Source organism: Protopterus annectens, chromosome 9.part0, assembly GCF_019279795.1.
Source record: "Protopterus annectens isolate FY-2018-M chromosome 9.part0, PAN1.0, whole genome shotgun sequence".
Lineage (NCBI taxonomy): Eukaryota > Metazoa > Chordata > Ceratodontiformes > Protopteridae > Protopterus > Protopterus annectens.
Window position 1 is genome coordinate 1,206,525,522 of NC_056743.1, and position 61,370 is coordinate 1,206,586,891.

General features: G+C 41.5%; 3 non-coding genes across 3 annotated transcripts; all 3 read right to left on the reverse strand.

Annotated features, from left to right (window-relative positions):
* Positions 1-40,234: 40,234 nt before the first annotated feature.
* TRNAA-AGC lies at positions 40,235-40,307 on the reverse strand. The gene has a single exon. It is a non-coding gene; the product is annotated as a tRNA-Ala (tRNA).
* A 12,604-nt stretch (positions 40,308-52,911) lies between these two features.
* Positions 52,912-52,984, reverse strand: TRNAK-CUU. The gene has a single exon. It is a non-coding gene; the product is annotated as a tRNA-Lys (tRNA).
* A 2,431-nt stretch (positions 52,985-55,415) lies between these two features.
* TRNAA-AGC lies at positions 55,416-55,488 on the reverse strand. Its single transcript has one exon. It is a non-coding gene; the product is annotated as a tRNA-Ala (tRNA).
* Between the last annotated feature and the right edge of the window lie 5,882 nt (positions 55,489-61,370).

Below are 61,370 nucleotides of genomic sequence, written 5' to 3' on the forward strand. Positions count from 1 at the left end.
GCATGATCCATGCATTCTTGTAGGTGACCATAGAATGCATTAGTAAAGGATTTTGCAGCTTGGACAGCATTATCCTTTAGCATGGGGGCTTTGAAACCTTCCACCTCGGTCTTAAGTACCGTGAAGTTTGCTTTTGAAAAGTTTTTCACGGTGGTTTCCTTGTCTGGGAGTGGGGGCGGAATGTGGATATCCAAAGTGATTTGTTTATGGTCAGCTCTAACCAGCGAGGGGCTGACCTCCAGTGTGGAACACTGGTCGCCCATGTTGGTGATGACCAGATCCAATATGTCACCGCTGGTGGGAGTGTTGACCAGTTGATCCAGGGCGTTCGAGTTTATAAATTCTAGGAAATGTTGGGCAAGGAAGTTAGTACTTGAGTAGTTCTCCCATTTAATGTTTGGGTAGTTGAAATCACCCAATATTAAGGTGTTTGGTAGGACCTTTATGTTTCCCAGTGTTTCCAGAAATGAGGAATGGGGGTCCTGGGACATGGGTGATCTGTAGCAAGCTACAATTTGAATTGCAGGTTTGCTTGTTAGTTGCACGTGGATGATCTCTGAAGCATCATGCTGTGCCACTAACCTGGAGGTGTAGGTATCCTTGATGAATATGGATACTCCCCCACCTTTTGTATTTCGGTCTGGGTTCTGTGGCTGAAATGTATGGTATGAGCTGTAGCCTGGTAGTGCTGGGGTGCTCTCTGGAGCCTTAAACCAGGTTTCTGTTACTGCACATATATCGCTTTTCTCCATACTGAGGAGTGCTTCAAGTGCGTGCATTTTGAGGTTTAGACATCTGGCATTGAGTAGCATTACCCTCAGATTTTTGTTACTTGTGCTATTTACGGCGGTGGGTTTGTCTTTTGAACCTTGCCTAAAAAAGGCACTATGGGGGTGGCAGGGCCCTTGGCCAGTATTCGAAAGCCTAAAGGTGACAGGTGCAAGCCATCTCTAGTGAAGCAGCGTGACCTGTTGAACATGTCATCCCAGGCGGACAGACACTGGATCCCCTTTGAATGACACCAAAAACTTAGACAATTGTTGAAATTGATAATTTTTGCTTTATACCATTGTGTCATTCTTAACGAGGGCAGGATGCTACTCAGGGTCAGGGTCATAACGGCCTGGGCTATGTATGTCTCTTTTCATGTAGTCCAGGGAGGTATGGCTCAGGTCATTCACACCAACATGGACAATGACAGAGTCATATTTGTACTTGTTCTGGAGTGACCTGAGTGCTTGTGTTATGTGGCAGATCCTGGCACCAGACAGGCAGCTAACAGTAACCTTCTCCTTATTCAGCCTAGTGAGTGGGACATCAGTGGGCCTGACTATAGAGTCACCTATTACTAGTATTTTGGGTATATTATTTTGCCTTAAGGGCTGTGATTGTGTGGCACGTTGGTTTTGTGAAGTATGTATTTCATGGTTTGTGTTGGGGGGTGGATGTTGCTTGGATGTCTGCTTTGGAGGTCTCTGTTGCTTTTGCAGATTTTTATTTAGAGCCTCCGAGTATATTTTTGTGTATTTATGTGTGGTTTTGCCGGTGCTGGTTTAATGGGTCTCTGTGAGACTGGTGGTGTGATGCCAGTATTTCCCTTCTCCTCTCGACTGTCTGATCCAGTCTTGTGTTGAGAGAGCTTAGCCTCCAGTTTGGCTGTATAATTGCATCTCTCGCATGTATTAGTGTTTGGTGGTAGGTGGAGAGGATTGTCTGTGTACATGAGGCTGTTGTAACATTGCCTCAAAATGCCCAGATTCACCAGTTGGGCTGGAGAGTACATCTGAAACTGCCCTTTGGACATGCCTGGATAGGTACAGTGAACTGTTTTACTGAGTAGCTGGCAAGGTCGAATAGAGCGCCTTGTCCTTCTGTACAGTATGGGGGGGGTTCTAGTGCTAGGTTTATAAGTGCTTGCTATGAGTTTTGAGCAAGTGCCAGGCTGAGAAATGAATGGCTTGAGTGCTTAAGTTGAAAGTTTGTCTAGTTCCAAGGGAAAAATTGAAGAAGACACTTTGTGGACCTGGGAATAGTTATACCCTAGCTAACCGGCGCTGCCTGGTGAGCAAAACCGGGCAAATGCGTTTTTTATAGCAAGGAAATGAAAGAGAGAGAAATTAGCCCAAAATGGCCAATAAACTGCTAATTTCTGGGCTGAAACCACTCCTCCAAGGACAGATAGGTTGCTCAAAGCTCCCCTCTCTCACAGGTGAACAGGGAAACTTCCTTCTATCCAAATAAGGTATGGGCAAACACAGAGATTTATAACACAGCCCTGAATTCAGCACTAACCTGAAAACTGGACTATACTAGCTTAGAAATGTGGGAAACAAGTATTTTTTTTTTCAGAAAATAAAGCAGATACAATAAAAAAACACTTTAAATGCACAGAAAGGATGCTTATGGTTATATATCTCAGTTCAGAGTTGTAGTCAATGCCCCTAGTAATAAAGTAGGAAGAAACACAAATACAGTAAAAGCAGATTAATAAAGTGCAATTTTATTTATATATATATATATATATATATATATATATATATATATATATATATATATATATATATATGTGTGTGTGTGTATGTATATATATATATATATATATATATATATATATATATATATATATATATGTGTGTGTATATATATATATATATATATATAAAACAAACAAACTGATTTAAACAAGTTACACAATTAACTAGAAAAAAGCTCAAAACTGAGCCCTGTTCCAGCAGTCTTCAGTCAGACAAGTTCTAACTACACACTCCCGCTACTAGGGTGCAGGGGTACTGTCTCCAAAAAAAGATGGCCTAGATCAGTGCACAAGTTATACAAACAAAGCTAGATTCAGCAGGCCTAAATCTGGTTCTATGCTACAGCAACAAGGCGCACCAATTTCAGAAAGAAATGGTTCAAATAAGCAGACACAATAAGCCTGTGACCAGAAATTCCCAGCTCAGAAAGGCAGAATCCAGCCTCTCCTCCCACAAGAGTGCAGACCACAAAGCTTCTTAATGTAGAATACCTGGCCTGAAGCCCAAGTGCTTAAACCAGAACTAATACACTTTTGGAATAGCAAACACTGAGCCTTCAATAAGCAGTTCTCAGCTTAGAAGGATGTAAGCTACCTGTCCTGCCACAACAGTGTAGACCACAAACCTTCTTAATGTAAAACAACCGCTGTGAAGCCCAAGTGCTTAAACCAAAAGATTTAGAATAACAGTTGCAATTTAATCAGCCTACTACCAAGCAGTAATAAATGCAGCAGAATAAATAAAATTGAGTACTTTTAAGAAGAGGCAAAAGCAAAATAAAGTAGGAGGAAACGCACATACAGTAAAAGCAGATGAATAAAGTGCTTTTTTTTTTTTTTTAGTAGAGTGCAAGGAGAGAGGAAGGAAGAACCTAAGTTGGTTGGCCTTCGCAAATCTTCTCTCTGTATTAAGTAGAGTGAACACTAGACTCAGAATATGATCTCACTGTATTCAGTTAAGTAAGCAAATGAGATGGACTCAGGAGGAGTGGTCAAATACAGACTTCCAAGATGGGCGGGCAATTCCAGAGCCACTAACACCAAAACAAGAACAGGGAGGGTGGGTGGAAACAAACTGCAGAGAGAGACACAGCACACAAACTTTCCAGTGAAACACACAATTAGGTAGAGAAAAAATGAAAAACAGTACTTTTAAAACTGCAAGTTTGTTCTTAACTTCAGCGTCTAATGCAGGTGATTATAGCCAAGCAAGTCTCTCAGAAGTTGAGCATAAAATGATTTCTCAAACTTTGTGGCTAGCACTTAAAGTACAGAGGAATCCCTGTAGGCTAACAGTTAAATATCAGATAACAAGAAGTGAGAAGACCACCACCCCCTCTTATAGCAGAGAGAGACACAGCGCACACACTATTCAGTAAAACACACAATTAGGTTCAGAAAAAATGAAAAATGGTATACACCTCTCCAGTATTTTGGACAGAGATGAGATAGGCCGATAGCTGGTAAACGCTTTTGAGTTGTCCCCTTTGTGGAGTGGAATAATACGAGAACTTTTGCAAATCTCACAGAGTAGATTTTTGGATATCGAACGGTTAATAAGAATTGATATAGGGTATGCAATGGCATCAGCAGCTATTTTCAAAAATTCAGCTGGCAATTTATCTGTGGCTAAGATGGTAGGTTGTAGTTTCTTAAGAAGTTTTTTTAATTGTATCAGCAGAGCCAGGGTGGAAGGTAAAGCCATTGTTTTTAATATGGTAATTGAGTGGTTGGTTGGAGGATGGGCTTTGAGAGTTGGCTAGGGCTAGAATGGATTCAGTGAAGAATTTGTTGAAACAGGTGGCAATATTGAGTGAGGTATCAATTATGGTTGGAGGGGGAGTACCTGATTTTCCAGGAAGGAGAATGTTAATGGCTATCCAGAATTTTTGGGGGGTTATTTTGATATTTAGTTTGTATGTAGTGGTAGTAGATGATTTTGTTTGTTTGGCACATTTCTTTGACTTATTACAAAGTTCAAGATACACCTGTTTGTTTGTATTGGGTTGAGTTTTATGCCATTGGGCCCAGCCTTTTTCTAGATCTGGTTTCTTGGCTCATCCAGGGCGCATAGTTAGATTTGACCCTGATAGTTCTAGGAGGGGCCTGTGAGTTTAAGACATCCAAGATGGTAGAGCTGAAATACCGAACAGCTTTGTCAAGATTGAGATACTTGAGAGGAGTCCAGTTACATCCTTTTAGGCATTAATAAAGGTAGATGAATTGAAGTTTTTCTTGTTTCTTATTATCTGATAATTGGTGGGCTTTTCATGATAGGTGCAGTGTCTTATTACAAATGTAGGTAAGTGGTCACTCAGGCTGTCAGGCATCATGATTGACAGATAAAAGTTGGTCTGTTTGTCAGAATCCATTCAGGTATTGACGGTCTCTTGGTGGATTTATCAGTAATAGTGGGAGACTGGATGAGCTGAGAAAATCCATGGAGGTTGATGAAGTTGATGAGAGAACTGGAGTTAAAAGTTAGCCATTCATTGTTGAAGTCTCCCAAGATGATGGTTTCATGTTGTAGGAACCAAGGCCCAGTCAAATAGGGTCTCCAGTATGGGTATGTTGCCTGGTGGTATGTAGCAACCAATTATACTGACACTTTTTCTGGGGTTAATTTTTAGTTTTGCAAGTATAATTTCTGCATTGCCTGAGGTAGGTGGGTATACGTCTAAGGTTTCTACATTTAGTTGATTTTTAAATAGTAAAGCTACACCAACTCCATTTTTAAATGTATCATCATTATGTAGGCTGTTATAGCGTGGTGCTAGAATTTCATTTTGGAAATGTCAGGTTTAAGATAAGTTTCAGTTAATACTATTAATTCTGGAGAATATAGGGAAAGATTAGCTTGAAGGTCGTGGACTTTTTTTTCTAAGGTTTCTGACATTAATATTTAGTATGAGCAGGTCATTAGCTTTTCCAGGAAGCTGGAATGTGTTATGAGTTGGTTTACGGTTAGTTAAGTGGATATTGCTATCACATGGACTGGGATTAGGATGTATGTCCCCCTGAGGGATTGTCTAGCTGCAATGTCTATTTTGGTTCTTATGAGGTAAGTAATGTACTTGTTTTCTGGATAATTTATTGGTATGGTGGGAGGGTAGTTTTAGGATATGAGAATAGATGTTTTTGTGTAGAATAGTTGGGGTGATGGAGGGGGGGAAGGTGTTGATATTGTGGTATAAGTGGTAGAGGTGGCATGATGGGGTAGTGTGTCGGGTGGATAGTTATGAAGTAATATGTGCAAGTAGTATGAGGATTATCAGTAGTATTGATTGTATATAAATATTTAGGTGGAGCATGTTAAGTAATGAAGTAGATATAGTTGTTTTTTGAGCTATTTGTGATCTTATTTGGGCTTTGGTATGGGTGTTCTGTTAGCTAACAGTGATTGTAATGGAAGAAGTTGATAGTGTGGCTACTGGTTTTGTTTGTTGTTTAACTTTTGAAGGAGGAAGAGTTGGAGTGAAAGCAGGAAGGACTAGTATGGAAGTGATGCAGTGAAGAGGTGATACTGTTGTCTGGTTGGATGAAGGGTTAGTGTGCGGGTGGTGTAGTGAATGGCAGTGACAGTGGTGTGATGTGTTTGGTTGAAGTGATGTTAGGGGAGTGGCTTATAGAGAATAAATGTGAGGAAAGAAGGGGTGAGTGTAATGTGGGCAGGGTAGGTGAGCCCGAACATAGCGAGGGCGAACGGAGTGGGATGAGCCAGACACGGATGTTGAACAAAAGTACAGAAAAAAACAGTCAGTATGTACAGTGCTAGTGTGTAGGAGAGTCTGGAGAAGAAAAGGTAACAAATATCAAATTTGTTGTGTAGAAGAGAGACTTAGGAGCATGGAATGTTGTATTTAAATATAGGAAGGTGAAGAATCACAGATAATACAAATTATGAAATAAAGATGCGAGAAAAAGCCAAGATTTGGAGTGCAGCTTATAATGCTGTGGATTTCAAGTGGAAAGAGAGAGAGAGCTGTAAGGGTATAACAGATTGTATGAGGTTAAAGAGAGGCAGCAAGATCTGATTAAAGCTCGAGAAAAAGGGGGTTTTGAGGAGGATGAGTGGGGGGTGATGTGCGAACTGCTAACAGGAGGTATTAAACCTAAACCACTACTGATTCATAAACAATTGTACCATACTCTAGTGGTCCAAGAGCGGTAATAACTTGCTAGAGTCTGCAAACATTGTTGGCATCTTTTGCTTGTAGTGGAATAAGTCTGTAGGTGCCTGGAGATCTGCGAGAGTCTTTAGCCTAGGAAAGGAAAGAACATAACAGAAGGTTAGGATTTATGTAGAAAAATTTAAGAAGGGTTAGAGTATAGCCAGGAGAAGATGATGAGGATAGGGAGGTATGGTACAGCAACTAGTAACCGATAGTAAAACACTTTACAATGTGCATCAGTAATTGGATTTAACTGACAGTTTTCAGTAATAATAAACAGAAGATGGCTTATTTCATCATTATCTTATGGAGATTTCAATCATATTAATACAGTTGCAATTATAAGCTCTTAATACTGTGTGAAACCAGCAGCACACAACACACACGTTATCCGTAAGAATTCCGTTACAGTGAGAGTATCACCTCAAAGTTATGTGATATCAGCAGCGCACCACTAGGAATCCCTTGAAACTGTTTGAAACCAGCAGCAAATGACTGAGTAGTGCACAAAAAACGTAAGGAATAGCACAAGGAAGTACTCATCTGTGTAGGCCTGCAATACAGGCCAGTACATTGAACTTACATAAGATAAGCATGGATAGTAGAGCCTTAAGTTGTGAAGACCCTAGGAGGAACAGTCCTTAATGTATTGGGTATTGCATGCAGGAGAAAAGAGAAGATAAAATAAAATACTGTGCTTGTGTTAGAATACAATGCCCACACATTCATAAAGGGAAAAACTTCTTTTAAATAAAGCTGTATGCATTTACTTAGATTTGGATGCTGGATGAAAAGATTAGCGTTTGCTTAGTACTAGTGTGAAGTGATTGTCGCAATTGCTACTGTTGAAGTAATGCTGGGATTACTGTGTAAAAGGTACGTTATTCGTATTTCAGAGAGTCATGCATGTATTATATTCTCAAGTACAGTGACCATTGCAGGCTCTACATTCCTAAGTAACAACAAAAGCAACTTTGTCACATGTAACTTTAAATTGTGTACATTTAGGTTGCTACAACTACAATAGCAGGCAAATCGGCCTGCACACAGACTGATACGTTTGCTATCAGATAGGGCAAAACACCTCCATCTACATTTGGAAACCCTCTGTTACAGTAGTAGGAAGATACAGTTATGACTACCGAGTTCTGATTACAATAACTTCGAAAGACTAAGCAAGTCCAACAAAAAATACAAATAAAGTGCAGTGGTTTACCTCTGAGAGCTAGCAGCACATCACCTAAGGGTCAGAGATGTGGAGTGATGCAAGCTGTAGGGGACAGAGTGAGCAAGGGGATAGAAACTTGTTTTCAAATTTCGTAATGCATGATGGGAGTTAATGGGACTAGTACATCATGTAGTTGCACTCTAGGCTGAAAATAACATAAAGAAAAAAAATGCGGGAATGAGCAGTAGGAAGACTAGCCAGACACGGATGTTGAAAGAAAGTACAGAAAAAAGCAGTCAGTACATGCAGCTCTATTGCGTAGGAGAGTCGAGAGAATGAAAAGGTAACAAATATCATATTTGTTGTCTAGACGGGAAATTTATGAGTATGGAATGTTATATTTAAATATAGGAAGGTGAAGAATTACAGATAATACAAATTATGAATATATAGAGGTGAGAAAAAGCCAAGGTTTGGAGAGCAGCTTATAATGGTGTGGATTATAAATGGAAAGAGAGGTAGCTGTAAGGGTATAGCAGATTGCATGAGGTTAAAAAGAGTCAGCAAGGTCCGATTAAATAGAGCTCGCGAGAAGGAGGTTTTGAGAAGGATGTGTGGCAGGGGTGGTAATGTGCAAATTGCTAACGAGGCATTAAACCCAAACCACTACTGATGCAGAAACAGTTGTTAACATACTCTAGTGGCCCAAGAGTGGCAATAACTTGCTGAGCTCTGCAAACGTTGTTGGTATGTTTTGCTTGGACAGTAGAATAAGGCTGTTGGTGCCTGGAATCTGAGAGAGTCTTTAGCTAATGTTGCGACTTAGTAGTACACCATAGGGTTGGTTTGGTAATACTGACCTATTATTTATCTGGTGGTTTCTTCATCTGTGGTGGGTTGAAATAGCTTAACCATATTTAGCTCTAGTATTCATTCTGGAATTTTGCGTAAATATTTTGCATATAAGTTAGTAGTTAGAACAAAGATTACATCAGTTATGTTTGACAGCTATTTTATATTATTTGCAGATTGTGTCCTTGCTGCAGTGTGCAGTATCATTTAAAAATATATGAGTAATGAGGGATATAACTAAAAATTACACAGATGTGCAATACTTGGCTGTTGTACAGGGGAAGGACATAATGCTGCAAAGTAGCAGTTGTTCAGTAATCATCTTGTCCAGGCAGAATTGTTACAAAGTAGCAATAGCCTTTGAACATTGCAAGTGACACCTTAAATACAGTGGTTCTTGTTTTATTCCTTCTTTTAGTACTAACATTAATAATTTGTCATTCTTAATGAAGCAAAACTAAAAAGGAAGCAGTTAACCAAGTGAACATTTCTTTGTTTTGAGGTTAGCACACCAATTGTAAATAAAAGGAGTACAACACAGTTTTGTTTGACACATGCATTTAAGTAGTAGATGACACAGTGCGGTAGGTGCATAGCACTGATAATCTGTAGTGCGTGGAGCACACTGATTACTTCTTATATTTGGGAGAAAAAAAAAGACAGTTAAGAGCCAGAATGGTGCAGGACCCAACGTTAACATTTGTTAAGCACCCACTGCAAAAGTTTAGGTCGATTCCCACACTGGGCAGTAAAATCTGCCTGTACTGACTAGCAAAAGCAGCCGTAGAACAAAATATTAGTTTCTGCCTGCTGTCTGTTCCCTTAACATGTCCCTAACTTCGTGTAAAAAAAAAAAAAAAAAAAAAAAAACATTGAGAGAGTTTCTAGAATAACAGGATATGTTTTCACCTGCATAGTCGAAGAATGCAAACACTAAAATTGAAATTTATGACTATTTAGTGACTTGTGTGAAAGCCACACATTTTTGAGGAAAAGACCAAACATCTGAAGCAATAATCTAGATATCCTGTGAAAATCTACACATTTAAGAGGTAATGGAGGCAAGAGTTAATGTAACAGACTATATTGCACTACCTCTGACAGCACTCACTAAGTGTTTTATGGCTTTCAAAGCCTGCAAAACATTTAGCAATTTTTTTTCCTGACTGCAGTTCCGCTGTGGAGACCCATAACTGGGAAAAGCCGAAAGACATTAGTTTTTTTAGTAGTACACAGAGCAGATAAAGCACCAACCATGCACTGCAAATTGTTATGATAATCTCACTAATCATAACCCCTTATTGTATGTTCTTGACATGGATGCCAAGGTAAGTTCTCGAGGTGCATTTCTTGACATCCATGTCTCGAATACTTAATAAATGGGTTATGATTGGTAAACTGGTAATAATCCTCTGTCTAGGTCATGGAAGAGCTGTGATTACTATCCAGAATTAGAAAAAAAGGTAAACCTTTTACATGTTAGTGTAGCGCGAGAACTGACCATAATAACACTTTCAAAGGTGAGCAACAAGTGTTACACCCCCCTAAATTATTTTCTAGTTGGGTGTAAGGGAAGGGATGTTTAATGTTTTTGGTCCCTGAGTATCTTTCCTCCTTTGTCCAATCAAGTTTACAAATATTATTCTGTAAGTAACTTATTTAAATTGGAGAAATACTTGAAAAACTGTCCCAGACTTTTCCTTACTTGCTGTTATGTGACAGCATTCGCTAGGTGGTTTAATGGCTTTTAAAGCCATGAAAATGTATTTTTTTCCCTTCTGTAACTGATTGTGCAAGAAGTAGATAAGGCTTCATGCGCAACAAAGAGTTATGATCGGGTCTCACTGATCAGAACCTGTTGTGAAGTATTTTGCACATGGATGCCAAAATGTACCTCTTGAACTTCACTCTGAAGGTGAATTTCTTAGCATCCATATCTTGAGCACATAAAAACATGGTTACAGTCATAACTCTCTGTGAATAGTATGGTCCTTTCATGCAGTTGCCTTCTGATCCCAAGTTCCTGCTGCTGTCATTCATAACAAGGTGCCAGGATATGCATGGTACATATTACATGTCAATATGCCACTACATGTACATTAGTAAAGACTTCCAGGCCCTTACAGCTAGTATGATGAGAATGGGCTGCCTTCTGCTTAGAAGGCACTTTAAGAAGTTTATAGATTGCATCAATTTTAAAGATGATATGTAAGTAAAATCTAGAATAGTATGTTGAAACTGTGTATTGGTGCTTATGTGGCAAAGCATAGTTTTTTTGGCAGAATGTTTTTCTCGAATAATATGAAATATGAATATTGAGTTCAGAGCACAGATGATTTGATAAAACACTGACTGATTAATTTTTTAAATGTAATTGAGGCAGTTTTGTGCTTTCTTTATTCATAGTTTTAAACTTACTGTTTGATGTGTTATATTATTTCAGAATATGAGTGTGAATAAACATGCATGCTAAACTGAAGATAACTAACTTCACTGTACCCTTTACAGCAGACTATGAGTTAGGGTATGTGTTTGTATGTGTATATCTGTCTTATTTTGTTTTTAGTCTTAAAGTTAATGTTTTTTTTTTGGCATAGTACACAGCAAACACTTGATCAGGAATCATTAGCACATAGCCTTGTAGCAATTCATAGTCCCAGGTTACACTGTACTCCTTTAAGCACAAAGAGACTTCCCATACTCTGGAACAAGCTACTCCTCTATGTCAAGCAAAGTTCCTCATTAGCACTCTTCAAGAAAAATCTTGATGAGTGGATGGGAAATAGGAAATACACCCAGGGGATCACTTCTCTGGCTCTGCTCGACAGGGGCACAGGAAATTAACTTTCCTGGGTGGCATAAGCCAGGGAACCTTGTTGGCTAGGCTTACTTAGGCCCTTGGGCCGATAGCCTAGTACCTACCAATGAACCTATGTGCCGCATATCATATATGTACATGACAGCATAGTGATATGCAGATGAAACTTGCTAGGGAAATAAGGTCTTAATGATATGCAAATGTCTGTGAGGTGAATCTGTTCATAATTCATGGTCATATGTACAGAAAATTAAGCACCAGCGTCCACCTGCACTCCCGAAGTATTGGCATTAAGAATAGCAGGTTTGATTGTGCAGCGGCAGCATAGTTTAGCAGTTAGCACCTCCACATTCCACTTTCTATGTATGAGGTAGCACTCAGTGCCAAAGGAAGTGTTACCATAAATGGCTGACATAACTATAACTTCACCAATCAGACGATTGCTTTACAATAGATAGAACAATGTGTGAGGGCCTTGGTTAACATATGTTGTCCACAGAGACACACACACACAATCTTTTGGAATGCACTATCTTCTCATATCTTTGAAGACCAAGTTATGTATAAGCTTTTGTGTAACTTTTCTTATGTTTGCCACAGCGACCTTTCAGAGACCAGTGGAGGTCATGGGTGTTTCATCTGCAGTGTACTGCCTAAGTTCCCTAACATGATGCTTCTGCATGTAGATGCAGTATCCTAGCACACCACAGGAGTGATCTGACATCATGTGTTCCTTCTACTATGTTGTCCACCTCCTCTTGGGTGCTGGGTTGTGTATATTACTTATAAGAATTAAAGCCCTACCTGGCTGCCTCAAAGTCGCATATGTTTGTGAACAGGCACTGACCTCTTTCTGTCAACTTCCAGACAGTGTATAATGAGAGTGGGATAGTAACCAGTGTGTCCATGCAACCCCTTGGCAATTCCTATGATAAATGTGTAGCGCACACCACTTGGCAATATCACTGCTTCCTTCATAGTAATATGTGACATTCCACTAGGTGGTTTAGTTGATAATTGCAGGCATTGTAGCTAATGTTGATGTATGTAGTTACATGTATAATATGTCCAAATGTTATAACTCCCAGTGTTATAAGGCTATGCTAGTCAATGCTTGGGCGAACCAGATTTTGCATCAGACATTCCCATGTACACCAAAGATGATATGCACCACACAAAAGGGAGGGTGGAGTAAGTTACATTTGTTGTCATGTGCACAGTTGGTTAGGGGCACAATGGCACATGGCTTTATACACATGCACTGAATAAAGGGTGCAAGTAACAGAAGGTGGTGATGTGCGTCTCATGATGAAGGGTACTTTGTGTCAAGGGTAGGTTTCTTCTGTGCTTGGATAGGATTACCACTTTCTAAATGTGATCCATGAACAGTTTGCTGACTTGTTCTACTTTGACTTTGGGAGTCCCTGCCTAGGAGGAGTGATGTACGACTCCTGGGCTGTATAACCTAGACGGCGTCCTCTGGTGAGGTGTTCAGTCAGTGGGGACTCTGTCTTTGCCTTCCATGATGGGGGTTGGCAGAGCATCATATATTTCTAGACACAGTTGAGGACTGTAAACCTTGTAGTTGCCCCCTTCCTTAACCATTCCTGGTATGTACCCAACCCTAACTTTGCGTAGTACTGACAGTGTGGGCAGTGATAGTAGCACTAGCAATCTTCTGCATGGATATTCAGATGAAAACAGTGTGTGCAGTCATTGATCCCTCCCTGGAATCTCATGGCCTAGCTGAATAATGAGCTTTATGATGGACTGTTACAGCACACTACTTTATACTCTAAAATCATTCATTCCGTTTCCTACCAAATTCTCATGCAGAATAGTTCTATCCACCTTTCCTCAGACCTCCTGTGCCTCAGAAGTATTTCACTTTCTGCCATACTGTACCTCGTCTCTCCTTACATCCATCAGAAAGAATTTCTGGCTACCCCTACTACCACAAAACTACTAACCATAGATGTTATGTTGTCCATCTCGCCTTCCTTCTTTCTGGTTGGGTTCAGAGCCGATCTCGGATCCGACTCGGCCACTTCTAAAGCTCGAAGAGTCCTTACTGGCTCGAGGCTAACCCCTTATCCCAGCATGCATAGCCGTAGCTAGCCAGCTCTCATTTCCACTTGCAGCGTTGAGATTGTTTTCTGCTGGCTTAGGCTAGGTAGTTAATTTTTTCTGTAAAAATTGTTATTTGTTTAGGCTAATTTTCATTACTAGTTAGAGTTTACTTGACTTATCATCCCTTATCCTCGGTACAGTTGCTGTTTGCTGTTGATAGGCCGTCGTTTCCTCTAGGGCCTTTTTCTGTGTGTTGTCGCACTTTTTCTTTAGGGTTGTTGTCTTGTCCCTTTTTTCCCCTCCTTGCTACTTAGGGAGAAGCCGTTTTAGTTAGAGGCTTTCTCCCTTTGGGAGCAGTAGCTGTTTAACTTAGAGGCTACCCCCCTTCTCTTTTTTTACCTCCTCCTTGCTTTAAAAAAAAAAATAAAAAATCTGTACTCTTTGTTGTGCTTCACTCTTTGTGTTTATGATGTTTAAAGAACCTACAAAGCAGTCAGGTTTTAAGAAATGCAACTTCGTGTTGCCAAAAAATGTCCCTTATGAACGGGCACGAGTTGTGTTTATTGTTTAGTTGCAGTCCATCTGCAGGACTCGTGCGCTTTTTGCCATGACTCCAGTGTGTGGTTTTGCAGGAGAGGCGCAACAAACTGATTTTGAGAGGATTGTTAAAACCTCAGGTTGAGGTTGCATCGGATATTCAGCCTTCCACAACATCTGATGATAAACAGGCATCTTTGTCGGCTCCACCTTTGGTGCTGACAAAGTCTAAATCTTCGGATCCTTCGGAGCGGATTGTTGGCTCCGAGGACTCCTTTTCTCCGGTGGCTCCATCTGTGGCTTCGGAGCCGTCTCGGACTCAAAAAAGATCGAAATCTCATTCTTTGGACCCCGTGAGATCTGTGCCTCTGTCTCCACTTCTACAGTCAGCAGGTAGTAACCGGTCCTCGGCCCACTCCTCTGGATCATCCAGGAGTTTATCAGATGATGGTGAAGAGGCTGCTCAAGACAGGAATTTGCTCAATTGTTGTCGGGGCCAGCCCAGAAGGAAATGGTGCCGTTGTCCAATCCAGCCCCTGTCTCGCTTCCTCCTTTGACTGTGTCCAGTTCGGAGCCGGAGTGCATGGTAATAGTAGTGGTGGAACCGTCTGTTCCAACAACCCTTGCTTTGTCGGTTCCGACATTCGCTCTGACCTCCTCGACAGTCTGCCTTGTCGAGGGCTCTGGGTGCCGAGATTACTCGTCGGCTCTGAGGGTGGAAGTGGCATCAGACCCTTGTCGGACCCCGCTGTCCCTCTCAGAGCTACGGCACAGGTGAGGTCAGCTTCTACGTCTGCATCAGAGCCGTCACCTTCAGTGCAGAGGAGGTCTCCAGGCTCACCGGACCCTCCCTCCTTTCCAGATTGCGGTGCATTCGAGGTGATGAGGAGTGTGCTGTTGACTGAGACGGCCCCACCCTTGGCTCCATCCCCATCGATACCAGTGCCTGTCTTGGATCCTCCTGTCTGTCCCAAGCGTAGGGAACCGATGCCTCAGGTCACCCCTCAGGGTGACACCTCTTCTTCCAAGACCTCTCCTGAGCATGCCTCAGAGGAGGTTCTCAGGAAGAAAAAGTGTAAGAGGAAACATGTGGATTCCCCTGAGTCCGTCACCTCTGACACGGACTTGGATGACTCGGAAGGGTCCCCATGGTCCCCCTCTGAAGATGTCTCATTCTCAGACATTCTGGAGATCCTTAGGCAGAGGAGAAACTGGAAGTCCCTTGCCTCGTCTGAGGACAAGTCCGTGTACCTGAACGCATTTGGTTCCCGACCTTCCACCTCCTGGGTGTCTCCACCTTTCGACCCACTTTTGTCTGTAGTGAGTCAAAAGGAGTGGAGTGCTCCAGAGACCATGGAGCCCATTCCGAGAAGGCCAAACAAATTCATGACTGCACCAGATGACAAGAGCTTTCTCTCCAGAGGTGTGCCAGTTGATGCTATGGTGGTGGCAGTAGCCACCAAGAAGGAACTTGTGGAGCCTTCCTCTTCTATCCATCTGCAAAACAAGGAGTCTGGAGCCATGGATAAATATAGGAAGCGTGTTTTCTCTTCAGCGGTCTTTACTCTTCGGTCGCTGAACTATCTGATGCATTTCACAAGGCTTCAGTGGGATCTCCTTAAAGAGCTGGGAGATACCCTCCAGGATCCTTCAGCTGAGGGCGCGGCTTCCAAGTCAGCTAACCAGCTAGCGACCCTAACCTCCATTGTCAACTCCTCCATACGCTTGATTTCTTACGCAGCAGATGGAGCGAGTAGGGCTGCAGGCACAGGAGTGGCTCTTTGCAGACATACCTGGATGCACCTTTGTCAATTTGTGGAGCCCTTCATGTCCTCCTTTTCGAATGCCCCCTTTGATGGCTCGGCCTTGTTCGGGCTGCAATTTCGAGAGACTTTTTATAGGAGTGAACGAGATGGCAAAACTCACTCTGTCGTAGGAGTTCATTTTTCCACTCCATCCCGGCTTTATCCCAAAGGCCAAAAGAGTGGCAAAATTTGGTTCTGTAAATCCCAGGGAGCTTCGCCAGACATTCGTGGAGATAATTTCCCTTGAGGCAGAGGGGGAAATAATGGTAGACGCCGACCTCATGGTGGGGGGGGGTCCACAACAGGGCGACAGGGGTATGTTCTCTACCATACCCTTTCAGAATCCCTGAAGGATTGCCCGGCTGCTCACCTCTGGAGGCAGTCGGGGGCAGAATTTCACTGTACCCAAGAGCCTAGCAAGATATAACAGAAGGCGAATTGGTACGGTGCATAATATCCAGGGGTTACAAAATTCCCTTCTCTCAAGCACCCCTAAGAAATCAAAAATCATCAGTCCCAGATGTTACACCCAATCTTCGGGATCAAGCAGCCATAGAAGTAAAAATGTTGCTGCAAAAAACAGCCATTCAGGAAGTCCCCGCAGACCAGATAGAATCCAGAACTTACTCAAGGTTCTTTTTAATTCCAAAGAAGACAGAAGACTGGAAACCTATCTTGGATCTCAGCAAGTTAAACAGGTCAGTAAAGAAGGCCAAGTTCCGGATGGTGACGCTGCAGTCAATTCTACCCTCTTTGGGACAGGTCGATTGGATGTGCTCTGTCGATCTCCAGGATGCGTACTACCATATAAAAATGGACAGGTGGTCCAGGAGACTTTTACACTTCCAGCTGGGGACAGTCTTCATCAGTTCAGAGCTCTTCCCTTGGGTCTCACCACAGCCCCAGTGTGTTCACCAAATGCATGCCAATAGTGAAGGCTCACCTAAGATGCTTGGGATTCCAGGTGTTTCCTTATCTAGACGACTGGCTCCTCACTGCCACCACCGAGCATCATCTCCTAAGGGCCAGGAACCACACAATTCACACTCATGCACGCCTAGGAATCACACTGAATTACAAAAAATCTGCCTTGTTACCCTCTCAGTGTATTACTTTCATATGCACTCAGCTAAATACAGGAGACATGATAGCCAAGCTCCCACAAGAAAGGGTGCTTGCCATTCGAGGTCAGGTTTCTCTCCTGTTGTCAAAATCAAAGGTTCAGTGTCAATGTGTCCTGAAGGTATTTGGTTTAATTGTGGCTGCCATTACTCTAGTTCCTTTAGCCCGTCATCACATGAGGATTCTGCAGTGGCTCCTCTTCACTCTGTGGTCATATCAGGACTTACCAATGTCACACATGATCTTAATCACAGTTGCTTGCAAGAAAGATCTACAGTGGTGGCTCCACTCTCCCCTAGTCACTATAGGCAGACCATTTGTAGCCCCTCATCCAGTAGCCACAGTGACCATGGACGCTTCCTAGATAGGGTGGTGGGGCATTATCTGGGACAGACAGTCCAAGGAACTTGGCAACCTCACGAGTACCATTTGCACATCTTGACTCTCTCCCTTTGGCCTATATAGCAATTCATTTGGACAACATGTCAGTAGTGTGGTACATCATCAAACAGGGCGGAACCAAATCTTACCGCTTATGTCAGGAGGCCCTTCAAGTATGGCAATGGGCGACCTCCTCTCAGCGTTTTCTGGTTGCAATGCACATTCCGGGGAAGTCCAACATGATAGCGGACAAGCTCAGCAAGGCAATTCTCATGTCCCATGAGTGGTCTCTGAAACAAGACTTGGCGGATATGATCTTCTGCAGATGGGCCCAGCCATGCTGCGATCTTTTTGCCTCTCACCTAAACAACAAATGCAGCAGCTACTTTGCCCTAGTTCCCCCTCCGGGGTAGTCACCCAGAGATGCACTGGTCCATGATTGGCCCCCGGGATTCTTTATGCTCCCCCCTTTCCTTTAATTCCAAAAGTTCTTCAGAAAGCAAAGTTGCTGAGTTGCAAGCTGATCCTCATTGCTCCGTACTGGCCTCGTCCAATATGGTTCCCATACTTTTGGCATTACCTGAGAGAGGAGCCTTGGATTCTGGACTCAGTTCCGGACCTCCTGACACATCAGTCGGGTGCTCTTCATCCTTCTATTCAAACACTCAAGCTGACAGCTTGGTTTCTCCACTTCCAATCCTAGCCAGGCTCCCTGATATCTCACCTATGTTTCAACATATTTTAGTCTCTTCCCTTAAACCAACTACTAGGAAACTTTACGCTAGTAAATGGAAGAGGTTCTCCTCCTGTGCCGAGCAAAATTACATTGATCCCTTTACAGCTCCAACTGCAAAAATTTTGGACTTCCTGGCAGAAACCTTTGAAAAAGGAGTAACAGCTGCTACGATTTGTGTTCAACTGGCTGCTATTTCTAATTTTCATGTGGGCCTTCTAGATTCTAATGTTATGTCCATAAGTTATGCAAGGCCTTTTGAAAGGTGCTGCACTATTAAGGCCTTTTATCCGAGAACCTCTCCATCCTTGGGATTTAAATTTAGTACTAGCTGCTCTGATCCTTCCTCTCTTTGAACCAGCCGCGTCTTGTCCTTTGAAGTTCTTATCATAGAAGACCCTCTTCCTGATTGCTGTTACATCAGCTAGGCGGGTTTCCGAGTTAAAGGCACTTTCCATCCGCCCGCCTTGTATGATCTTTCACAAGGATAGAGTATCTCTTAGAACTAATCCTTCCTTTTTACCAAAAGTCTGCTCAGACTATAATTTGAATCAATCAATTGAACTTCCTGTTTTCTTTCCAAATTATGGCTACAAGGCAGAGTACAAATTACATCAATTGGATGTCCACAGGCAGTTACGATTTTATCTTCAAAGGACCAAAGACATCAGAAAATCAGATCAGCTGTTTGTATCCTTCTTTCAGAGCAAGCAAGGCTCACCAGTTTCCAAAGTGACTCTTTCAAAATGGCTGTCCAATACTATTACTTATGTTTATGAGTCTCGGAATGTGTCAGTCCCAGGAAAAATGAGGGAACATTCCACTAGGTCCTTGGCTACCTCCATAACCTTTCAAGCTAAGCTTCCTTTAGATACTATTTGTGCGGCAGCAACATGGGCTACTCCCCATACCTTCATTACTCATTACAAAGTGGACCTGGCCTCCCGGAACAGGGCATCCTTTGGTTCCACAGTTCTGAAGTCTCTTTTCCAGTGAGCCACCCAGGATTTAGGTACTAGGGACGCTGTCCCAACCAGAAAGAAGGAAAACAAGATGGGCAACATAACATAAAGAAGTTATGTTCTTACCATAACGTTCCATGTTTGTTGTCCTTTATCTCGCCTTCCTTCTTGCGTCCCTCCCTCCTCTCTCCATTCTGGATGATTGAGAGGAATTTCCTTTTTTGGGTGATCTGGCTGAGTTTTCTTTACTTTTCAGCCTTTGATATTCTCCTTGTCACCGTGGTTGTCCTGTTGTTGTCTGTACAAGGAGCCTTTATTGTTTAGTTACCTCTTTTATTGGGTAATTCATAATTTTCCTATCTAGTGGTTAGTTCTCACAAACGAGATCTGGATGCCTACTGCTATGCATGATGGGACAAAGGGTTAGCCTCGAGCCAGTAAGGACTCTTAGAGCTTTAGAAGTGGCCAAGTCGGCTCCGAACCCAACCAGAAAGAAGGAAGGTGAGATAAAGGACAACAAACATGGAATGTTATGGTAAGAACATAACTTCTTTTTTGCCTCCTTCCTTTCCTTATTTATTTCTCATTCTAATATTTTACTCTTTTCTGTCTTAATCATCTAAGCTACATGCTATGTCATACCATTACATTATTGTAAGTGTAACTATTGCAACCTTACTATATTTTATTGTATGTGCAGCCATTATTTATTGGAATGACTTTTGGCGAATGTTGTCAAAGTTGTTTGTATTTAATACTGCTGTTTAATTTAATTTTAAGTTGTTGTCATTTTATTGCCAACTGACCTAGGTCGTAACTGAAATGGGCCCTTTGGACCGGTATACTTACCTGGTTTGCAAATGTATGAATACATTATCTGCATAACCACTAAACATATTTTCCATCGTAACTATTTCTGCTTCCAGTTTTCACTTGATCTTTCTCCCACACCCCCTTTCTTTCAGATGTCTTAATTTTTGTCATGTTTTCTGTGCAGATACAAATGTCTGTTTTCATTGCTTATTTTGTTCTGTGACTCTCACTCTTTCATGTAATGAAATTATTACACAGCCACTATTCTTTAAATGCTTTTGTCAAATTCATAGTAAGCAAAACTATGTTAATTAATGTTTGTTAAACTGTTGAAGCTTTTCTCCCTGGGCCTGCATTGAAAAAGGGTCATTGCTGGCCTTGTCAAACTTTCCTGGAAAACAAATGGAAAGAAATAAAGTAGTGTACCTGGATGATAGTACATCTGCTGATTAATCCTAAATGCTGCCACTTGTCTGGAGCCAGCTGTGACACGTTCAGTGTCAGGCATCCCAAATGAGGGGCAGTGCATTGTGGATTTTTACATTTAAAATAGGTAGGGGGCTATGCCCCCACACCCCCCTGCCTGACAGAGTAGCAGCCTTGGGTTTCCATCAGATGGGGGTACAGATTGTTTCAGAGAATTGCATCGATGGAGGAGAATTTTTATTTCCATTGTGTATTTGATAAGAAGGATTTCAGGTGGCATGTTCATGGCACTTGTTATGACAGAAGACTGGGATATAGAGCCATGATTTTTAGTCAGCACCTTAGGCCTTTATTTGGCAGGTGGTGAGCCCATTATGTATAACAGTGAGCAGTGAGATGTATGTCTTTGGTCGAGTGGTATAAAATATGCAGTTGTGTTTTGCAGAACCTGCTGACTGTACCATTTTCCTTTGAGGCTTGTGAAACTAGGAGTAGGCTATAATCCATTTCGATCATAAGGATTCCCTTATCCGTGAACCTTTGTGCTGCTTCAAAGGAGAATGATCAGCATGTAGCACTCATTTATTGTAGAAGCTTGCCATCCAGTTGCTGTTTAAATCTGAGAAGTCCAGCCAGATACTTAGGTATTTCAAAGCACTAACCCGTTTATGGGGGAGCCAGTCTGAGTACTTAATTTCTAGTTACACATGATGATTTGGAGCCTTTTGTAAGAAGCATATAGCAAACTCTTGCTATCCTTAACAGGGCCTGTCAGCTTTAGCACAAAGAACGCACTCTAAACCCTAGTAATGTCAAACTGCAGTAAGTTTATCAAGGCTGCTGCCTGGTCAAGTGTCCTTTGCAGGACAAGGTGATATCTGCATAGTCAGGCTAAGTTCCAAAGAGCTGTGGAAGTGTGAACTTCAGGTCTAATCACGTGCTTCTTCCTAGCAAGTAAAGTGTGTTTGTTTAATTTGAGCTTTTTTTTTTGTTGCTATCCTGCATTTATTTGGCCAATATTTTCAGCAGGGATGCAGAATTTCCATTTCTCAGTTGGTCAAGGTCTTCACATTTTGGCAGCAGAACAGTGGCCATTTTCTGGATTGCAGAGATTATACCATTTGTGTGTTGTAGATCAAAAATGTACAAGAAGGGATAAAAAAGCATCTTTCCAAACCTTAGGAATGTGGTATGAAGGACACCTGCTTTCAGACAGTCCAGTAAGACTCAAGTTTTAATTTGCATTAGATGCAACCATGTCCCTGTGATATAAATGTGTAATCACCAGTAACAGCTTATGCTAGGGCAGAAACTGGACTGATCTTTTCTTTGAGGTGGATTCTTGTAACAGTGCTCATAGCAAGTAGACTTCTGCTTAGTGTTAGTTCTGATCACACAAAACTTCCTAGCATTTGAACACTGCTTCTGCAAGTTCCAGTGCCGATCATGTACGGTTACTCTACCACCCACCTTCAAGGTATACCTTACATAAGAACAACACTGCCAATCAGAACTGTAGCATGACATTCTGGCACCCAGTGCAGTTACCCTTCCTGGCAGCCTCCTCAAAAAGTTACACTACTTACAAACGAGTGGTAGACCACTTACTACAAATATTCTAAAAGTGTATTAGTTCTCCTTTAAGCACTTGGGCTTCAGGACAGTTATTTTACATTAGGAAGGTTTGTGGTCTGCACTCTTGTGGGACGAGAGGTTAAATTCTGCCCTTCTGAGCTGGGAATTTCTGGTTTAAGGATTATTGTGCCTGCTTATTTGAACTGTTTCTTTCTGAAATTGGTGCGCCTTGTTTGCTGTAACATAGGCTAGATTCAGGCATGCTGAATCTAGCTTTGTTTGTGTAACTTGAGCACTAAGCCAGGCTATCTTTTTTTGGAGAAGGTTCCCCTGCACCCTAGTGGCAGGAGTGTGCAGTTAGAACTTGTCTGATTGAAGACTGCTGGAACAGGGCTTAGTTTTGAGCTTCTTTCATACTGGTTAATTGGGTAATTTGTCAGTTTGCTCGTTTTCTATTGTTATATAAAAGAATTGCCGTTATTCATCTGCTTTTACTGTATTTGTGTTTCTTCCTACTTTATTGCATTTATTCTGCTGCATTTATTACTCTTGTTAGTCTGATTAAATTGTAACGGTTATTCTAAGACTTTGGTTGAAGCACTTGGGCTTCAGACCAGTTGTTTTACATTAAGAAGGTTTGTGGTCTGCACTGTTGTGACGGGTCAGGTAGCTTGCATCCTTCTAAGTTGGGGGTTGCTGATTGAAGGCTTAGCGTCTGTTATTCTAAGAGTGTATTAGTTCTGGTTTAAGCACTTGGGCTTTGGGCCAGTTATTTTACATTAAGAAGGTGTGGTCTGCACTCTTGTGGGAGGAGAGAATAGATTATGCCCTTCTGAGCTGGGTGTTTCTGGTTAAAGGCTTGTTGTGCCTGCTTATTTGAACTGTTTCTTTCTGAAATTGGTACGCCTTGTTTGCTGTAGCATAGACTATATTCAGACCTGCTGAAATCTAGCTTTGTTTGTATAACTTGAGCACTAATCCAAACCATCTTTTTTGGAGAAGGTTCCCCTGCACCCTAGTGGCAGGAGTGTGCAGTTAGAACTTGTCTGATCCGAAGACTGCTGTAACAGGCTCAGTTTTTAGCTTTTTATTGGTTCATTTGTTTAAATCAGTTTGCTCATTTGCTACTGTTATATAAAAATAGATACACTTTATGCATCACCGCTTAGCTAGTGTTAAACTATTCTTGGTGCCATAAAGTCTACTCTTCAAACTGTCCCTTACAACAAGCCAGTTTTTTTTAGTTTTAGCACTCAAATCTGTTTCTTTGAGCTCAGCACTTGTTAGCACTAAATAAGTAACAAATTACTGCACCACTCAACTTTCCTCACTTGTCTAGAGGAAAACAGCTTTTAGTACTTAATAAATAAGCACCTATCAAGGTATGTCTAAGGGTCAGCTCCCGGTGTTTTCTCCTGGCTACCTGATGAATCTGGGCATCTTGGGGCAATGCAGCAATTGCCTCATGTACACAGACAACCCTCTCCTCCTACCACCCAACACTACAACCTGTGAGAGATGCACTTATATAGCCAAACTGGAAGCAAAGCTCTCTTCACCCAAGACTGGACTAGACTAGACAGTCAAGAGGAGAAGATAAACACTTGCAACACACCACACTCATCACATAGTCCCTCAAAACCTACACCACCAAAACACACACATAGCAACACAAAACACACACCTACATTCAAGGAGGCTCTCAATAAAAGTTTGCTCAAGCAACAGAGACCTCCAAAGCAGAAACGCATGCAACCTCCACCCCCCCAACACAACCCAAATGACACACAGCCCACAAACTCAGTGTGCCACTCAATCACAGCCCATAAGGCATAACAACGTACCCAACACTCTAGTCATAGGTGACTCTATAGTCAGGCACACTGATGGTTCCACTCACCAGGATAAGCAAGGAGAAGGTTACTGCCAGCTGCCTGTCGGGTACCAGAAACCACCACATAACGCACGCACTCAGGTCACTCCACAACAAGTACAAATATGACTCTGTCGTTGTCCCTGTTGGTGTGAATGACCTGAGACATACCTCCCTGGACTACATGAAAAGAGTCATGGAGGAGCTCTCCGATCTTGTAGCCCAGGCAGGTATGACCCTAGCCCTGAGTAGCATCCTGCCATCACCCAGAATGATACCACAGTACAAGGACAAAATGATTGACTTCAGCAATTGGCTAAGCTTCTGGATTCATTCTAAGGGGATCCAGTATTTGTCTGCCTGGGGTGACATGATGCTTTGCTAGAGATGGCCTGCACCTGTCCCCCTTGGGATTCCAGATACTGGCTAAGGCTCTTGCCACTCCTATAGTGCCTTTTTTAGGCAAGGTTCAAATGACAAATTCACCACTGTAACAGGTACAAGTAAGCAAAATCTGAGGGTAATGCTACTCAATGCTAGAAGTCTAAACCTTGAAATGTATTCACTTGAGGCACTCCTTAAAGTGAAGAACATCGAAATCTGTGCAGTGACAGAGACCTGGTTCAAGGCCCCGGAGAGCACCCCTGCATTACCAGGCTGTAATTCATACCACACCATTCAGCCACCTAACCTGGACCGAAACACTAAAGGTGGAGGCGTGTCCATATTCATTAAGAATATCCACACCTCCAGGCTAGTTGCTTGGCATAATGCATCCGAGATTATCCAAGTGCAACTAACTTTGGACAAGACCACAGTCCAAATTGTAACTTCCTGCAGATCTCCCACCATGCCCCAGGATTCCCACTCCTCATTTCTTGATACACTGGAAAATATTAGGGTACTACCTAACACCCTAATAATGGGCGATTTCAACTACCCCACCATTAACTGGGAAAACTACTCATGTACCAACTCTTTTGCTTAACGTTTTCTGGAATTCAGAAATTCCAAAGCCTTGGGTCAAGTTATCCACACCCGCACCAGGGGCAACAATATCCTAGACCTCTTTAACTTGGCTAGATTGTGTTAATAGTCTGCTGAGTGGGGGCTGGTTCTTTTGTGTTCTTGTAAAAAAAAAAAAAGTTGTTGTTCTGGTATTTAAACCCTAACTTTGATAGGGTTTCTGTCTATACACACTGAGCAGAGTGGATAAGAGTTGTTGACCACAGCTGTTAGCTGAGATATATAAGTATCCTGTTTTTTTTCGATTATTTATACAGATTATTGTTTTTAACAATTAATATATAGCACTTTTATTGTCTGCTTTTTAGTCTTCGAGTGTATTTTATTGCTATTAACTAATCTGCACAAGTAACTGATTTGTCTGCAGTTAAAAGCATTCTGTATCTTTACAAATCTTTATCTGTTTGTGGCTTTCTCTAGTGCTACTGGCTGTAGGCTATTGTCCTCACCCTCCCGCCCATTTGGTGTCTTGCTCTTATACTTGGTGGCTTTGCAGTTGCCCGTCCCTACTGTAAATCTGATCTGTGACAAGCCTCCCAGTCTAGTGTCATTAGCTCATTCTACCTAGTACAGAGAGAACATTTGATAAGGCCTTCTGTTTCTCCTTTTTCCCTTTCAAACTGTGCTTCTCAAACATTTTGGAAATATAGAGTATATTTCAGAGTATTTATTATAACTGTAATTGCCTTAATATTGCTACAACTCAAGTGCTCTAGGTTGCACTGCAGCTGAAGTGTTTGTGTGTTTTAGCTGCTTTTCTGTATATATAGACTTCTCTGTTTCTTTAACTAAATAAGCTCTGCAAAGTTGTTTTATTGCATTCCTGCCTGTATTTCTGAGTTTTTTTGCACTTTTAAAGTTTGTTTTTGCTTAGTTTAACTAGTAGGCTACACACTCAAGTGCGCTAGCCGAATTAAAGCATTTACTGTGTTTCTGTACCTAATTTCTGCTACTTTGTAAAAAAAATAAAATACTTGTTTCCCGCCTTTACTGAACTAGAATAGTCTTCAGGTATTGCTGATCTCTGGACTGTGTCATAGTTCCTGTGTTGCCCATATCCTTATTTGGATAGGAGGAAGCTTCTTTGTTCACCAGTGAGAGTGGGGAGCTCTGAGCAGCCTATCTGTCCCTTGAGGAGTGGTTCCAGCCCAGTGACCTGTAGCTTATTGGCCGTTTTGGGCCATTTCCTATCTCTTTCTAACCCCCTGCTTTAAAACCAGCTTTAGCGCACTTTTGCGCTTGTAATTTAAAGTTTGTCCTGTTTGTTGCATTTACCTGTTGAGGCTACACACTCAAGTGCGCTAGCCTGTGTTACATATTTATTGCATTTTTCTGCTGTTTGTTGCAAAAAAGAAAAAAATATATCCTTTTCCCACCTTTCCTGACCTAGAGTAGTCCAAATACAGGTTTTGCTGTATTATGGATTTTTGGAAAGTTCCTGTGTTGCCCATTTCCTTTCTTGGATAAAGGGAGGCTTCTTTGTTCACCAGTGGCAGTGGGGAGCTTGGAGCAGCCTATCTATCCTTGGAGGAGTGTTCCCAGCACAAGAATCTGGTAGTCTGTTGGCCATTTTGGGCCAATTTCTAGCTCTTTCAAGTCCCCCTGTATAAAATCCACCTTGGCACGGTTTTTGCATGTGTTACTACTCAGCCAAGCTCCTTGTGGTCCTGCAGAGTGCTGCTAGCAGCATAGAGGCTAAAAGAGTGACTGCTAACCTGATAAAAGTGTTTATTTTCCTGCTATTACCTGGGTGACTGTCCAATCTAGCTAAACTGCAAGTATTTCTGCTTCTTGAACTGTTTTAAACTGTTTAAAGTTGTTTTTGCACCTGCACTTTTAAAGTTTGTCATGTTTGTTGCATTTACCTGGTGAGGCTACACACTCAAGTGCGCTAGCCTGTGTTACATATTTATTGCATTTTCCTGCTGTTTGTTGCAAAAAAGAAAAAAAAATTCCTTGTTTCCCATCTTTCCTGACCTAGGGTAGTCCAAATACAGGCTTTGCTGTATTCTGGACTTTTGGAAAGTTCCTGTGTTGCCCATTTCCTTTCTTGGATAAAGGGAGGCTTCTTTGTTCACCAGTGGCAGTGGGGAACTTGGAGCAGCCTATCTATCCCTGGAGGAGTGTTCCCAGCACAAGAATCTGGTAGTCTATTGGCCATTTTGGGCCAATTTCTAGCTCTTTCAAGTCCCCCTGTATAAAACCCGCTTTAGCGTGGCTTTGCGCGATTTTGCGCATAGCGCAGCATCGGGCAGCGTCTCTTAATTGGGTTTAAACCATTCTCGGCGTCACAAAGTCTGCTCTTCACTTTTTCCCTTAGAACTGATCTAGTTCTCATAATAAAAACCCTATTCCCACTCTAAAGACTGGCACTTGCTCACTAAAGCAATTATATAAGTCAGCACTAAAAAATTAAAAGCACTACACCCTCACAAACTCCCCTTGAGTATTTTGTTCCCCACTGGCCCTTTTTTTCAATTATAAAGGAATTCCCAATACTATTCTAGCATGTCCAAAGGTCAGTTTTCAATCTCCTCTCCGGTTCAGCTGGTGAATCTGGGAATCTTGAGGCAATGTTACAACTGCCTCATGTACACAGACAACCCTCTCCTCCTCCCAACAAATTCCAACACATGTGAGAGATGCAACCATATAGCCAAACTGGAGGCTAAGCTCTCTCAACACAGTACTGGCGTAACCAGTCAGGAGGAGAAGGAAACCACACTCACTACAATTCCAGTCTCACATACACCTACCACGACAGCAAACCAAACACATAAACACACAAAAACATACTCTGATAAAAATCTGCTTAAGCAGCAGAGACCTCCAAAGCAGACACCCAAGCAACCACTACCGCAAAACAAAACACGTGCAACACATAGCTCACAAAGCCAGTGTGCTGAACAGTCATAGCCCTTAAGGCTAAATAACACACCTGATACACTTGTAATAGGTGACTCTATCATCAGGCACACTGACGTCCCGCTCACAAGGCTGAACAAGGAGAAGGTCACGGTGAGCTGCCTGTCGGGCGCTATGATCCGCCACATAACACAAGCACTCAGGTCACTCCAAGGCAAGTACAAATATGACTCAGTCATTGTCCATGCTGGTGTGAATGACCTGAGACGTACCTCCCTGGACTACATGAAAAGAGACATAGAGGAGCTGTCTGAGCATGTAGCCCAGTCCGGTATGACCCTGACCTTGAGTAGCATCTTACCCTCACCAAGAATGATGCCACAATATGAAGACAAGATGATCAATTTCAGCAATTGGCTTGTATTGGTGTCATTCAAAGGGGATCCAATGCCTGTCTGCCTGGGATGACATGCTCGACAAGACACGATGCTTCGCTAGGGACGGCTTGCACCTGTCACCCCTGGGCTTTCGGATATTGGCAAAGGCTCTTGCCACCCCCATAGTGCCTTTTTTAGGAAAGGCTCAAAAGACAAACCCACCTCCATAGGTATCACAAGGGATAAGAAACTAAGAGTAATGCTATTCAACGCCACAAGTCTAAACCTCAAGATGCACGCACTCGAAACTCTCCTTAGCATGGAGAACATTGATATCTGTGCAGTAACAGAAACCTGGTTCAAGGCTCCCGAGAGCACCTCAGCACTACCAGGTTATACCTCATACCATGTTTTTCGGCCCCAAAACTTGGACCGAACCACAAAAGGAGGGGGAGTATCAATATTCGTTAAAGATACCCACACCTCCAGGTTGGTGGCACAGCACAAAGCATCAGAGACTGTCCATGTGCAACTAACAGTAGGTAAAACTGCCTTCCAGTTTATAGCCTGCTACAGACCACCCTTCCAAACCCAGGAACCCCACTCGGCCTTCCTGAGAACATTGGAAAATATGAAGGTCTCTCCAAACACCATTATATTGGGCGACTTCAACTACCCTAACATAGACTGGGGGCATTACTCTAGCTCCAGCACCCTAGCCCGAAGGTTCCTAGAATTTATAAACTCAAATGCTATGGAACAACTTGTTGCCACTCCCACAAGAGGGGAAAACATTCTGGACCTGATCATCACCAACATGGGGACTCTATGCTCCAGACCAGAAGTGTATCCCTCACTGGTAAGATCAGACCATAAACTAATCTCACTAGATATTTACATCCCGACCCCAGCCCCTGCCCAGAAAACCACAGTGAAAAACTTCTCTAAAGCAAATTTCGCACTCCTCAAAACCGAGGTGGAATCCTTCAAAGCCCCCGGGCCTGTGGAACATACGGCCCACACCACAGAATCCTTTATAAACGCATTCTATGAACACCTTTCAGGAATGCATGGATCATGCAATCCCAAATAAAACCAAGACCCAATCCTCCAAAGTTAGGCGTCCTCTCTGGTGGACCCCAGCCATAAACAAACTATACAATAGAAGGAGGAAGCTACTAAATGATAGAGCAAAATCCCAAAAAGGGAAGGCATCTCTGATCAGTATTAGCAAAAATCTACGGGCACTCATAAAATCGTCTAAGGCCAGCTTCGAGAGAAAAATTGCACAGGACACTAAGGATAATCACAAGGCTTTCTTTAGTTATGTTAGGAACCTGGGTGGGAATTCCCAGATATGCTCAGAATTAGTCCAAAATGACAAAAAATACACCGAACCCACAGACATTGCCAACATCCTAACTGACAGGTTCAGCGCAAACTTCTCCCCTCCTTCCCCACCAAAAGGGCAAATATCTATCCCAGCAGAGTGCTGCCCCCCTGACATCTCAGATGCTCAGGTAAGAGACGCCCTCTCCAAAGCAAAAAACACAGCATCAATGGGACCAGACGGTGTCCCAGGCTGCTTCCTACATGAACTCCAAGAAGAACTAAACCCAAACATAAAACTAGTGTTCAATCTCAGCCTTACTACAGGATATGTACCCAAAGAGTGGCGTACAGCAACAGTGGTCCCTCTCCACAAAGGTGGTGCCTCAACGGATCCTGGAAACTATCGTCCCATAAGCCTGACTAGCTTGGTCTGCAAAGCTATGGAAAGGATCATCATGGACCTCATAAATAAAGATATTGGGGACCTACAGACACTGGATCCTACCCAGTTTGGCTTTGTTAAGGGCAGATCCTGCCTCTTAAACCTGGTTGATTTCTTTGCAACAGTCACCAAGGCCATTGATGAGGGGAAGGTGGTCCACACAGCCTACCTGGACCTTGCAAAAGTCTTCGATACAATACCCCACTCAGGCATTATAGATAAGCTCACCAGCTTAAATATAAACTCCTATGTCACTAGATGGGTTGCAAACTGGCTCAAGGACAGAACCCACATGGTTAGAATTGCTGGAGCCATGTCAGACTCCAAACCAGTTACAAGTGGTGTCCCACAAGGCTCAGTCCTAGGACCTCTCTTGTTCGCTATATATTTCTCGGCGGTACAGGCTAACATGGAAGGACTGTGGCTGACCAAGTTCGAAGATGACTGCAAACTGGGCGCCTTAATCGACTCTCCAACCGACACAAGCATCCTACAAAAGGGCCTCATAGAAACAGACAACTGGTGCCAGAGACATGGCCTCAAGCTAAACGCCAAAAAGTGTATAGTCATCCCCTTTGGCAAAAACAAAGTGCCCACAAATTACCACATAGGTGGTAATCCATTAAGTACGGAAGAAGTAATTAGGGACCTGGGGACCCAAGTTGATGGCAATCTCTCATTTGACAACCACATGGCCAAAGTGGTTAGAAAAACATTTTATATAGCCCACCTAATCATGAAGGGATTCCCATCTAGATCAGGGGAGGTCATCGTGCCTCTTTACTCATCCCTCATCAGGCCCATAATTGAGTACAATGTCCCTTTTGGGATGTACCTTACCAGACACCTGCAGCAACTGGAAAGACCCCAAAAGTACCTCACCAAGAGGATCAAAGGGCTCAAACAGATGCCATATACTGCCTGGTTAAAGAAACTCTAGCTCTATTCAGTGGCATACTGCCTGCTCATAGGCGATCTGTGCCTGACGTATAAAGCCATGTCCAACCCGGAATTAATGGACATGCTGCACCTCAGAAAATCCAAATCCCATCTAACTACGTGCTCAAGAGAGTTTGAACCTCAGCACTGAAATAAATAGGACATGCTGGAGGGACAGATTCATAACCCAGAGGCTCCCTTCACTCTGGAATAAAATCCCAGTCCAGGTTAGGCAGAGTCCCTCATTGACTCTCTTCAAGAGGAATCTTGATGAGTGGATGGGAGATAGGTTTACCATGGGTATCACTTCTGTGTCACTATTAGACAGAGGCACAGTATACTAACCTCGAAAAAGGGCATAGCAAAATTCATTTAAAATGGGTGGCGAAAGCCAAACACACTCTGGCTAGGCTTATAAATGCCCTAGGGCAGATAGCCTAGTATGAACTTATGAACCTGGTCACTACCAACATGGGCGACCGGTGTTCCACATCAAAGGTTAATTCTTCATCGGTCAGATCCGACCACAAGCTAATCAGCCTAGACATCCACATCCCACCCCACCCCCTATTAGGGAAACCATCCTAAAAAATTTTTCCAAAGCCAACTTCACGCTTCTTAAGACAGAAGTGGCAAACGTCACGACACCCATGGAGACGGACAATAGAGCTACGACTGCTGAATCCTACACAAATGCACTTTATAAGCACTTACACGAGTTAATGGATCGTGCTATCCCTAACAGAACCAAGATGCTAACCTCCAAAAAAGGAAGCCAATCTGGTGGTCCCCTTCCATAAACAAACTCTGCAACAAAAGAAAGAAACTGTTGCAAAAAAAAAGAGTAAAATCCCATGACTGGAAGTACTCCCTGGTCAGCCTCAGTAAGAAGCTGAGATCCTTCATAAAGTCCTCCAAAGCTAGTTATGAAAACAAAATCGCCACTGATTCTAAAGACAACCACAAAGCATTCTATAGCTATGTCAAGAATCTCACTGGCAACACTCAGATCTTCTCTGAGTTACAGCACATTGGCACTGAATATACAGAACCAACTGATATTGCCAACATCCTGGCAGATAGGTTCAGTGCTAATCTTAACCCCCCGCCCCCTAAAAGGCTCATCTCTATACCAGAAAATTCAAAGTTCCTGTAAACCACAATCTCCAAAGCCAAGAACACAGCATCCATGGGACCTGACATACCAGGCTGTTCTACATGAACTACAGAATGAACTGGCACCCCACCTAAGCACCATGTTCAATCATAGCCTCACCTCAGGCTTTGTGCCCACTGAATAGTGCGCAGCGACGGTTATCCCACTACACAAAGGGGGAGCCACCACGGACCCTGGGAACTACCACCCCTTTAGCCTAATGAGCCTGGTCTGCAAGGTCATGGAGTGTATCATCATGGAACTTATAAACAAAGATACTGGTAATCTCCAAACTCTGGACCCCACCCAGTTTGGGTTTGTAAAAGGCAGATCATGTCTCCTAAACCTAACTGACTTCTTTGAAGCAGTCACCAAAGTCGTAGATGAGGGTAAGGTTGTTCACATAGCCTATCTAGATCTCGCCAAGGCTTTTGACACCATCCCCCACTCTAGAATTATAGATAAACTTACTAAACTAGGTATAAATCCCTATGTCACAAGATGAGTTGCCAACTGGCTCACTGACAGAACCCACACTGTGAAAGTAGCAGACTCCAAATCCGACTTCAGACCAGTGACAAGTGGAGTACCACAGGGTTCAGTCCTGGGTCCTCTCCTGTTTGGTATCTACTTTTCTGAAGTATAGGTGAACACAGACTGTCTTTGGTTAACGAAGTTTGCAGATAACTGCAAACTAGGAGCCATAATTGAAACTCCTAACAATGTGGACATCCTACAAAAGGGCCTCAGACAGATGCCTGGTGTCAAAGCCATGGCCTCAAGCTCAGTGCCAAAAAGTTCATTGTCATCCTCTTTGGTAAAAACTCTGTACCCATGAGCTACCACATAGGTGGTAGTCTACTTAACACTGAAAGTGTGATAAGAGACCTTGAGACACAGGTGGACAGTAGTCTCTTCTTTGATAATCACATCACCACAGTAGTCAGGAAATCCTGCTGCGTGACACACCTCATCACAAAAGGTTTCTCATCCAGGAAAAAAGAGGTCATTGTTCCCCTCTACTCGTCACTCATTAGACCTATTATAGAGTACAACGCCCCATTTGGTATGTACCTCACAAGACATCTACAACAACTGCAAAGGCCGCAGAAATACTGCACAAAGAGGATTATCGGTCTCAAACAAAAACTCCAGCTTTACTCCATCGCATATCACCTACTCAGAGGCGATCTCTGCCTAACATACAAAGCTATGTCAAACCCAGAGCTGTTGGACATGCCCCACTTAAAGAAATCCCACTCCCTCCGAGCTGCACACTCTAGGGACCTAAACCTTGTCACCACAATAAACAGAACATGCTGGAGGGATAGATTCCTGTCCCAGAGACTTCCCATACTTTGGAACTAACTACCTATTTATATCAAAGCAAGCTCCTCATTACCGCTGTTCAAGAAAAATCTTGATGATTGGATGGGAAATAGGAAATTCACCCTGGGGATCACCTCTGTGGCTCTGCTTGACAGGGGCACAAGAAAATAATTCTCTTGGGTGGCGAAAGCCAGGGTACCTTTTTGACTAGGCTTGTATAGGCCCTAGGGCTGATAGCCTAGTACCTACCTATGAACCCAGCATACTACAGCTAAATACCACAGAGGAAGTGCTGAAATGCTGCATTTTTAACCATGAATGTAGTATCAGGGTTTTATTTGAATGTCACACCGCGTAACAGACTGCACCCAGGCTGCCTGCTTTGCCCCACCATAGTAAAGTCTTTGTTGCCAATTAACATGTTCCGTTCTTCTTACCACTTAAAAACTGTTGGTCACTTTTTCATTTGTAAGTATTTTATCAATGTTCAGTGTGTTAAGAAACAAACTAAAACCTTGACAGGCATTCAGAGTGGCCTAAAATAATATAAAAAATGAAACATATATACTCATTGGTACCAACATCAACTGGAATACTATTAACTCTGAAGTCCCATTGTACATAATCAACCTGTAGAACTTCTCCCAACTAATACAATCTCCAACAAGACCAAATAAAGATGGTACCTCTGATACCATCATTGACTGGATCCTTACAACTCACCCAAACCTTATCACCAAAGCTGGAACATTATCTTATCCACTCAGCGATCACCTATCAGCCTTCACTGACCGTCTCCCATCTCTACTGCATAAACAACACCACTACATCCAAACCCACAACGTCTCCTCTTTCAACCTCTAACTTTCTCCGAATGCTTCAAGCATACTGACTTGGTCCCCTCTGAAAAAGCCTTCCTCTAGATTATGCCGATTCGTACTTTAACCACTCATTCCTAACCCTTCTCAATCAGCAAGCCCCCCCCCCCCTTGAACCAAACTCATCAAAACCAGTCCCTGCCCATGGTTATCAAAAGATACTAAACTAGCCTTGCACCACAGGGACAAAAAAATGGAAACTATATCAAAAACATAACCCTAACACCCTCCTAGAGTATAAGAAACTATGAAACTGCGCAAAAAAACTAATACTTAAAGACTGCGAAGCCCACTACTCCAAACTCCAATCCTTGCACTCAACAAATCCCTGAAAATTCTGGGACTCCATCTCATCCATGCTGCAGCCTGGCAACAAAGAAACCCCCTGCCCATCAACCTTCCTCCACATCCTTCTGCCTCAAGCCCATCCCCACAAACACTATAAAAAGACTTCTCCTCAAACTCAAACCCTGTCGCAATGCAGCCAACCTTTCACCCACCTTCGTCAAACAGTCTGCACACAATATTGCCTATCCCATCTCTATTCTTAAAAATAGATCCATACACGAATCATACATCCCTTCCATCTGGTGCCATGCTTTGATTATCCCCCTCCACAAAGGTGGCAAAAATAATGATACCACAAACTTCAGGCCTATTGCCATCCTTTCCCCTCTTTCTAAAATACTAGAGAAAACAATACAAGCACAACTCATGGCACACCTAACACTAAATAATCTTCTGTCCCCTACCCAACATGGCTTTTCCCCTGGCCACAACACCATGACTGCCCTTCTTTCCTTTCTTGAAACCATAAACCTCAAACGCGACTCGGGCAAGTTCGTATCCACACTATTCCTAGATCTGTCAAAGGCATTTGACACCATCTCACACAGCCTACTTATATCTCCTCTCTCCACCCTACACCTCTCTCCCACCATCGCCTGGTTTTCCAGCTACTTGTCCAACTGCCAACAAGCTGTCCAATGGAAAACGTCAACCTCCCCTTCCTTCTCACACCCACAGGTGTCCCACAAAGTTCTGTCCTTGGCCCTCTTCTCTTCAACTTATTCATTAACAACTTTCACCAATCCATCCCAGACTCATCTATCATCCAATATGCAGATGACTCAGTCATCTGCTCAGCCTTCTCCCCCTCCGAGCTCCTAGCAAAAACCCAACTAGCCTTCTCCAAAACAGAAACCTGGATGCAGTCTAACCATCTGGCACTAAATGCAAATAAAACCAAACTAATGTTTTTTTCCCCTACCAAAAACTCCTTTGACAAGTCCACATTCACCATACAGAGCCAAAACAACACCCTACTTTAAAATCATTCCCAACACCAAGCTTCTTGGCATCTGTGACACCCGTGCCCTGACCCAGCAATCAAGGAGCCTCAATCCTCACCACTAACACTAGAAAAGGTGCCTCATATAGGAGGAAAGGATAACAAATACACACAGTAAAGTGCAATTTCCCTTAATAGCACACAGAGATCACAGTCAGTCCAGGGCTGGTCGCTCCCTTGCTCTCAAGGTCCCCAATAAGATTCCCCACTGGCAAAACTATAGGGTCCAGATCTCAGCCTAGTGGGCAAGCTAAAACCTCTAGCACCCTGTCTGTCCAAGAAGTGCTTCGTCTCCCTGCCCAAGTAAATGACACACACACACACACACTTTGAGATAAGAGTTTACACAACCACTTCTGGGGAAGGCTGGCACAGGTTCTCCAGCTATGCCCCTTTTACCAGACTGTACAGTAGTACCAGCTGCCACCACCCACTAATAATTATCAGCTACTCAAAGGCCCTTAAAAGGGTGTCGAATTATCACTGTGCAATATTATTATCCAGTTGGTAGTATGACTACAGTCAAGGCTTATTTGAGTGGCTATGTACAGTCTTCAATATCTTACAGAATTATTGGACAAAGGGTTTGTCTTTTATGCCTAAAGTGGTTTCAAATGTGGCCTTCTCATCATGGTAGGAGTTTTACCAAAGGCATACAAGTACTCTAAAGAGCTTAAATTATCTCTACACAAACCAGCCACAGTTAAAAGGTTTTAAAATATTTAATAATAAATTAAAACCATAAGACAATACTTTCTACTACATACACACAGTGCTAGTCAAGAGTTCAGGGATCACACACACGTAGTTAAATAAATCAGTAGTACAGTTCTGACATCACAGAAAAACACAGTCTAATCTTTATAGTTCCAGCTATCTAAAAGAAAACACACTTCTAAAATAACTTACTTGCATAGAGCATAAGGCAGTGCTTAGCTGGATGTTCAAGACAAAAATGCTTAATGCCTTCTGGTTCTCTGTTTAAATTGAAACTGCAGTTCTGATAAAACATGACATCATTTCACACTTTCCTGGTGTTCCCAGGCTGACGGGAACTGCATTTACATTCTTTTACACTCAGAGCAATAAAGGACATTCCACATGTAAATTCTGGTTATTAACTTTAGCCTTAAAACAATAGGCAGGAAGCCTTCATCTAGCCGTACTGGAGCTGACTTTAGATCAAAGGGTCACAGCATGCTTTTACTGGGTCAGTAGAGAGCACTGCTGCCAAGTTTTTGTAACAGCATTTTTTTCATTTAAGACAACAAGCCTGTGATTCACATTCATATTTACAAATGATAGAATTATGTATAAAATTCTATCTGGCTAGGCTGACAGCCTTCACCCTTCTCCACCAGTCTTCACAGCATCATTACTGATGAAGAACTAAAATTTGACACCCGCATCCGCTCCGCTTCCTAAGCCCCTCATCCGTCAAACTCTTGCATCCACCTTCCTACTCCCCTCCCTTAAGTATGGTGCCCCTATTTTCACCAATCTCCATCTTGGCCTTCGGTCCAAACTTGAATCCTGCTACCACAAGATCTCCAAATTTGCAGCCAATTAAAAAAAAACTCATCTCAACACTGCCACTCCCTCTCCACCCTCAAATGGCTTGAACTACCCAACTACCTCAGTTACCTACAACTCACCATTGCCCACAAGCTCATCTTTAAACCTGCCAGCTGTCCAGCTCTCGCTACTTCTTTAAAACCTTACATTCCCAACCGCTCACTCAGATCCAAAAACAAAATCTCTTTCAGGTCCACAAACCTGCACAACCTCCTGGCCATCTACTGGTGTACCACTCCTTAGCTAAACAGTGGAACTCTCTCCCCACACACCTACGCAACCTACCTAACCATACAAATTTCAAATCTCAGCTACTGTCTCATCTTTCTTTCAAATGGGAATGCCTTTGCCACACACGAACTTAAGCCCCCCATCCCACCTTGCAATGACTCTTCCAACTACCTCTACGGTTACTTCATACCACCGAAAACAATCCCTCCCCAACCAAAAACTAATTTTCTCTGCAATATCTACTGTACTATATTCCCCAATCTCAAATATACTATTACCCTCTCCATGCATTTTTCCTAACCTACTAATGGCTAGTAGCTATATATTTTGAAATGTTAAACCTACAATTGAGTTTATAACAAAAATACTCACTTTATGTAAATGTTGAAATTTCTGTATTGAATTATATCTTTTCATTTTTAAATATTGTGACAAGCCATTTGCAAATGTCATGGAACTTATCTGTAAATGTTTAATTAGCTGTATGAACTATGTCCTTTTGTAACATGTGAAATGTAACTTTCAATTATTGTGGAGTTTTCTCCCCAGCCTCCACTGAAAACGGGCTCTTCTTGGCCCAGCGTACTTCCCCGGTCATCAGACTTAAATAAATAAATAAAATCTAACCAAAATAAAAAAAAAAAGTCTTTGTTCCACCCAAACTTCTAATTCTTTCTTAAAATTTTCAATTTGATTGATCTTCCTAATTTTAAATGGAATCATATTCCACAGTCTACCAGCCCAATAATGAAAAAAGTAATAGTTTTATTCTAACAACTGATAACTTCCCAAAAAGATTATTCCTGGTATCTGCCTGATGACTTCCTTTATTTATTCTTACCCTTACTCCATAACTTTTTCCATAAAAAAAATTTTGAATTAAAATTTGCTCTCTCCTCACTGATCTATACTTAACAGAAAAGAAAGACTATTCCTTTACCCTTCTATTATATCAAATACCCCACATTCCTTTCATTTGTCTATTAAAGTATTACTAAATCCTTTCCAATCTTTCTAGTTGTCTGTGGTTATTTGTACAAATAGGGGCACCATATGCCATAATAGGGCTTACTGTTGATTATATATAAGCAATAGTACTTCATTTACCCTACTTACAATAGTCCTGAGAGCATTCCTAAGCTCATATTAACAATTCTTAAAGGCCACAATAAAATGCCTTCAAAATTTAGATATTTTATCAATTTATATATACCCAAATTCGAACAATTTCCACACTCATTGGATAATTATTAATTGCATAAGGATAACATTTATTGTTATATCCCTAGTACAGTACACGTCTTTTTATTATTAAATTTCACATCATTACAAACTGACCTTAGGAATAATTCATCCAGATATCACTGTAATTCATAATGATCATTTATGTGTGTTAGCACTGAATCAACTTTTGAATCATTCACATATTTGCATAACTACGGCTTACTGTGTCCTGGAAAGCTTGCCAAAAATACTCTAGAAAGGACTGGTCCCAACAGAGAATCTTGAGGAGCACCATAATTAAGCATTTATACCTTGGATAAAGTTTCACCAGTTTTAACATGCAGGATCTATAACCTAACCAGTTCTTTATCCATCTAATAAATAACGATTAATATCCTCCTCCATCAACAATGTAATAATTCTGTGATATGGTATACTGTCAAAGGCTCTTTATTGACTCTACTTGTTTTTAAAGACGGTATATATTTTGTTTTTTACCTTACATTTGTCGCACATTGCTTTGTGCCTTAAGGCTCTAGCCATCACTGAAAAGGATCCTTAGATCAGTCAATTTACCTGGTTAAGAAGCAGAATAAATGATAACTTAGTCCAATATACTATGTACAGAAGAATACTGGACATTTGTGGCTTTATTTTTGAGAGCTACCTCTCTAGTTAGAGGAGGAAAGGGGGCAAAAAGTAATGTTTGTTTCACATACTTAGGAGAACACCTTAATTGAACTTAAATGAAAATAAATGTGGCCATTTGCATGGCTGCTGTCAGTAAATACAGCAGTCAACCATTTCCAAGTTTTGAGCTGATGTTTTAAGGATGTCAGTATGTTCTTTTTGTTATGTAGTTATGTTGCTGTTTGATAACTAGGTGGTTTGGCTGGTCTAATGAAAGTTTTCAGCCATGACTTGGGCTGCAGTGAACAGCAGTAAAATGCAGTAGCATGCATAAGTACCAGGGTTAATGTTCTCTTCACCACTGGTTTTTAACATTTACTGTGTAATTGCAGCTGGAGAGCAGAGTTAACTTCCATACAAATATAAATGTAAATCACATACAGAGTAAGAAAGAGACATTTACAGTTTCAGTCATACAGCAAGATTTGCTTATAAAAAGCAAATATTCAGAATTATTGTCTGTCTAAATCATATACTGCAACACCTAAAATATGTAGGGTATAGTGAAGTCCTTTATTCTAATCATAGTCTGTTGGTTTTCATGTTGTTCCAGCATTGTGTATTTTGTACAGTTGGAACTCGCATGTTTGTGGCTGGCAGCCATCTAATGGGATGCAGTTTTAGTGCTACATTACATGTGAAAGGTGTAAGGATCCATATGTTGTAGTATTAAGCAGTGTTAGTTTGCTAGATACTGTTATACGCCTGTCCTTTGTAGATAGTGTCAAAAGCAGTTATTCTTAAGAGTTGAAGCACATGCGTGTTGTGCACAAATCAGTATAATGATGATCTGTTTCTGCTTAGAAGGTAAAATAAGTAATATATAGATTGTGTTAACTAGAAAAGTGGTATGTAGGCATGATCGGGAACAGTGTTGTTGAATGACTAAAACTGAATTAATGTTGTTCATTGATGGTATGGCTCAATTTAGTATAATTTCAGTTTGAGAATGTGTGCTGTCAAAGCAAGTAGAAAAGGATGGAGAATGCGGGCATCGATCCCGCTACCTCTCGCATGCTAAGCGAGCGCTCTACCATTTGAGCTAATTCCCCTGGTATAATTACTGTACAGTTGTTTTTCTTATGTATGAAAGAGCAGGTTACTCCATGTATTGTTGTGTTAATGCATTGTACGTGTATGAAAGTCATCAAGACATAATGATGCAGCAGTAGACAGGCTGTTTTTCTGACATGATACTGATTTGATTGATGATGCAGTGGTGTTGGCAGGCATACATATTTTCCTGTGTCACATAAATACACTGCTCCTGTTCCTACTTTACTTGTATTTCCTAAAAAGACTAACATCACCACAGTGGCTAATGTTCTGACTTAGTAGTACACCTAAGTATTTTGCATATAATTTAGTAGTTAGAAACAAGGTTAAAACAGTTATGTTTGACAGTTATTTTATATTATTTCCAGATTGTGCCCTTGCTACAGTGTGCAGCATCATTTAAAATATATGAGTAATGTGAGATATAACTAAAATTACACAGATATGCAATAGTTAGATGTTTTACAGGGGAAGGACATAATGCTGCAAAGTAGCAATTTTTCATTAATTATCTTGTGCAGGCAGAATTGTTACAAAGTATCACTAGCCTTTGAACATTGAAAGTGGCACCTTAAATATAATGGTTCGTGTTTTTTCTTTTTTTAGTGCTAGCATTTAAGACTTTGTTATTCCTAATGAAGCAAAACAAAAAAGGAAGCAGTTAATCAAGTGAGCAGTCCTTTGTTTGTGTTGAGGTTAGCACCCTGACAGAAAAAAGGAATGCAGGACTGTTTTGTATGACACATGCATTTAAGTAGTAGATGACACAGTGCGGTAGGTGCATAGCACTGATAATCTGTAGTGCATGGAGCACACTGATTACTTCTCATATTTGGAGGAAAAAAAATAGTTAAGGGCCAGAATGGAGCATGACCCGACCTTAACATTTGTTAAGCACCCCCTGCAGAAGTTGTTAAGGTCGGGTCCCGTGATAGGCAGTAAAATCTGTCTGTGCTGACTAGCAAAAGCAGCAGCAGAAGAAAATATTTGTTTATGCCTGCTGTCCATACCCTTGACATGTCCCTAACTTGTATAAAAAAAAAAAAAACTTGAGTTTCTAGAATAACAGGATGTGTGTGTTCGCTTGGATAATTGGAAGAATACAGACAATGAAACTGAAATGTGTGCCATTATTTAGTCACTTCAGGCCTCAATAATTTTTCTGAAAACCACGTTTTATGAGATACAGACGAAAAATATGAAGTAGTAATCTACATGTCCTGCAAAAAAATCTAAACACTTTAGAGGTAGTGGATATAAGAGTGAATGTAACAGACTTCATTACACTACCTCTTTGACAGCACTCATCTAAGTGTTTTATGAATGCCTGCAAAATACTTAGCAATTTTTTTCCCTGTTACTAGCAGTACGTGGAGCAGATAAAGCTGGATGTACTACAAAGAGTTATGATCATCTCACCAGTCATAACCCCTTATTATATGTTCTCGATGTGGATACCAAGATAAGCTCTCGAGGTGAATTCCTTGACATCCATGTCTTGAATACTTAATAAGCGGCTTATGATTGGTAAACTGATCATAATCCTCTGTCTAACACATGGAAGTGTTGTGATTACTGTCTTTCGGTTTTTCCCGGTTAGGGGTCGCCACAGCGGATCTCCGGTCCGCTAATGATTGGCAGTTGATTTTTACGTGCTGGCTTGCCGGGCCTAACGCACAACCTTCAACGAAGGAACGCCCATTCATGCATGTCGACACACAGAAGACGCTCTGAGAATCGAACGGGCAACGTCTAACTGTGAGGTGACAACGCTACCACATTACTATCCGAAATTATAAAAAGGTAAATCTGTTACATGCTACTGTAGTGGGAGACCCGGCCATAATGACGCTTTCATTGGTTAGTAACTTACTGTTTGATGTGTTATATTATTTCAGAATTTGAGTGTCATTAAACTTATGTACTCAGCTGAGGTTAACTAGCAACTTCACTTTATCCTTTACAGCAAAATGTGTTGGGATACACGTTTGTTTGTGCGTATCTTGTTTTTAGCCCTAAAATTAGTGGGTTTTTTTTTTTTTTTTTCATAGTACACAGCAAACACTTGAGTAGGAATCATTAGCACACAGCCTTGTAGCAATTCATAGTCCCAGGTTGCACTGTAATCCATTGAGCACAAATGTGCCACATATCATATATGTACATGACAGCATACTGTTCAGATGAAACTTGGTAGAGAAATAAGGTCTTAATGATAGGTAAATGTCTGAAGTGAATCTTTTCATAGGTCATGGTCGTATGTACATGAAATTAATTACCAGCGTGCACCTGCACTCCAGAAATATTGGTGTTGCGTATAGCAGGTTCAGTTCAGCGGCAGCATACTTTAGCAGTTAGCCCCGCCACATTCCCCTTACTATGTATGAGGCAGTACTCAGTGCCAAAGGAAGTGTTGCCATAAATGGCTGATGTAACTATCACTTCACCGATCAGACGACTGCTTTAGAATAGATAGGACATTGTATGAGGGCCATGATTGACCTATGTTGTAGACACACACACACACACACACACACACACACACACACACAGTCTTTTCAAATGCATGATCTTCTCATACCTGTGAAGAACAAGTTATGTATACGCTTTTTTATAGCTTTTTCTATGTTTGCCACGGGGACCTTTCAGAGACCAGTGGGAGGTCATGGGTGTTTCATATCTAGTGTACTCATTAAGTTCCCTAACATGATGCTTCTACGTGTAGATTCAGTGTCCTAGCAGACGACAGGACTGAGCTGACATCGTGTGTTCCTTCAACTATGTTTCCCACCTCCTCTTGGGTACTGGGTTGTGTACATTACATGCATATAACAATAAAAGCACCACCTGGCTGCCTCACAGTCATAGATGTTTGTGAACAGGCATTGACCTCATTCTGTCCACTTCTAGGTAGTGTATAATGAAGGTGGGGTAGTAACCAGCGTGTCCATGCAGCACCTTGGCAGTTCCCATGATTCATTTATATCGCACACCCCTTGGCAATATCACTGCTTCCTTCATAGTAATATGTGACATTCCACGCGGACATTTAGTTGATAATTGCAGGCATTCTAGCTAATGTTGATGTATGTAGTTACATGTGTAATATGTCCAAATATTAGAATTCCCAGTGTTGTTATAAGGCTGTGCTAGTCAATGCTTGGGCAAACCACATTTTGCATCGGAAATTCTCATATACACCAAAGATGATATGCACAATGCAAAAGGGAGGGTGGAGTAAGTTACACTTATTGTCATGCGCATAGTTGGCTAGGAGCACACTAATGCATGGCTTTATACACACAGACTGGGTAAAGGGTGCATGTCACAGGATGTGGTGATATTTGTCTTATTGTGAAGGGTACTCTGTGTCAGGGATAGGTTTCTTCAGTGTTTGGATGGGATTACAACTTTGTAACTGTGAACTGTGAACACTGCTGACTAGTTCTAATTTGACTTTGGGGGTCCCTCCCTAGCAGGAGTGGTGTATGATTCCTGTGCTGTATAACCTAGATGGCATCCTCTGGTGAGGTGTCCTGTCAGTGGGGACTCTGTCTTTGCCACCCATGATGAGGGTTGGCAGAACATCATACACTTCCAGACACAGGTGAGGACTGTGAACCCTGTGGTTGGCCCATTCCATAACTATTACAGTGGGACAGTGATAGTGGCTCTAAAAAACCTTCTACATGAATATTCAGATGGAAATGGTGTGTGCAGTCATTGATCCCTCCCTGGAATCTCATGACCTAGCTGAATAATGAGCTTCATGATGGACTGTTAAAGCACACTACCTTATACTCTAAAATCATTCATTGGGTTTTTTACCACATCCTCTTCCAGAGTAGTTCTAACCACGTTTCCTCACACCCCCTCTACCTCAGAAGTATTTCACTATCTACCATACAGCACCTCCACCCTCCTTACATCCATCACAAAGAATTTCTAGCCACCCCTACTACCACAAACTACTTCACTCCTAACCATAGCCTGGCTCCTTCCTCTCCTAATTTACTTCTCTTTCTAATATTTTACTCTGCTCCATCTTAATCTGTTAAGCTACATGTTATGTCATGCCCTTATATTATTGTATGTGTAACTATTGCAATCTTACCATATTTCATCATATGTGCAGCCATTCCTTATTGCAATAATTTTTTTGTGAATGTTATCAAAGTTGTGTTTGTATATGTAACACTGCTGTTTGATATCATTGTACATTGTTGTCATTTTATTGCCAACTGGCCAAGGTCGTAACTGAAATGGGCCTTTGGACCAGTGTACTTACCTGGTTAGCAAATTATGAATGCATTTATCTTTATATACCTGCTGAATGTATACACTGTTAATGACAGTACTACTCTCAAGTTCTCATCTCCATTACCACCAAAGATATTTTCCATCTTAACTGTTTCTGCATCCAGTCTTCACTTGATCTTTCTTTATCTCTCATCCTTTCTTTTCAGATATCTTAATTTTTATCACATTTTCTGTGCAGAAACAGATGTCTGTTTACATTACTGATTTTGTTTTGTGACTCTGTCTTTCATGCAATAAAATGAGTACACATCCACTATTCTTTAACTGCTTTTCTCAAATTCATCTTAAGAAAAACTTTGTTAAATCAGTGTTGGCTGCTATGAAATATGTGTTCCTTTGCCTTCACTCAGCATAGCGTGTCAGTGTTATACATATAACACTGCAGCAGTATGTGACTTCATCTCCCAAAATATTTATGTCATGGACTCCTGTCTGTTGAGAATAGTCTTGTTAAGTTGGTCAGCACTCCTTCAACACTGCAGTGAATGTCAGTGAGTGCTCAGTGTTTGTAGCAGGGCATCATTTTGAGCAAGGCTGAAATTGTCCAGCTTATCCTCCGAACATGCAGACACTTAATATTGCACGATAAAGAGCTGTAGACTGAACTATGAACTATTGGGCTTTACTATATGACAGCTGCAGCCAAAGGGCTAATTTGTGTAAACCATATTATATTGAAAGGGATGGCTATGGATGTATATAGCTGTATGAAGCTTTTCTCCCTATGCCTGCACTGAAAAGGGGTCATTCCTGAACCGGTCCGACTTACCTGGAAAACAAATAAATGAAACACTGTACCTGGATGATTGTACATCTGCTGATTAATCCTAAATGCTCCCACTTGTCAGGAGCCAGCTGTGACACGTTCAGAGTCATGCATCCCAAAGAGGGCCAGTGCATTGTGCGGTATTTCCACTTGAGATGCAGTTTGCATGCTAAGAGTGTCCATGCAAGATATGTCATGCAATGCCAACATACTTCTGTTGGATACCTGACTTTGCTGGATAGCGGATGTTCCTTTAACAAGATGTAGCTAGGATATGATGTGGTCAGCCTGCAGTCTTTATATGCAGTACTGCTGGACATAAATCTGCTGAAAGTGGAACTAACCTGGTGCATCATCCTCAGAGACACTGGGTGCATCCATCCTCATTCCCATTTCCACTCTTCCAGGGATGAGTCCAGAACTGACCTTTCCTTATAAAGACACCAGAGACTCCCCTGGGTCTGTCAGCTTGCTGCTTCCTGGTGGACGCCTTGAGGTCAGCCTCTCGGCTGCTATGAAATATGTGTTCCTTTGCCTTCACTCAGCATAGCGTGTCAGTGTTATACATATAACACTGCAGCAGTATGTAACTTCATCTCCCAAAATATTTATGTCATGGACTCCTGTCTGTTGAGAATAGTCTTGTTAAGTTGGTCAGCACTCCTTCAACACTGCAGTGAATGTCAGTGAGTGCTCAGTGTTTGTAGCAGGGCATCATTTTGAGCAAGGCTGAAATTGTCCAGCTTATCCTCCGAACATGCAGACACTTAATATTGCACGATAAAGAGCTGTAGACTGAACTGTGAACTATTGGGCTTTACTATATGACAGCTGCAGCCAAAGGGCTAATTTGTGTAAACCACATTATATTGAAAGGGATGGCTATAGATGTATATAGCTGTATGAATAGCTATGGGAATTCATGTAGCAGGTACATGCCAGAGGTTGGTCAGCTGCACTCCTCACAGGGCTCAGCTGCTTCATCACCACAAATATGCTCAGCATGAGGCAGTCATCCATGCTGCCAACCTTAGGAAATGTTGTATCTTTCGGCTTTTCCCAGTTAGGGGTCGTCACAGCAAAACTTCGGTCCGCTAATGATTGGCAGTAGATTTTTACGTGCCGAGTTGCCAGCTCTGATGCACAACCTTCGATGAAGGTATGCCCATTCACGCATGTCTCCACACAGAAGACGCTCTAGCTGAGAATCGAACAGGACGTCGTACTGTGAGGCGACAATGCTACCGCAGCTCCCAACCTTAGGAAATGACTTGAGGAAATGCTGGTGATGTTGCCCTGTGGGTGTGTGTAAATAAATTTGTATATGTAGATACAGATACATGTGTGTGTGTGTATATATATATATATATATATATACACACACACACACACACACACACACACACACACACACTTGTATGGGTGTGTAGTTCTAGTGCAGTCTAAATTGCTTAACATGAAAATGGTCGATAAAAGATAGCTAAAACAGAATATCGACAGAATCAGTATTACATCAGTGAGAGGTATATGCCCTTTCCAAATTGTAGTACGACCTCAGAGTTGGTATATTTAATTACCAGGATATGAGGTGTGCAAGGGGCTTGATTTGATGTCTTTAGTTTCCATCAAAATTTTTGGTTTGGACCTTTTCTCTCAGCCATTATCACATTGATTTTTTAAGCAGTTTAGACTAGTGTCACTGGATCTGTATGTCACTTGATCTGTATGTGTTGTGCGTATACACAGATATATGTATACATGCACGCAAACACACACATCCAACATATATATATATATATATATATATATATATATATATATATATATATATATATATATATATATATGTATATATATATATATATAAAGATAGCTATGTGCGTATATACATATATATGTGTATATCTATATACGGGTCCCCTTCAGATCATTGAACTTTTAAAAACTCTATTTTCATATGGCCGAGACCATATGACTGAACTTTTAAAAGTTTTGAATGGTCTGAACAGAGATTTCCATACAGCGCGGAAAGGGAAGATTTCCCTTTTCCACATTGTAGTGCAATCTCAGAGTTGGTATATTTAAATAGCCGGGGGTGTGGGGGGGTGGAGGGGGGCTTGCCCCCCTGCTAGAAACATTTACTTTTTTTTTTAACTTGTTCGAACTTTTAAATGTTCGATCATATCATCTCAGCCATATGAAAGTCGAACATTTGAAAGTTCAGTCATGTAAAGTAGACCCGTATATATATGTATGTATATATAGAGAAAGAGAGAGAGGTATGTGTGTATTTATATATATATATATATATATATATATATATATATATATGTATATATATATATGTGTGTGTGTGTATGCATGTATATATTTATATATATATATATATATATATATATATATCTACACACACACACACACACACACACACACACACACACATGGATATAAAAAGTTTACACACTCCTGTTAAAATGCCAGGTTTTTGAGATATAAAAAATGAGAGCACAATAAATCATTTCAAAACTTTTCCACCTTTAATGTGACTTATAACCTGTACAATTGAAAAACAAACAAATCTGTTAGGGGAAAAAATAAAAAACATACAATAAGCTGGTTGAATAAGTGGGCACTCCTTAAACTAATACTTTGTTGAATCACCGTTTGATTTAATTACAACATTCAGTCTTCTTGGGTAGGAGTCTATCAGCGGTGCATATCTTGACTTGGCAATATTTGCCCACTCTTCATTGCATAAGCACTCCCAATCTGTCATATTGCGAGGACATCTCTTATGCACAGCCCTCTTCAGGTCACCCCATCAATTTTCTATTGGATTTACGTCTGGGCTCTGGCTTTGCCATTCCAAAACTTTAATATTCTTCTGGTGAAGCCATTCTTTTTTTGATTTGGATGTATGCTTGGGGTCATTATCATGTTGAAAGGTGAAATTCCTCTTCATCTTCAGCTTTCTAGCAGACGCTTGAAGATTTTGGGCCAAAAGTGACTGGTATTTGGAACTGTTCATAATTCCCTCCACCTAGACTAAAGCCCCAAATTCCAGTTGAAGAAAAGCAACCCCCTAAGCATGATACTGCCACCAGCATACTTCCCCGTGAGGATGGTGTTCTTTTGGTGATGGGAAATGTTGTTTTTGTGCCAAACATACCTTTTGGAATTGTGGCCAAAAAGTTCAGCCTTGGTTTTTTCAGACCATAACACTTTCCCACATGCTTTTGGGAGACTTGATGTATTATTTTGCAAAGTTTAGTCATGCCTGAATGTTTTTCTTTGTAAGAAAAGATTTCCATCTTACAACCCTACCCCGTATTCCAGATATATGGAGAATATGGGAGATTGTTGTCACATGTAGTACACAACCAGTACTTGCCAGAAATTCTTGCAGCTCCTTCAGTGTTGCTGTAGGTCTCTTGGCAGCCTCCCTGACCAGTTTTCGTCTTGTATTTTCATCAATTTTGGAGGGACATCCAGCTCTTTGCAACATCACTGTTGTCCCATATTTTTTCCACTTTTTGATGACTGTCTTCACTGTTTTCCATGGTTTATCCAATGCTGTGGAAATTTTTTTTGTACCTTTCTCCTGACTGATACCTTTCAACAATGAGATCCCTTTGATGCTTTGTAAGTTCTCTGCGAAGCATGGCTTTTGCTGTAGCTGGCAACTAAGTAAATGTCAGGAAAATCCTACTAGTACAGCTGAACTTTGTTTGGGGTTAATCAGAGTCCCTTTACTTGATGGCAGGTGTATACCCAAGAAGACTGAATGCTGTAATTAAATCAAAAGGTGCTTCAACAAAGTATTAGTTTAAGGGTGTGCACACTTATACAACCAGCTTATGGTATGTCCCCCCCAACAGATTTGTTTCTTTTTCAATTGAATTGTAAAGGTTATATATCGCATTAAAGGTGGTAAAAGTTTTGAAATGATTTATTATGGTCTCATTTTTTCATATCAGAAAAAAAATGGCATTTTAACAGGGGTGTGTACAGTTTTTATATCCACTGTGTGTGTGTGTGTGTGTGTGTGTGTGTGTGTGTGTGTGTGTGTGTGTGTGTATATATATATATATATATATATATATATATATGTGTGCATGTATACATATATATGTGTGTATATATATTTATATATAAAAAAGGATAAATATAGAGGCCTTGGCCTTACCATAGTATAGGGCAGTTTGTCCTGATATCATAGTCATCTCTATTGCCTGTGTACAGTACAAACAATATGCAGATGTAGACAGATGTTCCTTTGGCTAGCCATATGTGAGTTCCTGTCCGAGGGAAAGGTATGTAAATGCAGCATACCGCACACTTTCAGATGCACTCGTCTCAGAGGTGGTTATAGATCCAAAAAGTTATGCTGTTCCTTCTCAGTACTGCTGCTCAAGTACCTAGTATGGCTTCCTATAGCTTTCCATATGTATACATACATGGGAAGCTGCACTGCTGCTCAAGTATCCAATATAGATACCCAGATCTGCATAACTTAGCTTACATAATGGCATTGCACTTCTTAAAGTATTGTTATACATGTCTGCAGGATGCAGAGGCAAGTCAGACTAGGTTGAATGAACATCTGTGAATTGCTGTACAGCTGAGACTTAAAGCCTTGTGTATTTGCTCATGGCTAAGAGCTCATGGTGGAGACCTGCATGAGTACAAGTTTCACTGCTTTGGAGCTACTTGTTGTTCTACCCACAATTCATAAGTCATGCTGTTTTTGTTCCTTGAAAGACTTACTCCATTTTCAGAGGATATTAAAAAAAAAAAGAGTGGCAGCTTGTACTAATAATGCCTTTTTTAAAGTACCTGCCTGGTGATGTGTGAAGAAGAGCAAGATTGTGTTGTGTATCCTTCACATTGAGTTCAGGGAAGAGCTACTAGATCGCTGAGATGCCACCTTTAGACAAGTTTGTGCCTGATGTGACCTTGCCAAGGTGTTAAACTGTTCCATGGGCATTATCAGGACAGGAGAACTGTGTAAGTACCCAGATTATGTCCATGCATAGTCCGAGGCAACATTGGCTTGAGTGGAATAGTAAATGGATAGCAATTTACTTTTTTGTTTTATTTTATGTTTGACGTTATTTTTGCTTCTGGCAAGGTCAGACTAGGGAATGTGTGCTATTTCGGTGTCAGTTGGAGGTGGTGGTTACACTTAATGATGTATGTCAACTACTTTTAATGCTACATGCATTTCATACACCCTATGTGATGTATCGCCCATTTACAGCTGTCCTATTTTCTTTGTAGCAATGTTAATGTATGCACAAGGATCACACACTGAAGTGCTGCCTGTCACGCAGCTAATATATTTATGGGGCTGTGCCTTGTACTCCTCTTCTGGAATCTTATCTTAGACTTGAGACAGTTTTCTGATGTGTTTTTCTTTTCCATTGTGTGCAGAGTTTGATATTAATTATAGAACCTATTGCAGGATGCTGGAAAGTGTATTGAGTAGTTACAGTAGTTCAACTCTTGATTTATTGGCTGTTTTGCAAATATGTAGAGTTCATTGTCTGGATAGATTCAGTTTTGTCAGATTTTGCTTTCTGTCTTCTCATGCAGGTCTGGATGGCAAATATGCTCAGTATGCAATTCAACTGTGACTTGCCTTGCTGAGGCTATTGCTGAGGAGTATGAGGGTGAAGAGACTGTGAACGCATTAAAACAGAGGGGTATCTTGGTCCATCACTGACAGATAACCCTGCACCTTTGCCTGACATATTTTTTCTGCAGTCAGAGTAGATTATTGAGACTCCATTGAGGAGAGCAGTGGGCTGGTGGGTGGACCTGATAGAGATCCTCTTGGTGTGGATAGGATGTTCACTCACCTTGCCCATATCCCCAAACCAGTCTGATCCATCAGTTGGTGATGGATCTCAGTAATATCCCTTTTGGCTGTAGCAGCAGACTGCATGCGGCTGCACCTTACCTCACTGCCCCCTTTTTCTTGTGTCCCTCACCATAGCCCATGCATTCTCCGCTCCCCCATCAGCGCTTGTCTGTTTGCTTCCATCACACACACACACACACACACACACACACACATATATATATATATATATATATATATATATATATATATCCCTACCCCATAGTGAGCACATTCACCTGTTTGTGTGCTATGCTGTTTGCATCTGTCTGCCCATGTACATTGTCCTTTCCCCTTTCCCTTTAACCCTACCCCATCTTCTCTTCTCTCTTTAAAAGCAAAAAGTGTGCCCTATAGTTAAAAAAAATGTAGTCAAGAATCTTCCTCCATTCTCCCCACTTGAAAATGTTTTTCTACTTTATGTCCCCTGCTTACTGACTACATATTTTCCTACTTTCCTATACTCCCCTTTTAATTTTCTGACAAGTAACCATGATTGTGGATACCATAGCACTGCAGTTGTGAACATTCTATGGTTGTATCCCTTTATGCAGTGCTTTATGCCATCCTGCTGATTTTAAGTGTAGGCCTGTTGAGTTTTTTGTTTTTGGTTCTTGCAGGATCTGTGCAGTGTGGTATGTAGCAACTCTGTTTTGCTACCTTGTATTGTGTTAGTGCACACATTTGTCCACTTAGTTGCTGCTGTGCTCATTAGTGAACCCTGGATGGCAGCTATCTACATGACAGTGCTGCTTAGCTGTGCCAGCCTGGTGCAGAAGTGCAGGTGTGAGTTCAAGCCATGCTCTGTGAGGAAAAAATGATATTATACCTTCAGAAAAAGGCACCTAGAAGGTCTGTCTTTTTTTACCAAAAGCATTTTTTGAGTCATTAAACTTTCAATAAAATTCATATTCTTAAAAATTTATAGTTTAAGCTTAGTGAAAGAAAGATCTGGCTTTTTGTTACATGTTGAGGAGTTAGGCAGCTCCATTTGTAATTTGTGAAACCATTTTTGGCATATCAGTTACATCACCCAGCTTGTTTTCAGTACTTGTTGGCATGGTAGTAGGAAGGATGAAAGTTTAATAGGCTTTGAAGAAGAAAGGAGCACAAAATGAGGATAGAAGGGTGAGATATTTAGGTTTAAGAAAAGAAGGGCAAGGAAAAGCAGACTGAAGAGGTTACAGTATGAGGTAAGAAATGGCTGGATGTACACTTTGTAGTTGAATGGAAATTAAAGGTTTTATCAAATTGATGTAATTGACAGAAGGGTTTGGAGTTTAAGAACAAAATGGTCGCCCGGGGTTTTCTCTTGGTGCTCCAGTTTCCTCCTACAGTCCAAAGATGTACATTAGGTGGATTGGGCACAGTAAATTGGCCATATGTGTGAGTGGTATTCAAGAACGATAGCAAGGCTAGCCACCCGGCAGTGTGAAACTGGCTGTAGATGATTGTCATTGTTGAAGTGACACCCTGACTTCATGTGGAAAATAGGGAAAAAAAAGTTGTAAGAAATAACATGGTGTTAGAAAAAACAGTGGCAAACAACTTGGGCTGTTAATTATGGCATGTGTGTGTTTTGTATGAAAAAAAAGCAACTAAAAAGTAAGTTCGCCCAACGTGGGGCTCGAACCCACGACCCTGAGATTAAGAGTCTCATGCTCTACCGACTGAGCTAGCCGGGCTGTTACAGATGTGTTTGTTTTTTCCCTTAAAAAAAGGAAGAGCACTGGAAATGGAGGTGTCATTGAATGAAATGAGTGCTGGAAGTGAGGATATTTTTATGTGGTATTCAGTTATTGCACTTCTGATATCAAAAGGTCACGTTTTGCCAATATGACAGTATGCATACAAGTTTCATTTATATAATTGTAAGAGCATGTGATTAAAATAGGATGTTGCTTAAAATGTGTTGGCTGTCAGCTTTTAGTCTTTGTTTAAAATAAACCATAACAGAAGAGTTGTAGGGAGTGTTCTAGTATCACATTTCATATTTTCTCTCTCCTTTCATTTGCTGTTAGGAAACAGCATTATCTCCTCCCCAAGGAGCTTACGACCATTTTTAGTGTTTTCATTTGGTTAATGTGGTTCTAATAACATAAGATGCAATTAAGTTGTTGTTGCACCTAACTCCACAGCCTGTTTTGTTTTTTGTAGCTGTGTCGAAGAACTGATTCACAACTGAACTTTGTCAGCTTCAGTGGCGACAGTGTGTGAAATGGTCAAATTAAGACTGTAAAAGCACATATAAAAATATTCTTGCAAATTTTACAGTTGTTATGGGCTGAGCATGTTACTGGCCATTGTTTGATAAATGTTCTATCCCAATAAACAAGCATGTTACAGTATGTCAAAGCAGCATTGGTGAATGCCTTACTTCATAAATATCAAGAAGGCATAAGAAATAAAAAAAGAAAAAAAGCAAAAAAGCTTTAGAAATCAAAATAAACCTCAGCAGCCTACAGTTTAGTTAAAACATCATTTACTTTAAGTTGATTATAATAGCCTGACAGAGTAGTAGTCTCTGGTTTCCATCAGAACGGGGGCACAGATTGTTTCAGAGAACTGCAGCCATGCAGAAGAATTTTTATTTCCATTGTGTCTTTGTTAAGAAAGATTTCAGGTGACATGTTCGTGACACTTGTTGTTACAGAAAGACTGGGATATTGACCCATGATTATTAGTCAGCACCTTAGGCCTTTATTTGCCAGGTGGTGAGCCCATTATGTTATAGAGTGAGCAGTGAGATGTATGTCTTTGGTCGAGTGGTATAAAACAGGCAGTTGTGTTTTGCAGAACCTGAGGGCTATACAATTTTCCTTTGAGGCTTGTGAAACTAGGAGTAGGCTAGTGTTGTTTTTGTGCCAAATGTACCTTTTGGAATTGTGGCCAGAAAGTTCAACCTTGGTCTCTCATCAGACCATAACACATTTTCCCACATGGGAGACTTGATGCATTTTAACCAGGCCTGGATGTTCAACTCCACAGCACATCTTGCCTAAAAAGCTGACTAAGCTTTCACTTAGAACATTTCAGTTCACAAAGAATATATCTGCACATGTTTGCATTTTCCTCTTATGTTCATAACATTTCAGTTTGTAATCACAAGCACAGAATATAACTGCACATATTAACATTTTCCACTTCTGTTCTCCAGAACACATACAAGCCTGTAATAAGAAGTCAGTAATTTGTCATACAAACGACTCAATAGCACATCTTTCCTGAAAGGCTGCCTAAGCTTTCACTTAGGACATTTCAATTTACAATTACAAAGAATATATCTGCACGTTTGCCTAAAAGGCTGCCTTAGCTTTCACTTGGGACATTTCAATTTACAATCACAAACAAAGAATATATCTGCAGATATATTCTTTTTGATTGTAAATTGAAATGTCCTAAGTGAAAGCCAAGGCAGCCTTTTAGGTAAGATGTGCTCTGGAGTTGTCTGTATGATAAATTACTGACTTCTTGTTACAGGCTTGTATGTGTTCTGGAGAACATAAGTGGAAAATGTAAATATGTGCAGATATATTCTGTGCTTGTGACTGCAAACTGAAATGTTATGGGAATTTGAATCTTGATACTTTATAAATAGGCTTTTAGAAGTGTATACATATACATTCAGTTTCTAGTTCAGTCAGTGGCATGTACCTTGTAGGATGTTGCTTTAAATTTGCTTGTTTACACCAGAACATTGTATTGGTTGGTTTTAATCATGTGTCTCAAGAGGATATTTGAACTAAGAGCTGTTTTTAAAATGTATTAGACGTCTGAAGAAGTGGAGTTACCCACGAAAGCGCTTGTGTTGAATAAAGATTTTTATACTAGATTCTACAGCCGTGTCAAAGTCCTGGTGTTTTGCTAGTTATTCTTAAGAGTTAAAGCACATGCAATGTGTGTCCCCATCTAGATCAGTATGATGATGATCTGTTTCTGCTTAGAAGGTTAAATAAGTAATGTATAGATTGTATTAACTAGAAAAGTGGTACTTGGGCATGATCGGGAACAGTGTTGTTGAATGACAAAAACTGAATTAATGTTCATTGATGGTATGGTTCAATTTAGTATAATTTCAGTTTGAGTATATGTGCTGTCAAAACAGGTACAAAAGAATGGAGAATGCGGGCATCGATCCCGCTACCTCTCGCATGCTAAGCGAGCGCTCTACCATTTGAGCTAATTCCCCATGTATAATAATTTTAAAGTTGTTTTTCATATATATGAAAGAACAGGTTACTCCATGTATTGCTTTTTTAATGCATTGTACTTGTATGAAACTCATGAAGAGATAATGATGCAGCAGTAGACGGGCTGTCTTTCTGACATGATACTGATTTGATTTCAACTTAGTGGTGTTGGCAGGCATACATATTTTCCTGTGTCACATGAATACACTGCTCCTCTTCCTTCTTTACTTGAATGTCCTAAAAAGACTAGGATCACCACAGTGGCTAATGTTGTGACTTGGTAGTACACCATAGGGGTGGTTTTGTAATTCTGACTTATTATTTATCTGGGGGTACCTTCATCTGTGGTGGGCTCAAATAACCATACAGTTACATTTGACAGTTGTTTTATATTATTTGCAGATTGTGCCCTTGCTGCAGTGTGCAGCATCATTTAAAAATGTACGAGTAATGTGAGATATAACTAAAATTAACAGATATTCAAGACTTGGCTGTTTTACAGGGGAAGGACATAATGCTGTAAAGTAGCAGTTTTTGAGTAATCATCTTGTCCAGGCAGAATTGTTACAAAGTAGCAATAGCCTTTGAATATTGCAACTGACACCTTAAATACATTGGGTTCTTGTTTTATTAATTACTTTAGTACTAGAACTTGCTCCAGACCGATGTCAGAAAAAGTTAATAATTGTATTTCTTGTGGGAAACAAATACCTCATAATGACTTTCATTCTTATTGTATTCCTTGCCTAGGCCCTGATCTGTACGTTGCTAATTGCAGGTTTTGTGCTAGATTTAACCAACGCACAATTAAGCGTTGGTACGATTTTGCATTTCATTACTTTGGCAGAAGATTTAATTGGATAGCCATCAGACTACCACAATTCACAAGAAAAGCAAGGAAAAGGAGGTCCAAAACTGACAAGGCTTCTTCTAAGCCAGTCGCCGGTTCTCAGTGAGGCGCACCTCAGAGCCATGGAGCAGACTAGGCCGCTGGAAACTCAAGGTATTGGACACTTGGAAAATATTCCCTCAGATGGGTCCGGAGCCGCTGAGCAGGCATCGGCTTCTGAGGGTGTTTTCAGGCCTACACAGTTATATGTAAAACAAGGCAAAGACTAAAGCACCACTAAAGACAAAGAAACAAGTGCAGCAAGCCCATGGACAGGCCTCCATGCCTAAAAAACAGATGCTCAAAATGGCCGAAGACCTAATTACTTTGATCAGGGGTTCCCATCCCCCTCCTGATAAGAGGCCTAGGCAAGAGACAGAATATGAATCTTCAGATCAGGTTTCCATTTCCTCTTACTCCTCTTCTGAACAGGAATACTCTCTTCCTCCCTATGAGGACTCTGCTGCTGAAGAATCTATCCCTTCAGCCTCTCCTCCTGAGGATTATTCTTTTGGGGAAACCCTGCATACCATGAGGGAGCACTTCCACTGGGAGAGCCAAGACTACTCAGAATCTAAGAAAAGGCTCAGAGACTTTCTTTTACTACCTCAGCACAGGCCTCTTGCTATCCCCCCTGTTTTAGACATTGTAGATGATGTATTTTCAGAGTCCAGCCTGTCTCCTGACTCTTTACCCCCTGCACCTGTTAAGCCAGACAGATACTACAGGGTTCAAGATTCACATAAATAAAAACCCTGCTGCTGACCCAGAAACTATTTCTCAGGGTCCCAAAGGGGTCAAGGCTTCCACTGCAAAAAACCCTATCCCCTCTGATAGGGATTCAAGGGCACTGGACAGATGGGGGAAAAAGGTTTACACTTCTGCTACCTTGGCTGTGAGGGCTTTAAATTGTCAATTTCATATGCTTAAATATCAGCAATACTTAATGTCACTGCTTAAACAGAAAATATTAACAAATTCTGAATGTGCAGAAAACAAGGAAATGCAGGATTTATTGCATGCAACTGAACAAGTGGGAAGCATACTTTGCAATGTGGTTTTGATTCTCTGGAGGCCTCTTGCAGGGCTGCTGTTACGGGTTCTGTCATTAGGAGGCATGCTTGGTTAAAGGAACAGAATCTGCCTGATCATGTTAAAGCAAAATTATTAGATGCTCCATTACAGCATGATACTTTGTTTGGTGTTAAAGCAGAAGAGGTGTTGAAGAAAATGGAGGACAAAGCAAAATCTATGCAGACAGTTAAGGATTTCTTACAGGTGCAGCCACCTAGATTTAGCAGGAACTGGCCCACAAAGAACTGGTCCTTTCCAGTGTCAGACAGGCCACAAAGAGGCAGATACAGATGCCCCAGAGGCAGACCCCAGCCTCAAGGTTCATACAGGCCTAAACAATGGGGTGCTTCTACCTCCAAAAGCGGAGAAGACAAATCACAGCCATACAGGAAACAGTCCCAATGACTTTCCTCTGCCAGCACCAAGCACTTATCTTTTGGCAGCCCCCTTAGGGGGGAAAACTAGCACTTTTTTCACAAAATTGGCACAATCACCCAGGACAAATGGGTCTTGAATATAGTGTCTCAGGGCTACAGGTTCCACTTTCACACCCTGCCAAGGGCAAAAGGTATGCCAGACCTGCCACACAATCAATGGGCAGAGGCACAAAAGCAAGTTTCATCCCTCATGGACATGAGGGCCATTCAGCGAGTACCACAGCAAGAGCAGGGACAAGGATTTTATTTGAGACTTCTCTTGGTACCCAGAAAGGACAAAGCCTGGAGACCAATACTGGACCTGTCTATTCTAAACACATTTCTGGACATTCCAAAATTCAAAATGTTGACTCTGCAGCAGCTTCTGCCCATGCTGGGCAAGAAGGCTTGGCTTGTAACTTTGGACCTAAAAAGGAATACCTGCATGTCCCAATCAATCTTGCAGAAGATACCTCAGATTCATAGCTGGCTCAATGCACTACCAATTCTCTGCACTGCCCTTTGGCTTATCTACTGTGCCCAGGGTCTTCACAAAATGCCTGGCACCAGTAATTGCATTTTGCAGACAAAGAGGAATTCAAATATATCCTTACTTGGATGACTGCCTTATTCAAGCAGAGAACAAGGACATTCTACTAAAGCATCTGGCGTTTGTAAAAAGATTACTAATTTGCCTAGGGTACACAGTAAACGAAAAGAAATCAAAACTAGTACCCTCTCAAGAGATAATATTCCTGGGTGCAAGCTTAAATACAACTGCCCAGATGGCTTATCTCACACCAGACAAACAAAGGCAACTGACTTCTTCAAAATGTTGGCAACAAAGACCCAGTTATCTGCAAGAAAAATTCTGCAGCCTTTGGGCTTCATGGCATCCTGCATTCTGCTAATTCCATATGCCAGACTGCATATGAGGAAACTACAATGGTATCTAAAAAGTGTTTGGACTCAACATTGCCACAGCCTGGAAACATTAATTACCCTCATTCCCTGCCTGCAACAGGAGTTTTGATGGTGGGCACAGGCCTGTCACCACAACAAGGGACAGCCATTCACTTTACCCACAGCCAGGCAGACACTAACAACGGATGCATCAAATTATGCCTGGGGGCCCCACATGGCAGAAAAATGTATTCAGGGCACATGGCCCGCAAGCCAGATGCATCTTCATATCAATCAAAAACAGATGCTAGCTGTTCAAAATGCCCTGACAGCTTTCAAGGATCTACTTCATCCAGGACAACTACTGATAAAGATGGACAATACTACAGTCATGAGGTACATAAAGCAAGGAGGCACACATTCCTACCCCCTCTGCAGACAAGCCATGACTTTGTGGGACACAGCATTGACTTATCAAGTTCACCTGCAAGCACAATTCCTGCCAGGAAAGATAAATACTCTGGCAGACGAACTAAGCAGAAACCTCATGGATCCCCACGTGGAAACTGGATCCACAAGTCTTCAGCATGATAACAAGGAAGTGGGGATGCCCAGACATAGATCTATTTGCCTCCTCACAACTGCCAACTACAGAGATTCTGCACAAGGACTTATCACAAGCAAACATGGAAAGTGGATGTATATGCCTTTCCTCCACTGCCTCTCCTCCCCAAGGTACTCCTAAGGTCAGACAAGAGAAGCCAAAAATGATACGGATTGCCCCAGACTGGCCACGCCAGCACTGGTACCCAATCCTAAAGAACTTGCAACAAAATAATCAGATCCTGCACAGCCAACTCAGGACCTTAAATCTGGCAGCATGGCGGATAATGTAGCCATTCAGAACACTCCTCTCCAAAGCTGTGATGGATGTTATTTTGGAGGCCAGGAGGCCCAGTACCAGAAAATCTTATGCAGAAAAATGGAAGAGATTCTGTGCTTGGAACCAGGCACAAGGAATTGACACGTTTGTTCCAAACATTCCTCAGATTTTACAATACTTAACTGAGATGCTGGACAGAGGCCTATCCTTTTCATCAATTAAGATCCATGCCTCTGCCATTTCAGCCCATTACAATATATAACCACCTATCTTTTCTCATTCTTTAATAAGGCAGTACCTCAGAGGGGCAAAAACCATAAAACCTCCAAGGAGAGCACCAATACCTGCATGGGACCTCAATTATGTCTTGGAAAAACTCACACTGCCTCCTTTTGAGCCAGCCTCAACAGCTGATATAAAATTCTTATCATGGAAAACAGCTCTGCTCCTAGCAATAACCTCTGCATGATGAGTCTTGGAGTTACAGGCACTTATGGCTGTGGAACCTTTTATCATTTTCCATCCAGACAGGGTTTCTCTGAGGACAAACCCGAGATTTATACCTAAGGTGGTGTCCAGTGTGGCCCTTAACCAAACCATTCACTTGCCTACCTTTTATCCAAACCCACAGAACAAGGGGGAGAGACTTCTGCATTCTTTGGACATACACAGACAGCTACGCTTCTACTTGGACAGAGCTAAAGCTTTCAGAAAGACTGAGCAACTTTTAGTGGCATATGCTGCAGGATCACAAGGAAAGGCTATCTCAAAACAGACCATTTCAAAATGGATAGGCCATTGCATTCATTTCTGCTATTCACAACATGGCAAATCAGTGCCTAAGGACATTAGGCCACATTCAACCAGAGCAGCAGCCTTCCTCAGAGGACCAAAGACATCTTAGAGGCTGCAACTTGGAGTTCAGTGCACACCTTTACAAAGCACTACCACTTACCTCTCTACTCTAAATCCAGAGCAGGCTTTGCCACTGCAGTTCTGCAGGGCCTCATAGCCTCTCCTAATCCTATTTAGCCCCAGCCACCCATCCTCAGCTTTGGGATTCAAAATGACTGCAACAGTGAAACACGATGAACATAGTACAGTTGTGTACCTACCATAAATGTAGATGTTCGAGTGTATTCACTGTTGCAGTCAGTTACCCTCCCACCATCCCCCTTTGTTTTGCTGGGTCTTATCTGTACTTCTCTATTCTATACAACCTATGTGGTGTATTTGCTTGTAGATGAAGGAAATGATTACCTTAGTGCATGCATGTTTATTGGCATAATTTTTAGCCTACCCTTTTGGGGGCACCTGACATCTGGGGCAAGAAAAACTGAAGAAAATGGTGTTGGCTGCATCTTTTATACCCTGGCACTGCGTCAGGGAAGAGGTGACAGCAACTGACGCTGGACCAAGACTTTGCAATTCAGGATGACTGCGGGTAGCCTGCCAGCAGGATAACCCAAGAGTAATGACTGCAGCAGTGAATACACTCTAACATCTACATTTATGGTAGGTACACAACTGTACTTTCTGCTGAGTCAGCGTAGCAGGAGCATTCTTTATGAATGGAGAATACTATATAATTTCATCAGCATTTGTTTCCACTTATATGTATTATTAGCATTGATATTTTGCAATAACACTGGTCTTGTACAAACTGACCTCAGGTCTGCTAGATTGTCTTACTGTAACACATCAGTAGCTTTAGTG